General features: G+C 40.0%; 3 protein-coding genes across 4 annotated transcripts in view; 2 read left to right on the top strand and 1 right to left on the bottom strand.

Annotated features, from left to right (window-relative positions):
* Window positions 1-7,197: 7,197 nt before the first annotated feature.
* Window positions 7,198-28,118, bottom strand: cbarpb (CACN subunit beta associated regulatory protein b). 2 transcript variants are annotated; one of them, XM_077584750.1, is made up of 10 exons: window positions 28,005-28,118; window positions 23,846-23,918; window positions 23,491-23,642; window positions 18,573-18,634; window positions 18,005-18,167; window positions 16,728-16,899; window positions 16,313-16,456; window positions 15,987-16,224; window positions 15,051-15,231; window positions 7,198-14,743 (listed from the first exon to the last, which is right to left on the bottom strand). In XM_077584750.1, the coding sequence occupies exons 2-10, from the start codon at window positions 23,891-23,893 to the stop codon at window positions 13,273-13,275; spliced, it is 2,631 nt and encodes an 876-aa protein (XP_077440876.1). In that variant the 5' UTR covers window positions 23,894-23,918; window positions 28,005-28,118; the 3' UTR covers window positions 7,198-13,272. The 2 variants fall into 2 exon arrangements, with proteins under 2 accessions (XP_077440876.1, XP_077440877.1); XM_077584751.1 differs by lacking the exon at window positions 28,005-28,118 and adding an exon at window positions 26,738-26,974.
* Window positions 28,119-29,046: 928 nt separating this feature from the next.
* Window positions 29,047-33,961, top strand: atp5f1d (ATP synthase F1 subunit delta). The gene is made up of 5 exons (XM_077585078.1): window positions 29,047-29,275; window positions 30,215-30,368; window positions 30,477-30,565; window positions 32,393-32,528; window positions 33,842-33,961. Exons 1-4 carry the CDS (start codon window positions 29,159-29,161, stop codon window positions 32,513-32,515), a joined length of 483 nt encoding a protein of 160 aa, XP_077441204.1. The 5' UTR covers window positions 29,047-29,158; the 3' UTR covers window positions 32,516-32,528; window positions 33,842-33,961.
* A 27,205-nt stretch (window positions 33,962-61,166) lies between these two features.
* midn (midnolin) overlaps window positions 61,167-66,734 on the top strand; it is a 26,944-nt gene continuing 21,376 nt past the window's right edge. Inside the window, exons 1-4 of the mRNA XM_077583674.1 lie at window positions 61,167-61,410; window positions 62,861-63,092; window positions 64,691-64,778; window positions 64,884-64,946. Coding sequence (XP_077439800.1) covers window positions 61,338-61,410; window positions 62,861-63,092; window positions 64,691-64,778; window positions 64,884-64,946 — 456 coding nt within the window. The 5' untranslated portion in view covers window positions 61,167-61,337. The remainder of the gene's footprint in view (window positions 61,411-62,860; window positions 63,093-64,690; window positions 64,779-64,883; window positions 64,947-66,734) is intronic.

Genomic DNA, 66,734 nt, shown 5'->3' with positions numbered 1-66,734 from the left:
TCTTTAGAAGGCTCACATTTAAACAATAACTACTTTTTGTGTGTGTGATTAAAGTCATAATACAAGTCCTAAACTAATCATCAAGTAATATTACATGAAAATTGTCACTACTAATAGTCAGAATTTAAACATTTACATGAATAAAGTTGCACTAATAGTAATAGTTTACAAGAAATGAAGTCGTGACATGAATACATTTTTAATATTTCAACAAAAAACATTAAGAAAATATATATTATTAGTGTTTATTTGCTACTTTTACAAGAAGAAAATCATCATTTGATAAGGAAAAAAAGTTTTACGCAAATAATTAAAGTCATAATTTTCTCTCTCTCAAAAAAAAAATTAAAGCCATAATTTTGCAGGAAACAGTGTAGTCTTGAGATACAAGTTTGATTTGTTCCGTGAATACGGTCGTAAGTCAAAACACTCCTCTCCAATCATCTTTCCTTATTGAATTGAATGGAAAGGCCATTAATTACATTGCAATTTTTGTAATGTGTGTTTTTTTTCTCTATCATTTTGTTCCTTATAAAAACATACAATAATGGCACATTTAAATAGAATGTAAAGAAATAAACAGTTTGCTTTGAATTCAATAGACATTGTGCTGCTCCTTCTGTTGCATGTGTGTGCCTTGGCCACCTGGGGGCAGTAGACACAGTGAGACGCATACAAAGAAGAGCTACACAACTGACTTGAATTGTTTGTTAGCATTAAGATAAACTGACTTTGTTAAGGTTCAAAAATTAAAGGCTTAAAATATACGACATGAAATTCTCTTTGACGGTAAAATTCAACAACTAGTACGAAAATACTATCAACTCATTCATTGCCATTGACGGCTATAAACGTCAGAAATTCATTTGAACTATTTCTATTAGTTTAATATTTTCCCCCACTTTTGTTAACAAGAGTATGAAAATGTACATTTAGAACAGATATAAAATGTGTGATTAATTGTGAGTTAACTAGTGAAGTCATGCGATTAATTACAATTAAAATTTTAATTGCCTGACGAGATGATTATTAAAAAAATTAGGGGCATCATGCGATAATTTTTTAAAATTGTAATTAATCACATGACTTCACTAGTTGACTAACGATTAATCACAAATTTTATATCTGTTCTAAATGTACAATTAAAAAATATGGGTTTTCATACTCTTGTTAACAAAAGCAGATTTAAAAAAAAAAAAAAATAGAAATAGTAAAAATGATTTTTGGACGTCTATAACCGTCAATGGCAGTGAATGAGTTAACATCGAAAAGAATGGTGAGCAAAGAAATTTAGAGGAAAAAATATCATTTTTATGAGGCCCGCAAGTGCAGGTAGCCCATGAGTCACTCGCCAAAGAAGTGCGTCGAACTCACAGGTGTAATTGCCCTTTAAAGCTCTTTTACGTAAGTGCACGGTGGAGGTGGCGAAGTACAGTAAGTGGAAAGTGAACGTGTGGGTTGCTGCTTGCTAAAAAAAAAAAGAAAGCAATATCAAATAAATAGAATCGAAAACAAAAGCCAGCCAGCGCACAAGGACGGCGATGATGACAAAACGCCACCTGGATGCGCGACCAGGGCACAAAAGGAGTCGTTATTTCCCAGAATACGCCGTTCTACCTAAGCAGTCGTGTCACTGTCATTTTGAAAAGCACTTCACACACACACGCATACAGAAAGTGTCACCATGTTGTGTTAGCTGTTACAAAACAAATGGACTTCACGCTGCTTTCATATGCTGTGTTCAATGTGTCTGGCAAAAGGTAGGACAGTCGATACATAACTGCTCTTTTATTCCTATTGTTGGAACACAATTTAGAGAATGATGATTTTGTTTTTCAAAACTATTGTGAGGTGAAGAGGCAGGCCGAATTTATGTCACCGACTGGTTGCCCTTGTAGGCTACTGCCCACTTGAAATGTTATGAATGACAAACCGTGAATGTGAAGGAGTCCCAGCTGTTTCTGCTTAATTAGGGACAGAGAAGCACCTTTTGTGGTTTTTGTCTTTCAGACCTCTTTTTGAGGGTCAAGACTTGTTATTAGAGTTTAGGTTTGAATTGGGTTATGGTTGAGGTTAGGGTAAGGAATGGGGGCAGGCAATTAATTTTGATGGTTGGGGTTAGGGTAAGGGGCTAGGAAATGTATTATGTCACTGAGATGTCCCCACGATGATAAGAAAACAAGTGTGTGTGTGTGTGTGTGTGTGTGTGTGTGTGTGTGTGTGTGTGTGTGTGTGTGTGTGTGTGTGTGTGAACTGAAATGAGAAAGAGTGCGCACAGACTCCATAATGAGACAGCAGCAGTCATGATTTTGTCACAACTGGGTCTCCATTTCTAGTGGGGACATCTCATTGACATAATGCATTTCCTAGACCATTACCCTAACCTTAACCATCACAACTAACTACCTTACCCTAACCCCAACCAAAACCCAATTCAAAACTAAACTCTAAAACCAAGTTTTGACCCTCAAAAAGAGGTTTGGACTCATGGGGACCACCAGAATGTCCCCACAATGATAGTAAAAGCCCAGAAAATGGTCTCCATGATGTGATATAAACCCGTTCACACACACACACATACTTTGATGGTTGGGGTTAGGGGAAGGGGCTAGGAAATGCATTATGTCTATGGATGTCCCTACAATTACCTCAACCATAACCCAATTCAAACCTAAACTCTAAAACCAAGTCTTGACCCTCAAAAAGAGGTCTTGAGTTGTGAGGACCGGCCAAAATGTCCTCACTTCACAAAAATGTCCTCAATCTGTTGGTTAACAATGCATTTTGGTCCTCACAATGTAGTATGTGCAAGTACACACACACATGCTAATGCTAATGCTAATGCTAACAAGCTGTCAGATTTTTTTCATCCCTGTTGGCAACAAAGCGTAAAAAAATGATTTTTTTTTTCCTTTTCTATTTGTTATACTTCCACATGGGTGGAAATCATGTTTATTTATTTGCGTTGCATTCATTTAGTTATGATAATACAATAAAAATATTTGAACTCTACGATTGTATCCCACAAATAAATCACATCCAACAAACTAAAGGCAATGTTTAAAGTAGGATTTTAACTGTCATACAAGTGAACTAAGATATATAAAGGGAATGGAAAAAATACACTTAGTTGGAATGTATTATGTGTTGTAATTTTGAGAATGAAGTAATAATATTGCACGGATTAAATTGTAACATCACAAGAATATCGCTATATGAAACGCTAGGAAAATTAGGTCAGAATATTAAAAGAATCAAGTCATAACATTATGAGTTAAAAGTCGTGACATCACAAGAAACAAGCCATATTTTAATAAGAATACATCGTAATGTCAAAGGACTAAACTAAGAATTTTACAAGACAACATTCAAACTATTGTCATCATTTATTTGTTAATATTAGAGAGGTAAGAGCAAGATTTTTTTTTTTTTTTACTTTTACTTGGACAAACAGTGCAAAGTGTATTTCTGTATGGCCTTCATAATGCCAGATTCAACATCATTTGCGCTGCAATCTTTCCTTCCTGTCATTTCAATGAGGAAACGTTATCCTCCCACACGTACAATAATGACTCCTCACGAGTCGGACAAGGTGACAAAAGGTTGCGCCGGCACGGTCTCATCGCACCCATTTGCAACCTGCTCCATCACACCGCGTTCCTGTTCCTCTGACAGGTCCAGAATAATGTTTTTATTAACGGTGATAAGTGGTGCAGAAACTTCATCTTGGTCTCCTCTGTGGGGTAAGGTTGTTTTGTTTTGTTTCGACTTGAGATGCGAGCAAGCTGAGTTAAAAATGCTTAAAGTGGCCAACGAACGTAACAAGCAGCAGATAGTGAACAATTCTTCAGAAAAGAGGCCAAGTGTGTTTGTTTTGTGTTTCGATTTCTATTCATTTCAATAAGGAACAACGATTTAAGATACAAGTGTTTTGTGGTACGAGCGCGGCCATGAAAGGAATTAAACTCACAAGTCAAGACGGCGCCGTATTTATTTATCAGCCCGTCTTGTTTTATTGTGTTAGCCTCTCTATTGGAACATTTCTTTTTTTCCAGCGTCGAGTGTAACGAACGAGCAGCCAGGAAGAGAGCGCGTGTCCACACAGGAGCCAATTAAATTAAACACCTGGGGCCGGGCCTTTCTTTGTCTCTTCGCTCGTGTGCTTTTCTCCCTCCTCCGCTGTACGGAAGACGGAAACATTCCCTTTCATTTTCATTTTGTGTCACGGAATAGCTCTACTGTCACACTATACAGTTCAATGACAACATGTGAGAGTACTCCACCTCATTTCCCATTTCCCAAACACACACACACACACATATATATATATATACAGTATAATGTAAAAATAAATACAGTGGAACCTCAGCGTTTGAACTCGTACAATCCGGACTTCAACCAAAAAATCTGAGTAAAAAATTTTTGCATTTTGATTTTTCCACGACAATTTTCTTCGCCATGGGCCCAAAGAAAGACAACAGTGCCAGTGGCAGCAAAGAAAAACATACCGTGCTACGAACCACAATGGAATTAGGAAGGAGATTATCAGTAACTACCGTGACTGCTTCTGTAAATCCTGGCACGAGGACCCCCCCTTAGCTGTTCAACAACGTGCCTGACGTTAAACAACGCACGCAAGGACCGCTTAGTAGTCTAACAATACGCCCAATGTAAAATACACAAACTCAGCACTGAACTAAAGCTAGCATTAGCATAGCATTTATCATCCACTGATGCCATCACACCACAACAGGCAAGGTAGAGTATTTTTATTGTTTGAATACTGTACTGTACTGTAAATGTAAAAAACATAAATAGAAATTCAAATAGGAATTTTCAGTTTTTGGAGCCTGGTCCGTCCGTCCGTCTTCTTCCGCTTATCCGGGGTCGGGTCGCGGGGGCAGCAGCTTTAGCAGGGAAGCCCAGACTTCCCTCTCCCCAGCCACTTCAGCCAGCTCATCCGACGGGACCCCAAGGCGTTCCCAGGACAGCCGAGAGACATAGTCTCTCCAGCGTGTCCTGGGTCGTCCCCGGGGCCTCCTGCCGGTAGGACATGCCCGGAACACCTCCCCAGGGAGGCGTCCAGGAGGCATCCGAACCAGATGCCCGAGCCACCTCAACTGGTTCCACCCTTTTCTGACTGAGGACCAAGGTCTCGGATTTGGAGGTGCTGATCCTCATCCCAACCGCTTCACACTCGGCTGCGAACCGCTCCAGTGAGAGTTGGAGGTCACGGCTTGAAGAAGCCAACAGCACCACATCATCTGCAAAAAGCAGAGATGCAATGCTGAGGCCACCAAACCGGACCCCCTCAACGCCTCGGCTACGCCTAGAAATTCTGTCCATAAAAGTTATGAACAGAATCGGTGACAAAGGGCAACCTAGAGCCTTTTGGAGCTTGGGAACGGATTAATTGCATTTACATTATTTCCTGTGGGAAAAAATGTTTTGGCGGTTGAACAATTCGGATTTTAAACACTTCGCAGGGACAAATTATGTTCAAACTCCGAGGTACCACTGTAATAATAAAAATCAATCAAGAATCCGCTCTTAACCTGGCAATAACCAGATTAATATTGTGATTCACTCAAGGGACTTCTCCACAATATCAGTCTGGGACTTGCAGTCTCCGCGTTGATTTGCTTGGGAAAGGCGGGACATTGTGTACAATACTTCGAGCTGATTGGACGATGCGGCATCTTGTAAACGTTTGTTTTGACCAATCACGGCCACGGATGAAAATGTCGTCTTCGTTCTCGTCGAACCAGTGGTTCGGATCGGTGGAAATCAACGGGCTCGGTACAAGATGTATTCTCAGGAGCTTGTGAACTCACAAATACCATCCATGCATATCTATTCACCTAAACATTCTCATTCATGATAAAATGACGTGTTATTTCCAAAAGAACAATGTGCGATGTTTAGACACGCTCTGGGGAAAAGGCTGGCAGAGCCGCAGCTCGGAAACACGTCTGACACGCTGACTGACACCTGTGACATTTCATTTCAATGGCAGTGAGCAAAAAAAAACACAGTTAGCGATTACATAGCCTTTAAGCACATGAGTCATCCTGCCTCCAAATGCACACTTTCATGGTAATGGAAATGAATGTTGTGAGATGGGAACATAAGAATTCCTGAAGCAATAAAAACTTATAATGAAGAAGGTGGGAGGCCAGACTTTGTCCTGCGTGGCTTTTACTTATCGAGGCCATCCGAGCTTAACACCCACGCGCAGCATTTCAATACACAATGCCTTTCATTGGTCTACCACTTTATCTCCGCTGATACTTACATTTCATTATTTATTTTTGGCAGCGCGACACCTACGCACGCGCGCCCACCCTGCCCTCAATGACCCTTCTCCACAACGTTTTATGGAAACGGTACATCACAACAACCCCCGTCGGTTGCCTGCCTGCCAAAGCGGCCGCTTGAAATTGCACATTAGAAGGAGCGCATGCCTTTAGGTTGCCATGGCAACAGGGTGAGTCATTCTGCTGCAGTCAGCTTATAGGCACACTCACGGCAACTGCGCGTTTCACCTCCGTTTCACCCACCGACACTTTGCGATTCGATGCCGATGTCTTCCAAAGGGTGTAAATTTGTTGGCGGTGGCTCGGGTTTTAACGGGCAGGGTGATAATGAGGCTCTCGCTTTGATTGCATATTTATGGATCTCGCTAATCAGTAAACCCGCAGCTGAGACCCCCGCTGTGACGGAGGGGCTATGATGAGGAGGGGCGAAGAGAGAATGACACACCCGATGCTGATTTGTTGCCAAAGAACACTTGTTAGCGCTGATTAAAAGCTTTATTTGCTAGTTCATGCTGCTTGATTGGCATCATACGTTATTGGTTCTCGGACTTGAACTAATGGTGCCTTCGTTGGAAAGTAGGAAATTTTATTTGGAGCTTTCAAGGACCCAACCTAAAATGAAATCTAATACAGATATGATGGAGTGAAATATTGTTCAACCAGAGGATGGAAAGCTAGCACAACATTCAGGGGAGCAAGTGGGTCTGCTGGAGCCAATTTGGACCCTGTTGCTAACCAAAACAACATCACAGAATCAGCATTTCAGATGAACGAGCTTACGTTACGTGCGTTACGGTTGGCTTGGAAGGTGGTCACGAGTCACGACTTGCAGTCCTCTTTCTGGTCCTTCATAGCAAGTGAAAACAAACTACAAGGGGGGTGGGGGGCGGGGCCTTTATTTACAACCACGTTGGCGATTCAACCAAAATTGCACATAAGTAGTATATCACTAATCTGCCATAACGGCATAAAGTACAGTAAATAGGCCAATCTAGGCCATAAATATAAACCAATACAATAAAACCATGTATGGCAGTAACTGAGTATGCCAATTTGTGCTGTCTGACGACATATTCGTACGCTACAGCGCAAGCTAGTTCTTTGCGCACTATTAATAAGCTCAAAATATATATCATAAGACAAGTACTCCTGAATAGAAATCCATTTAAAAAAGGGTGCTAGTTTAAATTGAACTTATTCACTCCCAGCCATTTTCGCTGAAGCAACCCCCTTTGCTCCCGGCTGTTTTACTGGATTTGGGCTGATTTTGCAATACCCACAGAATATTGTGTTCTATTGCTATAAAAACATGGAACCTACCAAAAGAAAGATTAGAGTCTCTTCTTTCATCAGGAAAAAAAAAAGTATATTTGTATCTGTTTCCGTTTTGCAGCAATTAGCATTAGAATATAGCTAAGTTTCATCATTATTCACAAACCTGTTGAAAACACTGGGGAAAAGAGCTTTTTGAAACATGGTTGCTCTCTTATACTCTGCTGCCAACTGCTGGCCGTTTTTTGTAATAACTGCTATTGCTTTAAGTGACCTCTCCAGGTCAGAGGCGGCATCAAAGCCTTCTGTATGCTCTATTATGAAAAAAAAAACATAAAAAAATGTATAAATAAGTTTTTTGAATTATGTCAACATTTAAAATAGAACGTTTATATACGTTTTTGGGAGCAAGCACCAAAAACCTCCAAAAATAGTGATTATAGTAGCAGTTGTTTCTACATTACAAACACTGGGAAATCCCAAGAGTGGTCTTGTTTTTAATCCTTGTAACAAAGAATCTGGATAGCCGCTGTTGCTTTCACACTAAACAAGACCAGCTTCCAAATCATAAACACAATTGTAAGATGTTACCCGGAACAGAGCGTACAAGAATAACATTCGGCAAAGAACCGCACGCACAGCTAAAGACATTGTAATCTGATCACATTTAGCAACCTGCTCTACTAGATTTCCATTACAAAATACAAAACCACTGCTTCTAGTCGTACTGCAACGTTTGAGCCATTACTTTCCAGGAGACGGAAAGAAAAGAACTACTGACAAGATTAACAAAGCATATGGACCAAAGCCTCTAAGAAGAGAATAAATGAGGCTTTAGGGTTATGGCAACACAAGGTAGCACAGGCTAACAAGCTCTGTACAAGCTGACAGTTTGTGCCATCAAGCCATCGTATCTCACCGGGGTTTAATTAACTGGTGGCTGCGTGGGGGCGCGTGGCTGTCAAGCCGTCACAGTTGACATGCAATAAATTGGACCGGAACTTTTAAGTTCCCTGGAGAGACGGAGAGAAGGATGGTGAGAAAAGACGGGAAAGGAAGATGGTAGTAAGATTTTTGAACAAAGGAGGAGGTGGGAAAAGTGCGTGGGTTGGACGTGAGGGGAAGATACAGCATAATTGTCTTTTGAGGGTGATGATAGGATTGCGTGGGCGTGAAGAGGGAGAAGATAAAGGGAGGGGGGGAGGAGGATGGTCGGTTTTCCTCACAGCGTCCCTTTGGGGGAGGCGAGGTGTCGCAAGGAGGAAGGGCGAAGAAGAATACGTGTTCATTCATGTGTGTATTTTTCTACCGTGTCTTGAAATGTGCCGCGCGTGGGCGGACCGGCGAAAACACGACGCGAAAAAAGCGGGCAACGCCGCAATTATTCGTGCATTCCAGATGGATGTGTAAGACTCGTGAATGGAGTTGCCAGAATAACGATCACGTTATATGATGCAATACTCATATTAGCACTGGGAACACCCTGCGCAGACACACAGCTTTTGGTTCAAAATACTCGCGATGGTAATTTACGCATCTTGACATAAAAGGGTCTTCAAATGAAGGCTAATTTTCATCTATCTATCTATCTATCTATCTATCTATCTATCTATCTATCTATCTATCTATCTATCTATCTATCTATCTATCTATCTATCTATCTATCTGTCTGTCTGTCTGTCTGTCTGTCTGTCCGTTCATCCGTCCATCCATCCATCATCTATCTATCCTTTTATTTATCCATCCATCTAACTGACTATCCGCCCATCCGTCTATCTATCTGTCCGTCCGTCTGTCCATCGGTCCATCCATCATCCATTTGTTTATCTATCCATCCGTCTATCTATCCTTTGATTTATCCATCCACCTAACTGACTATCCGTCCATCTATCTATCTATCTATCTATCTATCTATCTATCTATCTATCTATCTATCTATCTATCTATCTATCTATCTATCTATCTATCTATCTATCTATCTGTCTCTGTTTGTCTGTCTGTTCATCCGTCCATCCATCCATCATCTATCTGTCTATCTATCCTTTTATTTATCCATCCATCTAGCTGACTATCTGTCCATCCGTCCGTCAGTCCGTCCATCGGTCCATCCATCATCCATTTGTTTATCTATCCATCCGTCTATCTATCCTTTGATTTAGCCATCCACCTAACTGACTATCCGTCTATCTATCTATCTATCTATCTATCTATCTATCTATCTATCTATCTATCTATCTATCTATCTATCTATCTATCTATCTATCTATCTATCTATCTATCCATCCATCCATTTATCTATGAATAAATTTTTGTAAAAAACAACAACATTAAAAGTCGGGATGTAGGTTATCATAATTTGTGCATGGATGGAAGAAATCAACCAGCAGCACCACAGGACTGTGTTTTGTCACTTTGGAGCTTTCACGCTCTAGTTTTTAGACTAAATATAATATTTTCAGTGGAGTGTTTCCCTTCGTAATCGTAGCATTCGTAACTTTTCTGGATTAATGGCCAGTGCCTTTTTTGTCCTCTATATCCGATGAGTAGTTTTTGTGGTCATAAATGACTCATCATCACTTCAAAGCAATATTCCATTTCCATCTTCCAATTACTCATGAGAAACACGTTAAAGAGAGCATGTGTTGTGTGGCGTCGAAAACGCTCGTGTTGAGAATGTTTGTTCGGGGAACCGATGCAATGAGTTTAGAAGAAAAAATAAATAAATAAATAAAATAGAGGCCGCTGCGGCAGCTACTTATTTGAAATCACTTCCTTCCATCAGCGCCATTGTTCCCCTAATGAGCCTCAGAGTCCACTCAGCCTCAAGAGGCGAGAGATCTAATCTGGGCCGTCTGGAAAAAGGAGCATCATCCTCACCATAGAGCCCCAAAAAAAAAAAAAAGAGAGACAAAGTGCATTTAGTTCCTCTCCTCAGGAGGTCAAGTGATTAGTTTGGCTTGTTTGTGCGATCTCTCAGCAAGATTGTGTTACGCATTATGTAGAGTCATCAACATTCTAAGAAAGCAATCACAATTTTATTTTTACTTTGGGTTTATGGATAGATTTCATGTAAAGATTCAACACAGGAATGACTGAAAAACTCTGCAATGTGCATGCCAGGCCAGTAGTTGGCGATAATAGATAAATGTGCATTAACTGCAAAATCCCACCGAGTCTTTTCCAAAGCAGTTTTGAGAATAATGATGAAAACTCATTCAATGTGCTTGCTTGATAAGCATTAAAAGCAAATATGTTGATCCACCTGTTTGTCCCTTTAAGGCCATTATAGGTGAGCTGTGAGGGAAGAAAAAATAAATGTTTATCCTTTTTTGGGATTTTAAGATGAGGGATGAAATCTATTTCTTGTAGAATACAGCTGTCGTCGCACAGTTACCAAATCCAGGTCCAAAAGGTAGAAACTCTGTCACAGTTTGGCTTTAGCCGCAGGTGCTTCCACTCAACCGAGCTTAATTGCTGGTTGAGGAGAAGCACCAACTGTGGCAGGGTTTTTCCTTCACAATTTTGCCTTTTTTTGAGTGTGTGCGTGTTTCTTCTTAAGGCCATCTATGTGGCCTAGACATTAGTCTGTTTACCTCACAGTCAACTACTCTGAGGCTAATTCTAGACTTGGGTCCTGATTGCTTGTCTAGAAGTGGCTTGCAGTTGGCTGGTGATCAGTCCAGGGTGTACATAACTCTCACCCAATGTCAGCTGTAATAGACTCCAGTTCACCTGCAACCCTACTGAGGACTAGAGGCATAAAAGATGGATGCTTCTTATCAATTTGCCCCACCCCCCTTTATAAGTGTAGTATAAACGGACCCAAAATATCCATCCAGCTATCTCATAGAACTAATCTTTTCATATGAATGTTCGGTTCAGTTGAACACAAACTAATATGATGAACTCAAAATGGTGATTTAAGTTTTAGTACCAGCGTGCTGAATCTTGATTTTTTTCCGGGAACTTCATCCTTCAAACCTGAACTGCAGATGCACCACATTGCAACAGGCTCAGAAAGGAAAGAAGGAGACACGAAACGAGGGCTTCCCCTCCGCTGTTATGCTTTATATTCAACACCACGCTCTGCGGCGGATCCCCTCGCTGCGCATGAGGCAGGCAGGAAGCCCAAGGGAATTGTGTTCTATCATCAAAACAGGCTTATAATCAAGCAAAGAGATCGAGGAGCAAAAAAAAAAGATTGGCTATGGGGTACATTGTAAGTTGGCAGGCATCACCTCCGCCGTCATCTTTCTCAGAACCAGACGAGGATACACGGACGGGAAACACAAGGATGTTGGATGCAAGGCAAATAAAGCCCTCTCTGTTGAGCCTCATGCACAAGAAATCATGCCTTTCATAGAATTCCAACCAAAACCGCAAACATTCGTGAGAGCGAGCCTTTTATCTCACTGCTATCGCAAAGCCGCAAACCTCCACAAGACCAGGACTGGACCTACAGTGCATGAAAGGGTTGGCCACAGTCCTGTGTTGCTTAAAACATGGATTGACATGTCTAGCGCTTTCACACTCAAAGCACATACAAAAATATATTTAGCTACTCATGAATAACAACATTGAAGCAGATTGTGCGAGAAAATCTATGAAGTTTTGCAAACTACACTATTATTCTATCTGAACACCATGTATAGAAAATGATGCCGTTTTCATGTTAGCACTGATAGGAGCAATGCTAGCAGCTAGCTAGCTAATTACCCATGGAATGGAAAGTGTCCGTGTTTAATAATGCAACTTTTGTGACTCGTTTCTGCTTACATAAGAGTAAAGTAAGTACAAAACCAGGCAATAAATGTGAGAGTCCCAACGGATGATTAGGCAAACTAGTGATCAGAGCAACTAGCTTAACCTGAAACGCCTGGCGAGATTCGGCGCATCAGAAGATATTATATACGTGGATCTATGAAATTCAGAACATTTTTAAAACGGTAGGCTTGAAACAACTCCTACTGTGGCATTAAAAAAATCCTATAAATAGTAATAAAATAACTTAATTTATAGTAGTATTTTGTTATAGATTAGTCAACACCTCTACCACTTTACTTGCAACACAGTGGAACAGTGACACCATTCCATAACTTAACATTACTTACTAGAAGACAAAACAAAAATTAATGTTCAACTGCGTCATTACATTCGACTCTAGAAATGATTAGCAAAGATCTAGAAAATTTAATTACCACCAAGCGATACAGTTTGATTCATTTTGGTATGACGCTCCTTTTTTTCCCCTTTTTTTACATTCCTACCCTCAAAAGTCGTAAAGGGAATATAATTTTAAAAAAAACAGGTCTGTTTTAGTGAGAGTACGGTTATTGTTTGACAGTGGTAGAGTGGAGTTACACATACCACTGCCATTTGATTGGTTCACAGATACTTCTGTGTGACAACGGAAGACAAAAATAGGTGCCATTTAAAAATGACCATGAATGCAAATTTTCTTATTTGCATATGCATGCTTCACCAGACTTTTTAATTGTAGCTAACACTCTTAGATCTGAATGATTTGTGTCCAGATAAGGGTTTAAAACATTACCAAAGCAAACCAAACTGAAACGTACCGCCTGGTTGGTTGGAAATCTAATTTCAAATTCATTGTGAATCATCAAAACTGAGCCATGAGTGTTTATCAGCGGCTATGGGGTTGAACCGTGAACGAGTGGAGCTACACCGGACTGTGATCTGGAGAAGCGTGTGTAGCCGTCACAGCAAAACACTCAGTCGCTGTGTCCTTGGTCTTTCGAAGGCCCGTATAGAGCCTCTCGTCTAGGTTAGCAGTCAGTTTGTCCGTGAGCTCTGCCGTGATGGTTTGCGGGCCGTAGCCTGATGAGTCGGGTGGCTGAATGGGTGACCGCTCGTCCGAAGGTTCTAAAGAGTGTCCGGGCAGTTTGCTGTCCTCCTGAGTCTCTGGATGCTCACTCTGCCCTTCGTCTTTCTCAGGGGCTGTCGGTTGAAGATGTGGTGATGATGTGTGGTCTTCGGTGGAACCTTGCTCTTTCTCCTTCCCTACAACCTCGCTAGTTGTAGTCTCTATCTTTGGAGTTTCGGGGGTGCTGCCGTCGCTGGTCTCCTCGTCGGGTGCGCTGACAATGCGGGGGAGTATGCTATGGTAGCTTGTATCCATTGGGCAGTTGACACTGTCACCCCTCCGTAGTGGAGTTCGTTGTCTCTCGAAAGAGGAATGGAAGTGTCTGACGCCAGGATCGCTCCACTGTTTGTGTCTCTGCCACTGCTTTCGAAGATGGATTCGGGACCGGTGCTTCCTTAGCGGTGATTCCTGCTGGTCAAATTGAGGGTCATGGCGGAGAAACTCGTGGAAGAGCGCATCCGTTTTCTCATCAATGCTGTAGTCTCTCCGATGAAAGGTTGTAGGTTGAGTGGGAGGTTGTGAAGCCTCCCGAGGGGTGATCATCTGACCGTATGGAAACCAGGTCTGTGGACCGACACCGGTTTCTATGGAAACACCTCCACTGGCGCCCAGCAATTGCTCATCGCCAGGCTCTTCCTCATAGAGGTGAGACTCGAAGCTCTCACCGATCGTGCCAGATCGCCCCGCCTTGGTGAAGTGGTGCCTCTTCTCATGGGCTGTTCTCTCCTTCGGGCTGCTGCTTCCAAACATCCGCAATTCTTCAGGGCCACGAGAAGGGGCCTCTATTGATGCGTAGCCACTATCCATTTGCAGCAATTTACGAGTACTCGTCTCACCGTCGCTCCCCCCTCGCTCAGATTCAGTACTTTGTTGTTTCCTACTTCTTCCACCCTTCGCCCCCAATGTCTCGTCCATGTACACCAAAAACTCCTTGTCATCCTCCGCACCTTCCGTTTCATCCCCTAAATCCTGGGATGAGCAGCTGGGGAGCTCTTCTCTTTCTTTTTCTGTACACACGCTGTCAGCATCGCTGCAGACAGAGTTCCTATCATTATTGCTGCTTTGGTCGGAGGCAGCATATTGTTCCAGTGATGCACGTAAGGTCCAAATGTCTCTGTAAAGTGTCTGGGGGTCCTGCGGTGCCAGAGGCTCAGAGCTTTCCCTTGTCCCCAGGGAAAGCCCTTCATCTTGGGGATCAGGGGACAGGCCAATCACCCCTGGTCCAGTGTGGCTGCAGGTGGGCTCCACCATCACCTCTACCTCTACCCTGTGGTTGCACGCAGGGAAAGAGGAAAAGGAAACATGCAAAATGACAGTGTCAGAGCATGAATGAATATCACATTCAACGGCTGTTTTCACAGAGCACGGAATGATTGTTATGACTTGCAATGGCTGCCGTGGCATGTCCTTACACTTAGCTGAGTACTACGGTATTTAGTGACTTGATCAAATATATGGAACCCCGAGGAAGACCTGCAACGCTGACCCTGTTGCATATCATGGCTGAACATTTTTGCAAAATGATTGCAAAGCGAAGCAGTGGACAGGATGAATGGCAAGGGAATTAAAGATACCTGCCGAGGGAAGGGGGTGGTGCAGATGGAGGAGAGAGCACAGGCCGACCGGGACAATAGGCAATGTCTTGGGTGCGGGCGATGTACTGGATGAGGTCAATGTGGTGTGTGTCGTTGTCGTCCTGGTCCATGCTCTCGCTGGCGGCCCGTTGACGCTGGAACTGCCTTCTCTTCGGTGAGCCTGACTCACGGCAAGCACGGGAAGCAGATGACGTTAAGAAAGTTTAGTGACAGTAGGCTGGGAACCGATACCTAATTCTGAATAAATCTACCATCGGCTGTTCAGGCATCTGTAGGAGATTTTGAGATCATCTTTGGAAAAACTCATTTTGCAGTCGATAGTGTGTGCGTGTTGTGCGATGGCAGGGAGGATTCACTCAGGGGCTTAAATTGACTTGGAACAACCAAACTTTTGAGTCACCAAGCCATCTGTCCTGTGTGTTGTTTGTGCATATCCAACCAGTCAGAGCAGCCAGAAGGACTCTCACAGTTCATTACCGCGGCACTCTGGTTCATTTTTGTCTTACACCGAAGCAGCTAAGCCAAACAATGGAATATATTATTATTATTATTGTGCCACAATGCATGACGGGCATGAAACTAGAAGTACGGAAATAAGCTCTTTCAATGAAATACTTTCTCTGTTTTTTACATTCAGTTGTCACTTAATCAGCACTGTAAGGCTGGAGTTATGCGAAGAGTATTTTGTTACTTTTGAGTTTACAGCAAAATGACTGGAGCGTTGGACATAACGGATTTACATGGCATCTCTAAGCGAGCCTAATGTTTTGTACTTGGACTGCAAATGCCTTTCTCAAAGGGTATTCACTTATATAATTACAAAGAGTTCTAAGGATTGGGCCACGTTTCTTGTTACCCAATAGATATGAAAATGATTCTACAGGAATCCACTTCACTCAATGGAGTGTTTGTTACCTCTCATGTCCAGACTTGAAGCTCTCTGGCTGCTGTCCAGCTTCCATTTCTTAATCTTGAAATAGGGACTGGCCCCCTCCAGGCTTGCGTGGCGCCGAAGTTTAGTGAAGAACTGCTGTACTGGACCTTGGCCTCCTGGGCTGCTGCTCGGAGGGGGGACAGTGCTGGCGGGGGCCGTCCCTCCTCCCGTACTGATGCTGCAGCCTCGACCACGGGACCCTGCTGCGATCATCTCCATCTGAACAGACGGAATGCAGCATTTGGTGGCCTACCTTATAGATATGCCTCCAGATATATGCGGAGTAATATAATGGGAGATGACTTACAGACCCTCCGTTTGTCTTAGCAGTAGTATTTGCACTAAAACTGGCCCCCACCACAGTTGAGTTGAGGGTGTCTCCGGGGAGAGCAGAGCTGGAATTGGGGCTCAAGCTGGTCAGTGCAGTTTGCGGCAGGGGACACAGCATGGGCTGAAGGGGTTCAAACACATGGTGAGTCATCAAAAAATGAATAATCAGACTGGACTGGCAAAAACTAAAGTACCATTACTATATTTTTCCCAACTCCACCTATGAGTAAGAGTCAAATCCAGACTCACTCCACTCCCAGGCTGCAAGATCAGGTGATGGAACCAGTTTTGTTTTGTGTTCTCGTCCTGACTGAAGTGACTGATATTCACCACTGGTGTAGGTCATGAGCAATGACGCAACAGGGCAAAAGTAACCGGTTGGGGCGTGTCACCTGGAAGATGGAGAGCGCCGACTTGGCGACAGGCCGCGTTGTCATGGCGATGGTGTTCTCCGCCGAGTCGCACTCGTGGATGGTGACTATCTTGAGAGCCGGGGGCGAAATGTGGAGGTGCGTTAGCCGTGCGTTCTTGAGGTGGTGAAAGTCTCCCTCGGTTAGAGTGTATCTGAAATTGAAAGTTACCGAAACAAATGACCAGATAGGTAGAGCAGTACCTCATTTCCACCAGCCAGTATACAGTAGTTCAGTTCATGCTGATATAGTACACATTTCTTTGTGGTTCTGTCACTCCTCCCAGCCTGCAGCTGTCAGAGTATAAAAATGGAACAATGGATCGATGGATGGATTGGATTGACTGAATATTTATGTATGGACAATAGTTAAGGTTTCAATTTGTGCAATGTTCTTGTACAAGATGTCTTCTCCTGAATGTGATTTTGTTTGTTTTTTCCTGTATCCACTGTTACCACTGAAACGATGCACATTTGCCCAGGGGACTAATAAAGGTCTTCTTAAATCTTACATGTTAAAACTAATTTGCTCCCCAAAACATATAAATATGTTCTATTTTAAAAATTACCATGGTCCCAAAAACGTATTAATACGTTTTTTGTTTTGTTTTTTTATGCTAGAGCATACAGAAGGCTTTGATGAAGCCTTTGAACTGAAGAGAACGCTTGAAGCAATGGTTGTTATTACAAAAATGGCTAGCAGGTGGCAGTAGAGTATAAGAGATCAACCAAGGGCCATGTTGCAAAAAGCTTTCCCCCCACTGTTTTAAACAGATTTGTGAATAATGATGAAATTTAGCTATATTCTAACGCTAATAGCTGCAGAACGGAAACAGATAGATGAAAGAAGAGACTCTAATCTTTCTTTTGGTAGGTTAAATTTTTTTTTTATATAGCAATAGAACACAATATTCTGTGGGCCTTGCAAAATCAGTCAAAATCCAGTAAAACAGCCGGCAGCGAAGGGGGTTGTTTCTGTGAAAATGGCTGGGAGTGAAGGAGATCATTTCAATCAAAACCAAAAGCTAAACAGATGTTCGATCGATCGACGGCTCTAAATTTTCCAACGGTGTGAATGAGCATGTGAACATTTACTTGTCTAGTGATTGGTTGGTGACCTGTCCAGGGTGTACCCTGCCTCTCGCCCAAATTCAGCCGAGATAGGCTCCAGCTCAGCTATGACCCAAATGAGGACAGACGCAATATACAAAATGGATGGATAGGTGAATGTGACCACCTTTGCTTGCATTTCTCTCTAACCTGCGACCCTTCTCTTGGGCCTTCTTGCCGTGATCGAAGAGCGCCGCCTCGTTGAAGGAGACGCGGCGTCCCGTGATTCCCGTCGAGAGGAAGCGCTCGGTCTCCTGGTCATGAGAGCTGGCCATTGACAGGCAGTCGGACTCATCCACCCTGATAGTGATTTCTACCCGGAGACAAAAATGAACAAAAGTTGCAATTATGCCCAAGTGATTGCGGTTGTTAGATCATTTAACAGAAGGGAACCATCTGATATATCGGCTGCTGACTGCTGAATCTCCTTCATCAAAAATGCCTGAGAAAAGCAGTTTCATGCTGCCTTTTATTAAATCATTTTCTGCAGAGACAGAGTGCATTCAATGGTCCGCAGAGTATCAAAATGTGTTGTAGGCGCCGTGCGAGCGCTTTAAGCAACTCGCTCGAAAAATTGCAGTTTTTTTTAATGCAATAGATTAGACATTGTGCTGACATGATAAAAGCATCACTGTGCCCTGCATCTTTCTTCTATTACTCTTCCCTCTATCAATCACTGTACCCCCCCTACACACACACACACACCACCCACGCTTACCATGGGTGGGCTGAGACTCCTCCGTGTATGTAGCGTTGGTTTTCTCGGCATCATCGCTGCCACTGCGGCACAAAAAACAACAACATTTAAATGCATTACGCTGCTCTGTCTCGTTTTCACATCAAGCCGGAGGGACAAATACAGCAGCTGATGCTTCAGTTGCCCGTTTGAAAAATAGCCCCAAGACAAGAGGGGCTAAATCATGTCAGTCAGATAGTGCTTTGTTAGCTTGCACTTTTCCCCCACACATCTATCCACAACTCATGTTGCATTCAAATGTAGTTTGGCTTTGTTTAGTTAGCCGTGTGGCACTATAACCTGGAACCGTAATCAGAAATCTGTAGGAAGTCAGTTCTGGAAAAAATGACTCGTCAGTAATGCCAATGACTGTATCATAACAGAAAACAATCAAATGTGTTGGCATGATAATCGACATATGGAAGCAAACCATTTACAATAAATCACAATCATTTGTATATTAGAAGTTTATCGGTTTTAAAACATAAACCACTGCAATAGCAATACAATCGATGATGCATCATCATTTCATGTGTACTGACAATTCACTGACGCCCACGTCACTCACCGGGCCAGGTCCCACTTTTTTAAAGCCATACACACTCAAAGTCACAGATACTACAGTTGAACGTGAGGATGGATGGATGGCAACTCTGATACTGCGAATGTGTAAAAATCCGAACTATAGAGTGGAATCAATATGTCTAATTATATCTTTAAATATAAATAATTGAAAATTACATAATCATAAATAAATAAATATATCCATGTAAATATACAAATATAAATAAATAATAAATAAAACAAATCATTGAATCATTGGAAAAGAATCATATGAGATAATATGGTTGCATAAGTGTGCACACCCTCTTGCAACTGAAGAAGGGCCTCTGTTCGTAATTTGTACAAGTGAAGTTTTTGTGCTAATACCGACTGTTTTTTGGATAATTGGAACTTTAACGCGAATATGAATGTGAGTGGTTAATTCTGAACACAGTCACATCCTCAGTTACAAGAGGGTGTGCACACTTGTGCTACCATATTATCTTAGTCTTCCTTTTGTTTAATTGAATTGTACAGGTTATATGTCACATTAAGCTCCCTATTTCCGTGGCCAGCGCAAGCCTAGCACAAATAGTAGCCTAACTGTGCTCATAGGTGGAGTTCCCTTTCTTTTTGCACTTTTCTACACTAGGGCAGATAGAAGACGGCGTTTCCCCCTTGTGCGCCGTTGTGGGAGGGAACACATCCGACTCCCAGCCAAACGAAGCAGCTCCTAGCTTATTCTTTTTAAATTCAGCAGAGGTTTGACCTCGACTTTAGATGTTCTACTTTTAGGTTTACCAAAACAAAGCAGTAGTTGACAATAAGCTTATGTGATGTCATAAAAAGGTGCCCAAAAAGTAATAATGCAATGTAAAAATGTTAACGCTAATGTGGCTGAATAAAAACAACAAGCTTTAGTCACATGCTCTGTGTTTGGTTAAACATCTTTGCTTGCCTTTCTCCATCCAAGTGAAATCCCAGGCCTGCCATTTACTTTATGAGGAAGAGAATCAAATCCCCTTCCAGTCATTTCCCTCCGTCTGATTTCTTGGTACAGAGCTATGAGCTTCATGCTTGTGGGTGTGTATGTGTGTCATCCCAGATCTCAGCTTTCTCTTGTCTTTCATTTCCTGTGTGGCTCCCACAGTTTTCATATCAGTGTGTTTGTGTGTGTAGAGAGAGGTGGGGTGCGGCGGGGGGTGAGATTAATCACCGCCGATGGCTGCGATGAAATCTCATTACGCTCGTCATTTGTACAAGTCGGGCTGATTGCGCGCTGCTCTCAGCCGCCAATGCCTTCGACGCCTTTTGGTTTATCTGCTGCTCTCATATTTTTCCCGTGCGCGAGATGATGTGTGCTGCTGTAAAATATTAAAAAAATGAATAAACAAAAAAACAACAACATCCCAGTTCAATTGTAAACACGCAATAACGACTGAGTGTCTGCTCGAGAGGTAATTGCGCTAAAGACGCTTTTGGGACTTTTGCACACAGGGTTGTTGTGCAGGAAGCTTCGTATGCAATTCCAACGAGCCTCATCTATTATGTAAGTAGACATATTTAACTCATTCACTGCCATAAATTCATTAAAAAAGAAAATAAAAGATTATTAAAAATTAGGGGCAAGAGGCGATTAAATGTTTTTAATTGTAATTAATCACATGACTTCACTAGTTAACTCATGATTAATCACAAATTCTACATGTTCTAAATGTACAATAAATTTGTTTATAGGTTTTCATACTCTTGTTAACAAAAGTGGAAACAAGTGTTAAACTATTAGAAATAGTTCAAATGAATTGTCGACGTTCATAGCCGTCAACGGCAGGGAATGAATAAAAAAAAAAGAAAAAGAGAGAAAATATGATTAAAAAAATTTGGGGCGTCAGGCGATTAAAGTTTTGAATTGTAATTAATCGCATGACTTCACTAGTTAACTCGCGATTAATCACAAATGTTATGTACAAAACTAAATGTACAATAAAAAAAAAATCAAGATTTTCAACAAAAGTGGAAAAAAAAATGTTAAACTAATAGAAATAGTTCAAATGAATTTTTGACGTTCATAGCCGTCAACGGCAGGGAATGAATAAAAAAAAAAAAAAAGAGAGAAAATATGATTAAAAAAATTCGGGGCGTCAGACGATTAAAGTTTTGAATTGTAATTAATCGCATGACTTCACTAGTTAACTCGCGATTAATTACAAATGTTATGTACAAAACTAAATGTACAATAAAAAAAAAATCAAGATTTTCAACAAAAGTGGAAAAAAAAATGTTAAACTAATACAAATAGTTCAAATGAATTTTTGACGTTCATAGCCGTCAACGGCAGGGAATGAATAAAAAAAAAGAAAAAGAGAGAAAATATGATTAAAAAAATCCGGGACGTCAGGCGAGTAAAGTTTTGAATTGTAATTAATCGCATGACTTCACTAGTTAACTCGCGATTAATCACAAATGTTATGTACAAAACTAAATGTACAATAAAAAAAATCAAGATTTTTCAACAAAAGTGGGAAAAAAATGTTAAACTAATACAAATAGTTAAAATGAATTTTTGACGTTCATAGCCGTCAATGGCAGTTAATGAGTTAATAAATGTGATGCATGTAAACCAGTCAAACATGTTGAAAGTGTGGCAGTTTCTCAACCAATCCAGCAAATACGGCTTTGATTGTATCCAACAGCTCAGTAAAACATTGATGGTGTGTAAATCCAGCAGTTTATGGTATATTTAAGATTTAAACTATTAATATAAGCAGTTGTAATCACATTTACGGCTGCATCAATTATTTGCGAGAATTCCCTGTTCCCGTTCGGCCTCGGATCAAATAAAGTTATGAGTAATGCACAATTTCAGTGTGAATGAATGTTATGTTGAGTGTAATCGTAATAAATAGTAAATAGTGCTTTATGTTTCCCTCAGAGTGGATTCATTGAGAAGATTCATTTTTAAATTGTAACATCTCCCACTGTGAGCCACAGGTTGTGCCTAGCAACAAGTTGAATAATAAATCATGAAGACTGGCGTTTCTATGTGGGCGTGAGCTGCACCTCCCGAGGGGTTTCCTTCACACCTTGCACTACTACGTTTCCTCGCTCATGCCTTTGCTCAGGCCTTAAAGGGGCCACACTAGCACATGCACACCACACAACACAAGGGATTGTTTCACATTTGTGACCATTTTAGATGGTAGAAATTAGGGCTTGGGGATCGATTCTAATTTCCTCAACCGATTTAATTCAAATAAAAACATTTCTGATTCGATTCACTTCAATTCAGTCCGATATCGATTAATTATGGCACATCAATTTTTAAGACGGCCAATTGTCATTGCCAATGTGAAGGATAGTTGACTACTTTCAATTCATTTGGACAGAATGTTTACTGATGAAGGCTACTTTTGTCACTCTCCCATGGAGGTCTTTAGAGAAAGTGGTTTAGTCCGCAGAGGTGGTGCGGGGGTGGGGCCGCACCTAATGATGTCATACAGTGAGCACGCTTGTTTTCTCAGGTTGGGAGGGGCTGGTTCTTGGAGAGTAGAATGACCTAGAATTTCTCATAGAGGGGCCAATGGAGGAAAACACCCCTTTGGTGATGTTTTTGGTGAGGAATTAGCATTTTCATGTTACTGTCCCTTTAATAGTAAATTTCAAGAAAACAGTAAGATACCCCAAAAATATTTGTCCTATAAAATTATATTTTCTTAAGAATTTATGGAAAAAGATATACAAAATAATTAATTCATGGTTTTATGAATCGATATCGGGCTTGATAAGGAAAATCGATTCAATATCAATTATTCGATTTTTTAAACCCAGCTCTAGTAGAAAAATCACTTCATGTTAAACTGTTCTGCCAAGGATGCAAAAGGATGTGGAATGCACTTGGTTTCCATGATGAATCATTTCAAAAAGTAAAACCAAATTGTCTGAAAACTGAAGCATTATTTCCCATAGGAAATAATATGAATCCAAATAATCGGTTCCAGGCACCCAAAAATATTAACAAAAATCTATTTTACGCAATGTAGAGGTGCAAGGATTTAGTGATTAATCGACATCTAAACTATTATCATATCAATTGATAATTATTTTGATAATCGAGAAGAGGTGTGAGGGATTGGGTGGATCATATCATTTTTAAGGTAAATCGTTATTTTTGTTGATAAAAACTAATTACACTTGTACTAAGCACTGTGTGGTTTTTCATTAGCTCGTTAAAAAAGCATCTTTTCAAATCTTGTGGCTGCTTGGATTTGAAAATGGGCCGGACACACCTGGAGCCTAATTCCTTCTAATGACAAGCACCTTCCGAGCCCCAAAACCAATTTTTTTTGCATCTTCGTACCTATCGCAGCATTGACCTCCTCCTCTGCGGCACCGGCGGCAGGTGATGAGGATGATGGAGACAAAAATCAACGTCCCCACCAGGAAGATGGACAGGATCACCAGGAGAAGCACGTAGCCATCTTGCTGCTCCTCCGTCTCAAGCGGTACCTCCTAAAATGTGATTAGATACAGTAGTTAGATAGACAGACAGACAGACAGACAGAGCACACCATCATATTGTCGAGGAAATTAAACTTGGGATTGGATCTTTGATTTACTCATTCCGGATCCAGGTCAGGAAGTTGTTCATTAACGAAAGCAGTGGATGCACCAAACGTACAAACACAGGAAGTTTGACATGGGACCAGACTTACAGTGGAGTTTTCTGGTAGGATGTTCCAGACGGTAGACTCATAGCTCATGGTCCAGGCCAACTACGGAGTCCCCCTGAGAGACAACACACACACACACACAGGAAACGGCCATTACGGGAGCTGCTCATCAAGTCGCAAAAGTCAACGCAGAACAGACAGGCTGCCTTTTATCTCCACTTCCACAATCCCTTGCTTGCATTCAATCAAGTAAGCAAACTGGAGCCTAACGACAGATGACAGCTACTCATAGCGATTGCACGTGAACGCCGAGCGCCACCGATGACGATCCGAGTGGAAGTAAGAAATGAACTGAGGACTGTAACGCTGCTCAGTACATCACAGCAATCTGAGCGGACGGGTTCAGTAAGCGCTTCAAGGCTTCGCCGTTTTCCTTCCGTGGCCTTCTTGACTTTCTGTACAGAAATGAACCACATTACGAGGGATGTGAAGTAATTCATCACATCATCAAGAAATGGAGTTGTTGTTGAATTTATTATTGTGGTACGTGTGTGCCTGCATCTCTTTTGTTGGGGTTGTTTTTAGCATTAGCATCTAGCAATGACAGACACTTGTCTTGATTTGTTGACAATATGCTCTTTTTAAACTACAGAACAGCAACAAACATATACAGCGAGTAGTCAAAAATGTTCTTCGCAATAATTACCACATTATTCAGATTAACTCATTCGCTGCCATTGACGGCTATAGACGTCAAAAATTCATTTGAACAATTTCTATTAGTTTAACGTTTTTTCCCACTTTTGTAAACAAAAGTATGAAAACATAGAATTTTTTTTTGTGTTGCAATAAATATAAAATTTGTGATTAATCGTGAGTTAACTAGTGAAGACATGCGATTAATTACGTTAAAAAAATTGTTATCGCCCGACGCCCCAAAGTTTTAATAAGCTTTTCTTTAAAAAAAAAAAAAAAAACATTATTAAAAATGAAAAAATCAAGAAATTTTGTTTTGTTTTTAAGAAAAAAAAGAAAAGCTTATTAAAAATTAGGGGCATCAGGCGATTAAAATTTGTAATTAATCGCATGACTGCACTAGTTAACTCACGATTAATCACAAATTTTATATCGGTTCTGAATGTACAAAAAAATTATATTCTAAAAATTCTAGGTTTTCATACTCTTGTTAACAAAAATGGGGGGGGGATTAACTTTTTGACATCTATAGCTGTCAATGGCAGTGAATGAGTTAATATTATGTTTGTGGAATATGAATTAAGCATCAAAATCCATTTGTTTTGATACTTTTCAGGGGCGGCCCATTTGCCACTTGCTGTTGACTAAAAATGACATCACAGTGCTTCAGGGCTCAGCTTTGTGAATGTCACATGACCAAGCCCAGACAACAGGTGAGTCGTGATGGTCGTTACCTGAGCTCTTAGGCGCTGTGATGACATTTTCAGTCGATAGCAAGTGGATGTACAAGACAAAATGGCTGCCCCGTGTTTCGACTATGAAACACATTTTTGTAAAAAAAAAAAAGTTTGATTAGACTTAAGGCACACCACCAAAGGAAAATATCACAGAAAAGTATATAAACTGAAATGATGATCTCGTCTCAATGAGCCTGTTTAGTTGAACACGGCGTTAATCTTGACAAGAAATGTTAATGTAGTTTTAGTTATAGTCTTTTGACTAAAATTGATTAAAGTTTTAGTCATCTGATTGTATTTTAGTTTTAATCCAATTTTAGTCGATGAAAAAAAGAGCAATTTTAGTCGATATTTTCCTTCAGCATACATTTCAACTTTTATACAGAAAATTATAACACACCTATATGTAAATGTAGTTTAACACGCAGGACACATTTAATACAACTATGTCTTTATTAATTGTTTCAATGAAACCTGTTGAACAGACAATAATATAACTTAGTTTTTGCCTAAAAAAGTGCATAATTGGCTTGAGATTAATTTTACAGTTGAATGAATGAGTGGTTCTTTTCTCCCACCCGCGTTTCATTCCTTCTGATTAGATCGTGTAAATTTACGTCACTGTGTTGTTTCCATTTTCGTTTTAGTCATTAACCAAATTGTCGGTCAATTTTAGTTACCGTCTCGTATCGTTCTATTTAAGTTTTCGTTTGATTTTCGTCTGAATTTTTTTTCTCTCGTGATGAAATTATCACTGGTTGAACACAAAGCTATTATTCTATTGCGTGAATGACAACAGGTGCGTACACAGGTTAATTGTAACCTTCTGCCACATAGTTTAAGAGCATGTCATTGTTCTTCCTGTCACTATATGTGGCTGACATAGATAGATGAACAAAGATGTATATTATTTGATGCAAATAAATGATTTTTTTTCAGACCAATTAGATGAAATTGGAGGATCTCTCATAGCACACTATTGTGGCAAAGCACTGTGATTAGGAATCACTGTTTTGAGCACTTCCATTGTTCCTAAACAACACTATTTGTACAGTTTATGCCCAAATTTTCCTCAGTAAGAAATGTTATTCTCTTGCTTAGTAGTTGTACTATAAAGCACTTAATAAACACAAGTAGAACGAATGTGAACGGCGGGTCTGTGACTGAGCAAACCTTTGCAAAATCCCAACTGTGAGCAGATAACCCCTCACGTGCTGCTCATGCATGCGTTTAATCATCGGCCAAACAGAAAAAGCAAAGTATCTGTGTTGTGTAAATCATCAGCCAGCACTCCAGCACATCAACTCGTTCGAATGTCTAACTACCTCCTCATCGCGGAAACAAGCTTGCTACTAATCAAAAGCGGAGGTCTACTGCTGCTTGCTGCCGCTATGCCTTGGCTCCTTCAGATCATAGCCATTAATCCTGTTACTGCAGCACCAAACCCCCCCCCCCCCCCCCCCGCCCCACACACACATGGACACACAACCTGCATACTCACCACAACATGGGAGAAGCAACATGCCCGCCACTCACTGCAGCAACTTGAGCACCGGATTCTGTAAATACAACCCGATGCTGGCAGCTTGTCTAACCCTCCTGCTTGCTTCCAGTGTCTTACCCCTGATGGAGGAGGGCAGTGCGCAGAAGCAGCAGTAGCAGCAGTAGCATCAGAAGCAGAAGCTCTGGATGTGTCTGTGTGTATGTGTGGCTTGAGAGAATCCGCCTCCGTCCAAGCAAGATGAACGCCCTCCCCCACCCCCCTCTATCCTTCTTCAGCAGCGGCCCAGTGGCCTCAAAGCAACAGGACAGCGTGGCGGCGCGGCTGGGAGCAAAACAAAGCGGCAGAACGGTAGCTTAAATGTCAAGTCGGACATTACGTAAGGAAATGCACCTGGGAGATAGCAGGCAGGCTCAAATGAATGCCACGTGAACGTATTATTCGTGTTATAATATTGGCGGCATGGCGATACATGTGGTTAGCATGTCTGCACCGTTGCTAACGAAAACAGCAGCACCTACACATCACATTCTCTCAGGTTGGGAGACTCGTCTTGTGAAAATGTTCAATAAATGTTATTCGGCGCATGTCTCCGGCAGCCGTGCGCACTCCCTTCCCCCGGCGAGGAATGACGAACATTAATTGCTGGAGGCCTCCCCATAGCGTTGTTAAAATGTATGTGATGATTAGTAATCAGTAGAGGAGTTATGATTAATCGATCAAGTTGTTATTATACAAATAAATAAATAACTGCACTTGTGATGTGCATTTGGCATATTTCCTAACCTTAATTAATTTTTTACATGACAAGAACGTTCCAATGTAACTTAAACCATCGACTGTGCAGTTGAAAAAGGTTTTTGAAGACGACTGTATGACCTGGTCCCTGACAACATGAGTTACAGTGGGGAAATACTACTAAATAATATATTTTTATTTTTATAATAATGTTTATTTGTAGGCTATAGGCCCTACATAATGCATACATTATACCAACACGTGTGTGTAACATTGTGTGCACTGTTTATAACTATCATTAAAATCTGTATGGTGCAGCCATATTTCAACAATAGTGATCGATTTCCTGCCAATTACCTCACATTTAAAGTGCATTTGAGATCCAAGAAGACAGAATCACGGCGAAATGGACTTAATCGATGACACCGCGGGTCTTTATGCATGAATGCTGCGATGAAGACAGTCGGCTTCGAAGGCATTCATCCACATCAGGCTTCACAAAGAAGCACACATACATCATAACACTCACCTGCTCTACCTGCGTGGTCCGGCCAGCGGCGAAGGGGGCAAACCACAGGAAAGTCTGCCGAGAACACTTTTGAATGTGATTTTTCAAACGGCTGAAAGGTATTTATGAATGGGAGCCCCTGCGTTTAAAACACGCCCACCGGCCAGTCAGAGACGCGGCGGGTGACGTCACCAGTGAGCTAAAGACAACTGGCTCGAGGGTTGACCATAGTATATACATTAGGTTTCTCGCCCACAGTTGTGTACATTTATAACGGCCAAATAATTTCCCCACTGGAATGCAGTATTATTTGCAAATATAACTACTAATAAATACTAAAGTTATTTAGCAAAGATCCTGAAAAAAATAATAATTCTGTGCTCACTGTGCCGTGTATACTGTTTCGAACAGTATTATGGCGCCATCTAGTTGTAAATCTGTCTGTCTGTTTGTCTGAACGCCGCAATTATTCGTGCATTCCAGATGGATGTGTAAGACTCGTGAATGGAGTTGCCAGAATAATGATCACATTATATGATGCAATACTCATATTAGCACTGGGAACACGATCTATCGATCTAGCTATCTAGTTATCCATCCATCCAAAGACAACATTAGCCATCAGCACTGTATTTCAAAAAGTATTAGGGCGCCATCTCCTGGCAAATTCATTCATTCAGCCAGCCAGCCAGCCAGCCACCTATCTATCTATCTATCTATCTATCTATCTATCTATCTATCTATCTATCTATCTATCTATCTATCCATCCATCCATCCATCCATCCATCCATCCATCCATCCATCCATCCATCCATCTATCTATCTATCTATCTATCTATCTATCTATCTATCTATCTATCTATCTATCTATCTATCTATCTATCTATCTATCCATCCATCCATCCATCCATCCATCCATCCATCTATCTATCTATCTATCTATCTATCTATCTATCTATCTATCTATCTATCTATCTATCTATCTATCTATCTATACTTCCGGTATGGCTCCTTTCTTTCCCGCCATAAAGACTACATTACCCATCAGCGTTGCGCCGCCGCAAAGCCTTGTGGGTGGGTTACCAACGTCCTTGTCCACCAAGCGCACACACGCAAGGGATTTTGGGGGTCTCTGTCATTCACTAGTACTTGAACCAAGTGAGAATTTTCCAACATGATGGCAGCAAGATTTCTCCGCCGTTCTCTTCCCGTGCTGAGGCAAGCGCGCTGCTACGCCGAGGCCGTCACCGGTACCCCGCAGATGTCCTTCACTTTCGCCTCTCCGAATCAGGTAGCCGCGGCGTTGGGAATGCTAGCTGGGCCTAGCTAGGCGTTAGCTGAACAACTTTGCTCAATATCCGCTTAAAATGCAATGTCAGAGTTTTTAAAATATCATTCAACAACGAATGCCAGTCTATTTTGCTTCCATGCACTCCAGTGCATTGTCCGAGTTTTTATTTATTTAATTATTACACAACTTGCAGTGCTATAAATATGTTAGCCTTTCCTTTCTAGTAAAGCTTGCTGTCATTCATTTATGCTTGACCTGCAATGTAAATTATTATAACCACGTTAACTCAAAATTATTTTTTGTGTGTATGACATACCTACTATTTCACTTGCTTTTTTAAACTACCTTGAAATTCTGTCTGGCTTTTGTCATGATAGCTCACTAACCTTGAGTTGCACTTAGTGGGCAGTGGACAAACATCTGCACCATCTGCCATAAGTGATATAGATGCCATCACTGAACTGGAATAATGCACACCCAATATGTAGTTTTATTGCAAATCATCTCTAAATGTACTCTAAAGCTACTATCTCAAACCACTGTATTATCTTTTGAAACTCATCCTACAACAATGCCATAAAAATAAATGGCTTACGGAAGATGACATTTTTGAAAAATGCCCTGGAAATGCAAGGATGCCGGCGTCTATGTTGCTGCTTCTATGATCCAATGTATTGTTTTATAATGCAATAATGCAAATATACTCACATTAAAAAACAACAACAATATGTTGCTAATGACTTTATTTTTAATTAGGCCTTCATTTTACCTTACGTTAGCTGTTAATAGCTGATCAGGTGTTTTCTTTATCTGCATCATTTTCAGATGTTTACTACTTACCCTGCTTTTACTGACGTGAAGCCCACACACGCCTGTTTGTAGGACCGGACTAGGGTTTCCAATATGGACAACTCCGTAATATTGATATCATATTTGCAGGTGTTCTTCAAAGAGGTCAGTGTGAAGCAGGTGGACGTACCCACACTCACCGGCGCGTTTGGTATCCTGCCCGCCCACGTGCCCACCTTGCAGGTGCTCCGGCCTGGCGTCGTCACGGTCTTCAACGACGATGGCTCAGCGGCTAAATACTTTGGTAAGGCGGGCATGGCGTAATAACAGCAAACTACACCTGAATATGCTGTTATAATGTTGTTATTGTTTTTTTCACCTCATTAATACATCCCCCCGATTTGTCTTATAGTGAGCAGTGGGTCCATAACTGTCAATGCTGATTCTTCAGTGCAGCTGTTAGCTGAGGAGGCCGTACCGCTGGACCAGCTGGACGCGGCTGTGAGTAAAAAAATAAATAAAATAAAATAAATAATCTAAAAAGACACATTGAGACCATGTTTATGTGCTATAACTATTTATAGTTTTTATCATATAATACCCAAATGTGCAAATCTTACTGATCAGTGTTGTATGGGGTTGTTACTGTTTTGTTAAAGCTATCCCGTGGAGGCTGCGGTGCACAAAGTGAATATAAAAATATCCGATTCGGGTGCAGCTGGTGACGACATTTTTGTGTATGTTTACTAGATGTAATAGTGGAGTGATTTCAGGGTAAACGGCAAGAGATTTTCGCCAAGTTCTAATGTGAAATCAGCTTGGAGAGGATGGAGGAATCACTTATTCCTGCTGTGCCCCCCACCTATGGGGGCATATATATAGTGTTTTACAATATTTTACCATAATTATAATTTAACACATACCTAATAGCAAAGCTTGTGGTGAAATTGTACAAGCTGTGCAGGTAACATGGTGCTTTCAGGGTACTTTAACAACGTCAGAGATTTGCACACTCACCGCACTGTTTGGTACATTAATTGTTTTTTTTTTATTAGATTATCATGCTTTTAAGATCAAGAGAAGCCACAATTGAAAACCCAATACATTTCAAATTTCAAATTTTTCAAGCTTTAAGGCGTTTGAGAGTTCAGCCTCAAATGTATGACAATTGTTCATCTACAAGCGCTAACTAAAAACTGTTGTCTGAAATGTGTTGACATGGTCTCCAGAAATTGTGCAGTTGAAGCTGTAGTCTTATGTGGATATAACTGCTTGTTTCCAGGAAAAAATAGAGCCCAGTGCAAGCAAGTCGATTTCTTTTATGGATTTGGTTTGTTTAAATGAGATTTGAAAGCTGGTATTTTCCTCATCCTCAAATGTTGAGGGTTTGATAATTACATGCGTTTACTCCGGCGAACCTCCCTGCAGGGACACGCTCTTTGACGGCAGAAAGCATTCTTTGAACCCGTGCAAGATTTTTAATTACCTCCCATCTCGATCCGCCGAGCCTTCGGTGACGACCCGTCAGGTCATCCTCGCAGTTGAACTTGACCGTTTAAATGTCAGGCTTGTTAATGCGCCACCGCACTCTCAATGTCGGCTCGTTTTTTGACCTTGGGCAACACGACTGTCAACTTGACTTTGAAAGACTAAATTAGTTAATTAATATATATATATATATATATATATATATATATATATATATTAAAACCCCCATCCATCCCCTTCTTGGAGTGTGCGGCAACAATGCGCATGAGGCCACGCTGCTAATAAGGAGGGAAAGGTCACTCACTGTTGAGTTATAGCAGATGTGTCAAATCCCCACTGGGAGACCTTTAACTTGCAGCCATGTTTGGCATTTCTACTTTCTAATCGCCACTGTGACAAATGGAGCTTTCAGAGCAAACGCGGCAGTTCAGATTTTTCTCCGGCCGACTTCCGTCATGAGTCGCCTTCCATCCGGTTCTGCTCTGTCTACTTTGGAAGGTGATTCGTTGTATGGATTTGACCGGTGTGAATGCCACCAAGGTTTGATTTTTTTTTTAAGGGTAGGTATTCTTTCATAGATGTTCCTGTTAAATACCGATGCGAATTAATGCAGATTTGTGTGAAGACACTATATGCTAGTAAGCGTCTTTGATCCCAAGTATCAATACGTAAGTGTAGAGTATACCCAGCTTAAGCCTTGATGGTCTCTGGTACCTGTGCGTTTGTTTGATTTCGTTGAACAATCATGGAATTGAAATCTCGTGTCCAAATTTGGAAATGCGCAATTGTTTGTTCATCTTTTCTCTATATTTACAACTGACCGTCCTTACTCCTCCACAGGCTGCCAGGGCCAACCTGGAGAAGGCCCAGGCTAACTTGGCCACTACATCTGACGAGGTGGCAAAGGCCGAGGTTCAAATCAGCATAGACGCCAACGAGGCCATCATCAAGGCGTTGGAGTAGCCCTCCCCCCGTGGTACGGCCCAACAGCGATTCAGTTGGATTTAAAACAAATATATACTGCACAAGCTGATTCACAATCACCAGCCACTTCATTTGGTATATCTTGCCAGACGTATGCAGTGGTACCTTGAGTTCAATCTGTTCTGTAACTGCGCTCGTAACTCAGTTTACTCGTATCTTAAATTGTGAGCGAGATGCTGGATGCTGGCTGGATGTTGTGTGGTCCGTTGCTGCCATCTAGCGGTGGTGTACCTAAATTTCCCCAAATTTTGCCTTGCAACACAAAGTGAAAAAGTTGGTGCATGTTCATACTTAGAGCTAAATGATAAAAAAAATCTATTAAGCTATATTTTCCCCCCTCAATATTGTGATTGTGATTTAATAAGTGATATTTTTTTAAAGTCCTTTTTGAGGTCCTCTTCCCATGTTTTTTTTTTTATACAGACACTGCAAATAATTTAATCTCTATTACCATAAACAAAATTTCCAATTTAGTATAAATAGATTATTTTGTTTTACAGGTTAGGCCTATGCTAAAATAAAAGTAAATGAATTCTTATGAAAATCTTTTAAGTCTTCACTATGGCAATTTCACAAAATTCATGTCAGTAAGTCATAAATCACCCTAACCAGGGGCAACACTAGGTTTCATGGAAATATATATTAAAAAAAAATATATATAAATATATATATATATACACACACACAGCACACAACCAATTCATTTAGGGAGGGCTTAAGAACATTGTAGGTAGGCTTGAGCCCCGTAAAATAGGTCCAACGACGTCATTGATCCTAACAATAATGCAAACAAATCTGTGGCGTTATCAGGTTAACTTTTCATGAAACAGTGACATGTAAACATGTGGCCTAATCTTCATCAGCACTGAACATATCTAGTCACGATGATCAACCAAAATGAGGCATGTCTTCTCACTGATGTCATGCTTCTCAGATTTTGACTGGGTAAATATAGCATAGCTGATTATGCGCAGTAGCGTTAGCCACGAAAATATACTTCACACTCTCATTAAGCCAATCGGCAGCATCAAAACCCGTGCCAGTCATACGTGCGTTTTCATCCTTCCAATGATCACTTTTGATGAGGGCTCAGCTCGGCATCAAAGTGTGAAGATCAGCGGTTCGCCGTGATGATGACCATTCGAAAAGCCTAATTGCAGTTAGTTACTGCCGTTTGCTCGGCTGATCTGCCCAGCGTGGTTACCCAATGACGTGCCTAGTGAGACATTTGACAGCTAATTAACAGTCACTTGACTTTTGTGTTTGTCACTACTCAGTGTTTACTTTCTTCCCTTGTATTTCCAGGTCATGCCAATTTTTTGGGTGGAACACACTTTCAACATCCCCAGCTGTCCTGTGGATTCCATGCTTGCTTTGTACAGTGGACGAAAAAACAAAATAAATTTATTTGGAATTATCCGGTGACCTTTGCCAACTTGATTTATTCAACTTCATCCTCCAACGCTTCTGGACTATTTCCCGTGCGGCCTCTTGGTGGCAGCAGATATCAGCTAAGTGGGAAGAAAGCCAGTACTGTTCTGTGTCAGATCATCTGATTATTATTTAACTGACCTTTTAAGTTATCCCTTCAAGCTAATAAAGCACCATTATAACCACTTTGAGATGAGATAACATGTTTGTTATGAGCGATGACCCCCCGAGCTTTGCTCATCAAGCTGGAAAAAGACGTCCATTAATGTGGTACGCCGGAACCTTCTCCTGTTTCATAACCAACTTGGAAGCGCCAGTTCATTCATTCACGTGCTGGATTCAAAGCAGGTTTTTTTTTTTTTCGAATGTCAAAACTCTCGAGGCCTTTAAACATGTTAGAGCGTGCAAAGAAAGCATTTTTATTTTTATTAACACCCAAACACTCTCGGAGGCCTAATGCGAGGGTTATGCTTCCCGCTTCCTTGTGAATCCATAAACACGATATTATTTTAAATCACAGCTGGACCTGCGGGCCGATGTCTCAGATCAGAAATAAAAATAACTAGCTCTTGGATCGACCGTTAGCAGGCTTTCATCAAAATGTTCAATCTGCTAGTGGGCATGAGGTAAACTTCACACAGCCTGGATGAAACACATGCATCACAAGCAGCTATTTCATGCCGTTTATAACGGGGGATATTGATTAGTGTATGTAGCAGTTTGCCTATTAAAGCAGGATTTTTAAAGAGGACATTATGGAAAATTGACTTTAAAGGGGAAGCTAAACCCCCCCCACCCCCCCCCTTCCCAATATTGACAATGTGTTCTATGCAGCCCTACTAGTCTAAATACAATATTCTGGTTAATATTGCGTTAATGGAACATGAGTTCAGTAGCAAAATCCAGCAGTTTTCATCAATATCAAAAGGCGGCCATTTTGCCAGTTGCTCAGGTCTCAGGTAACAACCAATCACAGCCCAGCTTCAGAGAACAGGTGAGCTGTGATTGGTCATTGCTTGAGCCCTGAGCAACTGTCATGTCATCTTCAGTCGACAACAAGTGGCAAAATGGCTGCCCCCTCAGATAGATAAAAACGGTGGGATTTTGCTTCATGACTCATATTCCCCCAAATGTAATATTTTTCAGAATGCTATGTTTAGACTAGCGAGGTCACATATAACACATTATTGTCAAGAAATGTTTATGGTTGACTTCCGCTTTTAAGATACTGTAAAGTACATTTTGAGATTTTGTTTCTAAATATACACGTGTGAAGATAATTACTGAGAATGTGATACTCAGTTATGTAGATAGCTAGCATTCCAGTTTTTCCATATTATTTGGGGGCGTGGCTAAAACGAGTTGCCCCTCCCCCATGCAGTATGCCTTTGCTTCAGCAGTTATCTGTAATTGCGACATGCAGTTAGCTATAGCTATGCCTACTTCCTTGAAAATGCATCTTTCCTTTGGATAGTCCACTGGCATGTCTGCTTTAGAGTGCCTCGTTGTCAACTGTGAGTCACAAAAACAAGGGGGGAAACAAAAGCCCGCTGTGGACATATAAAACAAATGTCTCCTTTCAAAGTATAATTTTAATTTTAATATAGTGACAACTTCCAATACATGTGTACTTTATTTTCTACGTAGTGGAGAGAACACCTTTTCCTCCCCCAAGCCACTGAAAATGAATTTCAGAGGCTCGAGTGGATGACATCAGCTGTTGTCAAGGCCACAAATGTCACCCTTCACACACATTTTCCCCTCAAGCCCCCCCAAAAAAAGGAACATTGTATAATGTCTGACAATTCCCAGCTAGGAAGCGGTAACAGTTAAATAGCATGACCATAACCCATTCTTGAACCCGGCTCATCTGTCATGCTCACGTGTTAAACTTCATCAGACCGTGTGACTCCAATCACTTTAATTATATGCGTAAGTCTTTTACAGTATAAGAACCTCTTGTTTGTGCAGATAACTCATGGGACACACTTAACATGCCCCGCCAATCGCCAGTGACATTTCACTCCTCGTGTTAAGGATCATTCATGCAGCCGACAGCACAGAAGAACTGTTTGTTTGCCCGCCACCGAGAACGAGACCCTCTAATTGGCCGGCGATTATGAAAGTTAAAAAAACAGGAAGGGAAGATTCATCCACAGATAACGTATTTTCAGCCAGTAGCCGAGGGCTTTTATTTAGGCCTACACTGGAAATAGGGCAGACAGTTCGGCATCTTATTTTTAGAATAGTATTAAACCACATTAGATATAGATAGCATCAATGAAATTGTTTCGTTTCTTTGTTGAAACATAAAAAAACATGAAATTTGGTCCGCATGTCTATCATGAGTGCACACACACACAAAAAGTCTTTATAAGATGCAGTGCTCGAAAAGACACAGGAAATCTACCATTTTAGTGAGAAGGAGCCATTTAAAAAAAAAAAAAAGGTTGGCCGTTTTCAGGCCTTCTACATTTTTTTTAGCTTCTTTACTAGATACAATTAGGTGACACTCAATTAGTCGTATTGACAACTTGGTTGGCTATCAATTTGTTAAAGGAAAAAATTGCAATGTGAATGCGAGTATACAGATGGTTTGAATACTGTACATAGAAAAACAGAAAGATGAGGATAAGCGGTTAAGAAAATGGATGGATGGATGGATGCCATTTTGATTTGAAGCATCCATTTTAGAGTCCTGGCCACTTCCGGGTCCACTACTGATAACACACCTGTGTTGCGACAGTTTTACCCTAGAACGCTTAACTTCTATTTACTTGATCTCCTATTGGAAATATTGATTTATAGACTGTAATGTAAAATATTACCATGGTCCCAAAAACGTATTTATATGTTTTTTTTTTTTTTTTTTTTATGCTAGAGCATACAGAAGGGTTTGATGCAGCCTCTGAACTGAAGGGATCACTTAAAGCAATGGTAGTTATTACAAAAACGGACAGCAGATGGTGGCAGCAGAGTATAAGAGATCAACCAAGGCCATGTTGCAAAAAAAAAAGCTCTTTAAACAGATTTGTGAAGAATGATGAAACTTAGCTATATTCTGATGCTAATTGCTGCAAAAGGGAAACAGATTGTTATTGTGGTCGGACCAAACAATAATAGTATTGTTTTGGTGCCATCTAGTGGCACCTTGGCACCAAAGAACTATTGAAATGAGTTGAGGAGCTTGATTTAAGATATTCCTTTGCCACCATCCTGTGGCATCTATTGGTATTACCGAAGATTAACTTCTTTCAACACATTTTTATTTTTTTTCAAGCAACCTGTTTACCCTTGAACGGATCACTTCTAACTACTGTACATTATTTCCTGGGAAATATTGCTTTGCAAATTCAAACGTATTTGTCATTATGTTTTACTATTAGCAGTGCTTAACTTCTCACACCTTTAAGTGCTACTTTAAAATGGCCTGTATGTACAGTTAATAAACATTTTTATGTAAACATTTAATGATGACAACTGTTGGAATGGATCATTTCTATTTCCATTACTTCCTGAGAAATGTCAGAGCCACACAGACACCTACACACTTAGCTCCAAAAAAATACTTTCTTTACTCAATAAACATGGTCAAGCACGGCTAAGTGCGTATAAAGGTGCAAAACGAGGCATCGGCGGCAGGTACAAGAGGATGAGAGGCGTCCGGAGAGCAGTCTGATTGGAGTTGCGACCTTTTGTTGGAGACTTTGTTGCAGACTCTCTCCGTCAGCTGTCAGCTCCTTGCGTGCAGCCTGGCAGTGGGAGGGGGGCCGTGACACCAGCCTCCCACCACTCTGCCCTCTCATGTGCCATCCATCCCTCCGTTCGCACCCCCCGCGTAACACAAACAACCCACCCACCCGTCCAAACGCGCATCCAGACACTTGCCTCCACACAGCGTGTTCCAGCCAGGTAGCAGTGCTGCAAATAGCAAAAGTGTGGGCATTTGGGGGAGAAAATGGCAAAGCCTGCTGCGAAAAGGTAGAGATAATCCTTTTTTTTTTTCTTCCCAGGCGCGCAGGTACCATTACCAGGGCGTCAAAATCACAGATGCCGTGGTCACAATCACGTCGGCCGCCTCCACTGTGTCGCTTTCATGCATTTTACATAGGTTGCCGTTTGCGGCGTATTGTCTGGTTCAACCTCGTTCACACCCGCTTAACGCCACAACAATGTAGCGTGTTCTGCCACCTCTCTGCAAGCAGCCTTGGCACTCAGTTGTATAGTTTATACAAGTGCTAAAAACAACAACAACATACAAACACATTTGGTTTCTATGGAGAATACGAATTTGTGGTCGCTATGTAGGTACAATGTGCAACGAAATGCTAATTTCTGGCAGCGAATGCTAATTTATGGCCACAAAATATTCAAAATTGCTATAACGTACACACTGAATAGGTGCAACATAAGATAAACAAACCAATTGTGACTAGAAATAATACAAATCTATGACAAAATAAGGAGTCAGGCGATTACATTTTTTTAATCGCAATTAATCGCAAACTTTATAGCTGTTCTAAATGTACAATAATTTTTTTTCTTAGTTTTTTTTTTCTTCTTTTTTTTTTCTTCTGGAGAGCTCAGTATTGTTCATTTGGTAATTTTACCGATTTGACATGTCATCATCATTGCTCTCCTTTTTTTTATTATATATATATATATATTTTTAATATATATATATATATTTAATTTTTTTTGTATGTGGGTGATTATGTGTACGTGTGTGCGTGCGTGCGTGCGAGTGAGTGTGTATTCATTAGTTCACCTAAAACCTATTGGAAAAAAATAAATAAAAATTTCTTAGTTTTCATAATATTGTTAACATAAAAGTAGAAAAAATGTTAAACTAATAGAAATATGGCTGCATATTTTTGTAATTGATACAGTGATTTCATAATAATTTATCAAATTTAGTGAAAATTAAAAAGATGCACTGGACTGTAAAAAACGAGTGTGATATTGATTTGCATTGTGGTCATTTTTCTGCCACTAGATAGCATAATTGTATTTGTAAGACGTTGCTGACAGCTCAGTGCATTTTTCGTTTCATATTAAGAGCTATCTAATCTTTAACATGAAGTAACTTGTGAAATTCTGCACATTTTTAAAATTATAAAATACAACTTGACCCCAGTCTCCACAAATATATGCATTATTATTAAATTTACTACTGCAAAATTTTGACGTAGACGCATCTGCTGTGTTGCAACTGGAATTCCCCCAGTAGAGGTTTTCCAATTAATTGCGCGTTAAAAATTTTTTTGTAGAGTTAAAGGAACTTTAAAATAACTCAAAATTAACGCACTTTTTGACACCACTAGAAAATAAATTAAAACGTGTACAAAATACTAATTTGTGCCTATAAAATAAGTATAATGTACAAACAAAATAAAACAAATTCTAGCCATGAATGCTAATTTATGGTGACAAAAAATTATAGAGTGTGTTCCAAATACTAAATTGTGAACACAAAATAGATAGCACGTGCACAAAATAGTAATTATTGGCCACAAAATATCTGTCATGTGCACATGAAATAAGTACAGCATTAGGTATAACGTGCACAAAATACTTTGACGACATAATAATTATAATGTGTGCACAAAATACAAATTCATGACAACAAAATAATTGTGTGCACAAAATATTTATTTATGGCCATGAAACAGGTATAACATGCGCACAAAAAAAATTATCGACAAAATAATTATAACGAGTGCACAAAATTCTATTTTGTGGCTGAGAAAAAGGTATAACATGCGCAAAATACTCATTTATCATTTTAACATGAACACAAAACGGTAATTTACTGCCACAATAATTATAACGGGTGCGCAAAATAGTAATTTATGGTGATGAAATAATTATAAGGTATGCGCGAAATAATAGTTTGATTCATAGAGTCTTACTTATGCCCTTTAATATGCCTTGATCATCTCATGTCAACATCAGTAAGATTTTGATTCGATTTTTTGCGTGTCTGCGCACAATGTGGAATATCTGTCTTTCCCTGTAGCTGCTGACAAAGGAGATTGTACTTGTTTGGTATTCCAAGTGGGGGGTGTCACATGCTTTAGGCTTTTAAGAAGTTCATCAGCAGGGCGGGACCCAACTTGTACATGATTGTGTGTGTGAGAAAAGTCAGATATCGTACCAGCAAGATGAGGTTTTAGATAGGAGTGCCGTGGTTTACAGTAATAGAAAGCAAAACCACACACACACCATGCATACTGATGCTTGTCTTTGATCGTTCCTACGGATCTCCGATTATATTTAGCTCGAGGCTGGCGAACAGGTTCGCTCCAAGCTTCGGCTTTACACGCCCGATGCTCACCAAATGTCCCACCTGTGCGTCACAGGTTGACGTCACCGTGCGCCCTGCCAGAGCTTGCGTTAGGCCACCTGAGCCCACAGCTGGCAGCCCAACGCCGAATTGCGCTAATCCTGGCACGGGACGCTCGAGTCTTCCCAAACAAGGCAGCACACGTCTGATGGCTTCCCGTCGTTAAGTCATGGCTTGGACGACTGCCATTTTCCTGTTGCAGTCATTGCACCGGTTTTGTGCCCTCGCCCGAAGTTGTTGTGTTACATTTTCTCTCTTTTCTTGTCAGTCATAATCTAAGCTGTGCTAAAATTAGTTGTATTTATACAGCGGTTCAGATATAGAAACATTTCTTCATATAATAATGGAAATAGAAATATAGTTGACCCTTGATTTTGACGGAGCAAAAGGGACCAGGCAAAAATCTGCATATAATTGACGGTCATATTATATATATATATATATATATATATATATATATCCATCCATCCATTTTCTTGACCGCTTTTCCTCACAAGGGTTGCGGGGGTGCTGGAGCCTATCCCAGCTGGCTTCGGGCAGTAGGCGGGGTACACCCTGAACTGGTTGCCAGCCAATCGCAGGGCACACAGAGACGAACAATCATACTCACGATCACACCTATGGACAATTTGGAGTGTTCAATTAACCTGCCATGCATGTCTTTGGAATGTGGGAGGAAACCGGAGTACCCGGAGAAAACCCACGCAAGCACGGGGAGAACATGCAAACTCCACCCAGGAAGGCCGAAGCCCGGGCAAAATTGCCGTGCCATGCAGGCAGGATTTACGCCAATCACAGAAATGGAGAACTTAACTTTAACACAGAAAGCATTGTGTGTTTTTGAAAGTCTTAATTGTGTGTCTAAAAGTGACACAAAAGAAATACTTGGCACACGATATGCAAACAGAGCCAATTCTCTGAAGCTGATTTTGAAAATAACTTCCTGTTGGGAAAATGGTAACAAAAGGATTATCCGGGTTGCAAATTTGCTTGGTAATTTTTTCATTTATTTATTTATATGTAATTTTCGATATGGATTGGAGCAAAAGAAATGAGTATAAAACAAGGGTATTTATTGGAGTAGTTCGGGCTGTTCATTTGGTTAAAAATGCCCCCCCCCCCCACACACACACACACTCTCAAGTATTATGCCAAAAACTCACTGCCTAAGTACAGTTCAGTTAAGTTATTACATTCATTTTTAAGAACTGTTTGTTTTGCTAACAAAATATATATGGTATTTTTTTTTATTGACCGTTTATGTTTATGTTAGTTGAATCATTTAGTTAGTAAAAAAAAAAAAAAAAAAGTTTTCTCAAGAAATACACTCAAACAAATAGGTTATGATTAGTTTTATGCTTTTCCCGGAAATTTTCATTTTGTTTCCGTCGGTTTCCTGCTGCCAAGTTAAATAATGATGTTGCCAGTTGCCAAAACAAGAAGTTGATCCGTCTGGGCATGAGCGCACCCTCACATTCGCGCATAGGCCTACACATATACACGCACGCACACAAAAGTTCACTCAATTGTTTGTTGATCTCTTAATTGCACAGTAAGCATGTGATGTCACCGCTGCAGGCTTGTTTTGTTGTTTTGCGCTTTCACACGCTTCAACCACAACATACCGAAAGCAGAAGTGTTGTGGCATAAATAGTTGGTCTTACCATCAGTGTACCTCTAAATTTGCTTTGGCAGTATTAAAAGCACATTTTTATTGGCCAAAAACTTCTCAAAATTTCTGTGGTGGTGTAACTTCCTGAAAAGGTCCTAAAAAATGATTTTCCTTTAATTCAAATAAAGGTAATAGAAACATTTTCAATAAAGGTTTTTTTTTTTTTTCCCAGGGAAGTCACTGATAGTTATGTTGAAGTTATGTACAACTGAACTGTACTGAGAAAAAAATGTCTAAAAGTTACTGTAACATTATGCATCATTTAAACTTTTAATTAAGTAATTCTGTCGCTTTCCACTAGGTGTCCACGTACCACTAGCTCGCCACAAACCACACTTTGACATTGACTGATTTCAGGCGTAAAAGCCATTCGCAAACTCCATAAGTGGAATAGCACTTAAAGCAAATAGCAAAAATAGCATTTGCTGATAGCCACTTGATTATATTATTATTCTTTCAAACTTTCAAGCCTCAATGAGTGGACATTATTTATGCATACTTCCCTTTAGGTGGCAGGTGCTAATGTGCTCCCCTTTGACCTTCAACAGTCCAGCTTATCCCTCAGCGCCGGGTGAAGCTATCTGTGAAAGGTCACCCTCGAATCCAAGCTCGCATTTTTCCGCCATGCTGCTGCTAGCTTACTGTTGTACGGTGGAACCTCCAGAGTGTAGCAACGTGTGGACTTCAAAGAACCTGGGAAAATAAAGCACAAAAGAAAAAAAAAAAAGAAACCTTGTAAGTACAAACACTCTCATGTGAGTATCTAATGGATGAACTTTAAAGTGACATGATAACCACGGACAGAAAATTTAACTTCTGTGCCAGAGGGAAGGGTCGGTCCTATGCCAATTATTAGATTTCAATTGCATGCTCAAATTAATTCTATCGACATAAATACACCATCAAAATTCCTACTAGCTTAAGTGGCAGCTGGCGGCCATGTTATTTGTTACGTTTGTCTGGAATGCATTGATCTTAGACCTTGTACATGTTCATGTTAATAAATTAGAATATCATTGAGAACTTGATACATTCCAGCAGTTAAATACAAAAAGTGAAACATTACGTTGGTTTGCTAACACAATGTAAGATATTTAATTAATATGCTTTTTTTTTTTTTTTATGTAGCCTTGGTGAAATCAATCAAAATGATTTTCAACATAAACATTTTTAGCAAGCGTATGCTAACATATACGCGCTTACATTCCAGGCTACTGTTAATTACAGCAAATAAATATGGTTGCCCCCAGGTGACAGCATCTGTGTCTTTCCAAGGCTGAGTCATTTTTATAGGCAGTCAGGAATGTTAAAATGTCGATTAAAACTGTGTTAATTGTACTTTGTTTGGCTAACGACCAGCCCAGGTTGTGCCTCGCATCTGGCACGAAATTTAAAAATCTTGAAATGAGAACAACTTGTAAGTCAACCAGCATCACGGAACAGATTGTGGTTAACTTTGGGGATTTTCTCTTCAATTTAAGATAACTATTTGCGTGTCTCTCGGAATGAGAACTTAAAAATGGGCATTTCCTTCTACTGGGGGATTCCTGCTTCTGACACACCCTCTTCAAAGAGCAAAATTCTAAAAACGGGTTATACATATAAGTCCAAGAGCAAAATTTCAAGGATGGGTTATTTAAGCGAGTGGAGTGTGATACTAGTGGTTAGCCTTTTAACAGTAGGCTACATGAAGGAATCACTGTATTTAACTTTTATAAATTGCGAGATTTGAACGTAGCTTCACATCACTAATCCCTCCTCCTATTTCAAGTTTCTGACCAAAAGCAAGTTAATTCTCAAATTCACAGAGAATGCATATTTAGCTTCAACAAAACAACAGCGCTAGCAAAACTAAGCTAGCATTGGTACTAGTGCTTAGCCTTTTAACAGTAGGCTACATGAAGGAATCACTGTATTTAACTTTTATAAATTGCGAGATTTGAACGTAGCTTCACATCACTAATCCCTCCTCCTAATTCAAGTTTCTGACCAAAGCAAGTTAATTCTCAAATACACAGAGAATGCATATTTAGCTTCAACAAAAGAACAGCGCTAGCAAAACTAAGCTAGCATTGGTACTAGTGGTTAGCCTTTTAACAGTAGGCTACATGAAGGAATCACTGTATTTAACTTTTATAAATTGCGAGATTTGAACGTAGCTTCACATCACTAATCCCTCCTCCTATTTCAAGTTTCTGACCAAAGCAAGTTAATTCTCAAATTCACAGAGAATGCATATTTAGCTTCAACAAAAGAACAGCGCTAGCATTGGTACTAGTGGTTAGCCTTTTAACAGTAGGCTACATGAAGGAATCACTGTATTTAACTTTTATAAATTGCAAGATTTGAACGTAGCTTCGCTTCACTAATCTCTCCTCCTAATTCAAGTTTCTGACCAAAGCAAGTTAATTCTCAAATTCACAGAGAATGCATATTTAGCTTGAACAAAAGAACAGCGCTAGCAAAACTAAGCTAGCATTAGCACTGTAAAAAAAAAAGAAAAAAAAAAGAGCCCTGCTATGTTGTTAGCATGACTTCTTTGTAGCACAAATTGTTATCGGCTTTATTTTTTGGAGTGTATAACCAATAAATTCTAATCTGTCTCTAGTGCGCTACTGTATTCTATGTTGGTAATGATGGTTGTAGATGTAGTAGAAAAGTTGGGCAACCACTGATTTAGGATGCCGACACCCCAAATTCAACTTTGCCCCTCTTACACTGCAATAGTTTTGTAACATCAAACAATAGCCCTCTGTGTTATTGATGACATTTCGTGTCTGTTGCTCGGGTTCAGAGCGGGCCAGACATCTTCTGAATGCCGCCACTGACAGATTACGCGCTGCGAGCCCTGAGAGGTGGGATTGTTCCATTACTCCAAATAGAAAGCCAATGTGCGACACTGAAAAGGTCAGAGAGTCTGATAGAGAGGCACGCATTACATGTGGTAACTATGTAAGGTCATAATATTGAATGATAAAAAAAGGCAGCGTGCGTGTATCGCGCTCAGAGCTTCTGCATGCTAACATTTGCTAACTAGCGTAATAGTCGGGGTCGTAGTGAATGTCATGGCGGTGCTGAAGGAAAAGGTCAGTGGGCCAGAGATATCATGGTCAATACATCATAGCATGCTTGGCGAGCAACTGAAGCTTTGGTACACACATGCTGATATTTGTGCATAATTTGAGCTTTTTCGACCCGTTTCAATTCAACCGCAATGCTTCTGATAGGTCGGAAGAGTTGGGAAAATGTGCAATTTTGGTAGATTTTGGAAAGGAATAAACTCAATTAGCAGGTAGCATTAATCTAATACACTTCATTTGTTTTGGTGGGCCACATAAAGTGATGCTGTATTTTATGAAGAGCCTGAAAGATACTTTTTTTTTTTCTTTTTTCCAAAAGGAAGTTAATTGATCCTTCATGCTGCATTGCAGGAAACAAGGAAACTTTATGCCTCCTATTAGGAGAAGTGCAACTTGTTTTGGAATTTTGCTTGTGGCAGTCATCAGCTAAGTTTTTATTTTTTATTTTTTGGACATGACCGGAATGCTTTGAAGTTGAACTTTTCACATTTTCTTTTTCCAAGATGTCTTGGTTGCATCATAAGCCAATTATCTTCTGATTGCTTCTGGAAATCCCTGTTTTGTAATGGAAATTTACCAGAGCTTGCTGGTACGTATGATCAAAGACGAACGTCTTTGGATGTTGTGAAGCAGTATGTGGCTCAGTGCCTGAGATTATTTTTTAAGGCATTGTTCTGAGTAAACAATTGTTTGTTGTTGTTAGTGGCTCAGTGTTTTGTATAATCAGTAAAGTTCCAGTGTTAGGCACAGGATATAATTTTTGCTCTGTAATTAATTAATTTATTTATTTTACATTAGATTAAAGGTTGTTATTACACATGCCAAAGTGTACAATAGTTTTTTTTCCCCCCTTGGAGAGGTACTGATAATGGATTACGTCGTGAATACATTAAATAAATGCTTATTGAAAATAAATCCAGTATGCTCTGAGATCTGCAGATTGATAGAACCCAGAGTTTAAAGCAAACATGGTGAATCAGCATTTATCTGTTATGCTGCACACAAACAGAATAAACTGTTAAAAGTCAAAACCAAGTGTGAAAAGCTTTTAAATCTAGGTTTAAAAAATATGCGCTTGAAGCATTTCCAAAAGCATCTTGTTCTTGTGCTGTATTTTCCCCCCCAGAAATTTTGGTAACCCACTTTTCATTTCTTTACTTTGCTTTTAAATTTCTTAAAGGGAAAGTCAACCCCTCAAAAAATTCTTGACAATATGTTCTATGCAGCCCCACTAGTCTATATACTGTATTTTGATTAATGTTGCATTAGTGGAATGTGAGTTAAGCAGCAAAATCCAGCAGTTTTTATCAATATAAGATGGCGGCCATTTTTCCACTTGCTGTCGAGTGAAAATGACATCGCAGTTGCTCAGGTCTCAGGTAACAACCAATCACAGCTCAGTTTCAGAAAACAGGTGAGCTGTGATTGGTCATTGCCTGAGCCCTGAGCAACTGTGATGTCATCTTAAGTCAACAGCAAGTGGCAAAATGGCTGCCCACTGAGATGGATAAAAATGGCTGGATTTTGCTGCATAGCTCATATTTCACAAATGTAATATTAATCAGAATGTCACGTTTCAACTAGTGAGGTATAACAAAATATTGCCGAGAAATGTTTAAGGTTGATTTCCCCTTTAAATTACTTTGTTTGTAAAATGTGTTGCACCATAAAAATAAAGCTGCCTTGCTTTATGATTGGCTAGCGACCAGTCATGGTGTACACCTCTCCGCTCCAGTTTACCCATAGCCCTCGTGAGGACAATAACATGGGATGAATGGATGAAAATTCAACTTTGAACATGAATGACATGGAAGCATGAACTCTAGTTGTGACTCACTTTTGTTGCGCGCTATTCCGCCCATACGTAGTAAATATTTAACTACGCCTCATCGCTGGCATTCTGTTTACACTCTGAGCCTTTCTCGGAAGCGGCGGCGGATTTTCTCCAGGCGTGCTTTGGCTGTTATTGCCGTCATATTTCCACTAGTTGAGAGTACACTGACCTCTCGTTCAAGCACAACAACAGCGGGGAGGGGGGGACGGGGGGGAGCAAGGAATGGATGACGTCACCAATTGGGGCTATTTTGGGAATAGGGACGAGGGCGTCCCCCTTAAACTCCTCCCAAGCGAGGGTGAAAGGGGCTGATGTGCAAACTCTCCATGTTGACCTTCTGGAGAGGGGCTGCGGGGGTCTGTTTGGAAAAGTAGGGGGGGGGGTTGAGAGAGAGAGAGAGAGAAAAAAAACCCCTCATTAGGCAAAAAGTGACGAGAGAGTTATAAAAGAGACGAGGAGGGCCGGCCAAGATAGAATTAGCCTGCAGCTTCGGCTACCCCGATGGAGGAGGATTAGTGGGCAGGGATTGTGTGTGTGCGTGTGCGTGTTTTCAACTGCGTGGGAGGAAAAGGAGGAGGAGGAAGGCGATTTGGCAATTCCTAAATTTGCTTCTTGCACCAACAAAGGAAATGCCTGCATCTGGTGTTCATCACTGTTTACTGTACACACACACACACACACACGCACAAAATGTCCTCAATGTGCAATGTAAAGAAAAGTACAAAGTCTGAAATGTACTTAAGTAATAATTAAATTTTTACTGTCAGCGTAATGCAATAACTGTTTTCATAACTGCTTACTAAACCTTTTGTCTTATTAATTCAAAAAAAAGTTTGCAAAATTCTGACAGGATATTCATGACTGAACACGCATGTCGGCTACTATAGTTTATAGTGTTGTACTTTCAAAAACATAATTAACGTAATTACATAAATATTAAAAGGAACCCTGACTGTCATGACAAGTTTGCTCTATTTATTTGGTTGTTACTAACATGAGATTCATTTCCCCAAAATCATTTCCAGTTTAATACATTTTGTAGAAACTTCATTTGGACGTACGCCATTGTTATTTACGCATTTAGTGCGTAGTGACGTAAATTAGGGGTGTGCCAAAAAATCGATTCTCATTTAGTATGATTCAGAATTGATTCTAAATGTCCCAAAATCGATTTTATTTAAATTATTTTATACTGTCTTCCCTTTGTTTGTGTGTGCCTTTATTGGGAGCGCCGTTCATGTTGTACCCGATTTGGCCACTTAGGGGCAGTGTGGTTCTGCACGGTCTGATACACTGGTGTACAAGTTGTAGCCACATTAGAGAGTAGAAGGAAAAAGTCACGATAAAGTTATTCCAATAAAAGTTGTTTTTTTGCAGCGTAGAGCCGTTGTTTTGAGTGATAAAAATGCCGCGAGTAGAGCACTAATTAGCATTAGCGAGTCAAACTAGAGTAGATCATTCCGATCTATAAGTTGAAGCAAAAATCACTGTCAATCAAATCATTTTGAATCAAAAATCGCCCCCAATCGAAAATCGATTCTGAATCGAATCGCACACCCCAAAAAATCGGAATCGAATCAAATCATGAGACATTCAAAGATTCCCACCCGTACATCGTACATCTAAATAAAGTTTTTACAAAACGTATTGAACTGGAAATGATCTTTGAAAAATGAATCTCATACTTATGTTAGTAACAACCAAATAAATAATGTGGGGAAAAAAGTCATTATAGTCGGGTTTCCTTTTAAGTAAAATATGTATATTTTCCACTACTGCCGTGATTTCTTCTGTTTTCTATTAGTTGCGCGTGCGTCTCCCCTCCTCCCTCGCACACACTTCTACACAGGCTGACCCCAAAGAGCACCATCACCACTCGACTGAATGTCGGCGCTCTTTGTTTTGCCACAACTAATGTGCAAGACGTCCATTGCCAAAATCCACCTACCCAAACTCCCACTCTCCGCTCACTTTCTCCCCTTCACTTTCGTATCCGCTTTGTTGTCTTTCACTCACTCCACGCCGACACCTAACCTCTGCCTGACCACAACGTCCTCGGGCGCTGCGCCACTGGCTGTCAAAATAAACAAGCCGGCCTCTATAAAGGTTGTCGTTGCGTCCCGGTGGGTGGATTACATTAGCTCATTTAGCACAAGTTCCAGCAGCAATCGGCGATTAGCGAGTTTGTGGGGGCGTTTGGTCGACGCCGTTTGGATTTTTGCGTAGTACGGGCACAATTTGGCAAATTTAATATTTTTTCACAAATCTATACTTTTGGTCAGTTCACACATGTGGGTGTTATTTTTTTGTTTTACAGGTATCTGTACTTGTACTCAAGTACAGATTGTGAGTAATTCCACAATGATTCATGCAAGCACGGTGACACACAAGTGACAAGATTAGCATAATATGGAGTAGCAGTGTCAAATCTTCTTGTTACAAACGTGATAGGCTGAGCCATAACAGAACATTGTATTCTCACAGCGATGACGCCTCACTGTGTTACTACACGCAAGCCGTGCTGACAATTCTTTGATTTGCTTTCATATGACTTGAGTTTGACGTTTTTAGCAAAAAAAAAAACGCTGCATGGAAGGAGGAGGCCCCCGAGGGAGTGTTTTCTCGTGGGAATTTAGGCGGAAATCGCTGAAACAGTTGCAATCTGTACAGGTGAATGTCATTAAATTACAACGTTGAAGAATATTGTGGAAGGCTGTATTTATTATTATATTATAGATATATAGACTTTTTGTATGATTTCTTACAAAAAATGTTCAAGTTACCAAACAAATCATGGTCGGTTTTCACCATATTTCAGTGTAAGACTTTTCTGATGAAATTTACATTTTCAAGTACTCGGTCAAGGTCTATTTTTGCAATATTAGACGGTAAGACTTTTCGGATGAAAGTAAGAAAATATTCTACAAATCAAGGACAATTTTTGTCATCTTTTGGTGTGAGATTTTTGGTATGAAATCTTACAAAAAAATTTAAGTTGACATACAAAGTAAGGTACATTTTTGCCCCATTAGAGTACAAGAATTGGGTTCAGGGTGTACCCCGCCAACTGCCCAAAGTGTTAATAGACTGTGAGACTAATTTTACCAAATTTATAAAAGTAACCAAAGAAATCAAGGTAAATTTTCACATAATTAGAAAACAAGACTTTTTGGACAAAATCTTACCAAATTTAAAAAGTAACCAAAGAAATCAAGGTACATTTTCACATAATTAGAAAACAAGACTTTTTGGACAAAATCTTACCAAATTTTAAAAGTAACCAAAGAAATCAGAGTAAATTTTCACATAATAAGAAAACAAGACTTTTTGGACAAAATCTTACCAAATTTTAAAAGTAACCAAAGAAATCAGAGTAAATTTTCACATAATAAGAAAACAAGACTTTTGGGACAAAATCTTACCAAATTTAAAACGTAACCAAATAAATCAAGGTACATTTTCACATAATTAGAAAACAAGACTTTTTGGACAAAATCTTACCAAATTTTAAAAGTAACCAAAGAAATCAGAGTAAATTTTCACATAATAAGAAAACAAGACTTTTGGGACAAAATCTTACCAAATTTAAAACGTAACCAAATAAATCAAGGTACATTTTCACATAATTAGAAAACAAGACTTTTTGGACAAAATCTTACCAAATTTTAAAAATAACCAAAGAAATCAGAGTAAATTTTCACATAATAAGAAAACAAGACTTTTGGGACAAAATCTTACCAAATTTAAAACGTAACCAAATAAATCAAGGTACATTTTCACATAATACGGAAACAAGACTTTTTGGACAAAATCTTACCAAATTTTAAAAGTAACCAAAGAAATCAAGGCAAATTTTCACATAATTAGAAAACAAGACTTTTTGGACAAAATCTTACCAAATTTTAAAAGTAACCAAATAAATCAGAGTAAATTTTCACATAATTAGAAAACAAGACTTTTTGGACAAAATCTTACCAAATTTTAAAAGTAACCAAAGAAATCAAGGTACATTTTCACATAATTAGAAAACAAGACTTTTTGGACAAAATCTTACCAAATTTTAAAAATAACCAAAGAAATCAGAGTAAATTTTCACATAATAAGAAAACAAGACTTTTGGGACAAAATCTTACCAAATTTAAAACGTAACCAAATAAATCAAGGTACATTTTCACATAATTAGGAAACAAGACTTTTTGGACAAAATCTTACCAAATTTTAAAAGTAACCAAAGAAATCAAGGCAAATTTTCACATAATTAGAAAACAGGACTTTTTGGACAAAATCTTACCAAATTTAAAAAGTAACCAAAGAAATCAAGGTAAATTTTCACATAATTAGAAAACAGGACTTTTTGGACAAAATCTTACCAAATTTAAAAAGTAACCAAAGAAATCAAGGTAAATTTTCACATAATTAGAAAACAGGACTTTTTGGACAAAATCTTACCAAATTTAAAAAGTAACCAAAGAAATCAAGGCAAATTTTCACATAATTAGAAAACAAGACTTTTTGGACAAAATCTTACCAAATTTTAAAAGTAACCAAATAAATCAGAGTAAATTTTCACATAATTAGAAAACAAGACTTTTTGGACAAAATCTTACCAAATTTAAAACGTAACCAAATAAATCAAGGTACATTTTCACATAATTAGGAAACAAGACTTTTTGGACAAAATCTTACCAAATTTAAAAAGTAACCAAAGAAATCAAGGTAAATTTTCACATAATTAGAAAACAGGACTTTTTGGACAAAATCTTACCAAATTTAAAAAGTAACCAAAGAAATCAAGGTACATTTTCACATAATTAGAAAACAAGACTTTTTGGACAAAATCTTACCAAATTTTAAAAGTAACCAAAGAAATCAGAGTAAATTTTCACATAATAAGAAAACAAGACTTTTTAGACAAAATCTTACCAAATTTAAAAAGTAACCAAAGAAATCAAGGCAAATTTTCACATAATTAGAAAACAAGACTTTTTGGACAAAATCTTACCAAATTTAAAACGTAACCAAATAAATCAAGGTACATTTTCATATTATTAGACTGCAAGACTTTTTGAACAAAATCTTACAAACTTTCAAGTAATCAAAAACAAACAAGCGTGATTATTTTTTGAAAAGAGTACGCTAAGGGGTGTGACAACAAGCTCTTTGAAAGTCATCACTTTTAGTCAGTGAATGACTAATTGCATTGCATCACTTATCGTATGACATAGTAAAGTATTTCTCTTAGGATAGACTAGAAATGAATGACTGAAATGTATTTATTAGAGGTAGGGTACATATAGGACTGCTGTTTTTTTTTTTGGGGGGGGGGCAGCTTTTGAAGTCTGTCACCATTTTACTGTACTCAGTTCAGTTGGGTACACAAGTTTCCATTTAAAAATATCCCAAACTGACAGTGCCACACATGGTTTGTTTGGGTGTGCCCATTCAAAGACATATGGTGAAAGAATCACTCTTCCTGTGCTCATTTGCAAAAAATGTTGCGTGGTATTATTTCCTTTCTTCAAACGCTTGAATGAATGACTAATCGAAATGTCCCCGGCAGATGTGTGAAAGAGAAGAGAGAGTCACCACCCATCCTCACCTGCGACTGAACCTTAATTGAGTCACTGATTAGAGCCGTGTCCGTATCGCATGTCAAGACACGATGCATTGAAAGCGTCATGCGCGCAGATTGTTGACTCGACGTTGGAATGTCGTGACGAAAAGCCATGAATGGATTGACACACGGGAACAAAATAGACATCGCGTTCCTCATCAGTTCCTCCAAAAAAACGGTCACATGCGGAGGAGTTGAGCCATATCACAGTGAGCTTTATTGTGAAATATTTTTGGCCCATGTCCAGCGTTTTCACATTGGCGCCGTTCGGGCTGCAATGTTTCTTCCTGAAATCAGCTGAATCATACATTTCATAATATATCATTTTCATGTGCGTCAAGAATGAAAGATCGTCACATTGGAGTAATAGAGGAAATGGCGGTTATATGAGTTGAATGAACCCTCGCCTATATTCACAACTATTCACTTAAAAGTTTGTAGGATTTTTTTCCCTACTTCAGTCGACAACGATGTCAAAGTTAAAGCATAAACACATTGATTAATCACAAAAGATGATCATATTAATCATGCATTAACTCAGATTAATTGCACTATTAATTTGGACCGCAGATGATCCTTTAGCTTGAGAGCGGATGGTTATGTTAAAGGTAGCACAGGTTGTGTTTGAACAATAAACACAACTACATGCTTCATAAGTACAGCATTTAATAAATGTTTGCGTATGACATTCGGAATATTTGTTTATGTCAAAATACTGGGGTCATTTTTTGTTTTCATTTTAAATTATGCAAATAATTAATTTATTAGGAGGAAAAAAGTAGGATGCGAACGTTCAGTGGATCACAAAAGGTTGAAAACATCCTCATAACATTAAATGTTGAAAGAATGAACACATGATAGGTGATTTTCAAATTTGGTGGGCAAAAAAAAAAAAAAGTTGATTAAAAAGCCTTTTCATTTACCGGTAAGTGATTAATCCTGATTAATCAAAATTCTAAAATGTGATTAATCTGGTTAAAAAATTCAATCATTTGACAGCTAGTGAAATATGAGTAACACAATAAATTGAAAACCAATTCAAATCGATCAAATTTATTGTACCAGGCAGATTTTTATTTTATAATAATAACGATAATAATAATAATAATAATAATAATAATAATAATAACAGTAATAATAATAATAATAACAACAATAATAATAATAATAATAATAATAATAATAATAATAATAATAATAATAATAATAATATCTTACATTTATATAATGCCTTTTAAGGGACCTAATAATATTCACAAATCTACCAATCATTAGCATGCAGCTAAAAGCGTAGGTTAGCTATTTCCTGCTACCTCGTCGATGAAACACTGACTCATAAATAATGAGTAGTTTTACATTATTTTTATGTTATTATACAACGATTCACTTCAATGTATACTTGTATGGCAGTTAACTCATTCACTGCCATTGACGTCAAAAATTAATTTGAACTATTTCTATTAGTTTAACATTTTTTTCCACTTTTGCTAGCAAGAATATGAAAACCTAGATTTTTTTTATTGTACATTCAGAACAGATATAAAATTTGTGATTAATCGTTAGTTAACTAGTGAAGTCGTGTGATTAATTACAATTTAAAAAATGAATCGCGTGATGCCCCTTTTTTTAAAATAAGGGGACGATTAAAATTTGGCAGTGACTGCGTTAATAAAGGTTTTATGATGCTAACAGTTGAAGGTTGGAACAAATAAATCCACATTTTTCTAATTCCAAAGGGAGCGTTTTGGAATGGGAACAAATTGGTAGTCATTGTGTTCTACTGTTCTTGTTAGCTCGCGACAAACTTTTTTTTTCCTGCTTCGTGTCGTTGTCGTGACTCACTTTGAAGCAAATAGTGTCCGACCTCACAGTTACTGTAAACTGTGACTACGTCGCAGTCTGAAGTGACACGTTCTTTTTTTGTCCCCCATGCCGCGGCACGTTCGCTTTGGCACATTCTCCGCACTCCTCAGACGAGTTGCCGCCGGGTTGGAGATGTGTCATCGCTCATCTGTGCTGTGAGTCGAGAGGCGGGACGAGTGGCACTTCACATGAGATGGACTCCCGTTTTTTTTTTTTTTTTGGCCCGGGTCTTACGAGGGTCCAAGTCAGCACAAGAACATTATTGATTTTTCTTTTCATTTAACGTCCCTGATGTTTAGGGTACTGAAGTGGAAAGCTTTCTATTGGTGCCTGTTCTCAGAAGTAAAAACTGAACGTGTTCAAACTTTCAAAGATTATGGCTGTCTTAATACTTCCTGCCAATCACATACTCGTCCATGTAGCAAGATTCCTTTCTAATTATATTAAATCCATGTTGTTTAGCTTTGGTAGCAAGTGACAAAGACCCAATTGGGTTCATGTTCTTGGTACTTCACTGCCAAGATAATTGTCATCAAGCTTTCAAGTATTATGCTTCTGTCACAGTAGGAATCCCATTGATTTGTAATTACATCCTCTCCTTGATTAAAGCAGATGGGGCAGAACATCGTCATTCCTGCCAGTAACAATTTTCAAATGACCTTCTTTCAACTTTCTTGGATGATTGTGATGACAAGGGCAATGTGAGGGAGACCTCTATTGATTTGAACACGTTCTTAACAATGTCGAACCAGGGGTTCACACAAATCTTTGTTGTCAGCACTACTGACGAGCATAAGAATTGATTAAAAAAATCTTGCCAATTATGTGGAATTGACTGCTGATTGATCAGTAATGCGGGCAAAATGCAGATGTTGATTCAGTCATAACAAGATGTCAGCAACGGAATGGGAAGTTGAGCTACAGTGCATCCATGCAGGAGATGAAAATTGATGAGCCGACAACTTTGGTTCATGTCTATGCATTTATACAAGAGCAAATGGGAAAAGAGATGGCTTTTGCCAGATGGAAAAAGCCTACACAGATAACCGTCCAGCCTCCATTGCAGCTGCGATACGACCACGGAAGGCAGAAAATTGCGAGTCTGATTTCGCACCCTTATTCCATGTCATTGTTGCTTTTTACAACAGCAATCGGGACAGTAATTGTAGAGGGTTACACACATGCTAGACCACCTCGGTTACAAATGTTATGCTAACATCTAACTTCATAGGTTTGGACATTTATGGCAAAGATAATAATCACAAATATTTGGATAGATATTGAAATCATGATTAATAAAAACGGTGTTTATTGAACTCCCAAAACAACCACAAAGAAACTTGTAACAAGTAAACAGGTAAACTACTACTAATAAAAACATTGCAAAAAACACTATCAAAAATTCCCCCTCTCTCTCTCTCTCTCCCTTCCACTCTCACTCTCTGTTTTCTCTCTCTCTCTCCCTCCCTCTCCCCTCTCTATCCCTCCTTTTCTCTCCCTGCCTCTCTCGATCTCCCTCCCTCCCTCTCTCTTTCTCTCTCTCCCCTCTCTCTCTTTCCCTCTTCCTCCTCTTCTCCCTCCATCTCCCTCTCTCTCTTTCTCTCTCTCTCCCTCATTCCTCTCTCTCTCTATCTCTTCCTCTTTCCATCTCTCCCTCACTCTCTCTCCCTCTGAATCTTTCTCTCTCACCTTCCCTCCCTCTCTCCCTCCCTCTCTCTTTACCTCTCTCCATCGCTCTCTCCCTCCATCTCCTTCTCTCTCTCTTTCTCTCTCACTCTTTCTCCCTCCCTCCCTCTCCCCTCTTTCCCTCTCTCTCTCTCCCTCACCCTCCATCCCTCTCTCTCTCTCTCTGTCTATCTCTTCCTCTCTCCATCTCTCTCTCTCTCTCTCTCTCTCTCTCTCCTCTCTCTCTCTCTCTTGCGCACACGCATGCACACACACACACACACACACACACACACAAAGGATTGGCCGCATAGTTCTAGACTCCCTGCAGTTTACCTCCTACAAAGAGTGAAGAACGCCAATCTGTTGACCTGATCTGCCTTCAGCGATGAAAAATAATAGCAATATGCAAAAACAATAAATAAAAGTAAATAGCCACACCACTCTACATGCACTCCTGCAAAAATCGCAAAATTTGAAGCATACAAAAAAAAAAACGCACTAAAACGTGACGTTAGCTAGCTAGCTATAACTACACCCCGAAAAAAAACATCTTCCCAAGATGCCACAATTGACATAAAACTCAGTGTTGTTATTGAAATTCCCAAGCTTTATGGATTTTGAGTTTGCTATTCTGGATACTGTTGAAACGTTAAGCATTGTGATTATATAACTAGAAGGAAACATGCTCTAATTTATTTCATAGTGTGTGTGAGCCACAAGCTGAATAACTCATGTTAATGAATGGTTAACTTTCCTTGAGGTGTCTCTTTTATTGTGGACCCGCACATGGACACAACATCAAGTGAGGTGATGTCATATTGGACAAACCTGTTGTCGGCCCATGGCGTCCAGAAGCCTGTTAGCCTGCAGGCTAGCTGATGGCTAGCGCCTCTCGTCGGAGCGTGGAAAAGCCCGTACGACTCGATGGGATCTAGTCCAGCCTCCAGTGGCTTTAAGCAGATATATTTTTTGCAGCTCAAACTTACAATAAAGACTAGACAACAAACATATTTGAATGGCATTCACATCTTAAAGTTGAGCGGTGTTTTTAGCATAATTGTGGACAAGCCCATAGCTCCTGATTGTTCACGGTTTTGAAGCCTCTCTTCTTTCTTTTTTTATTAATTAAAATTTGTCAGGCTTTTTAACAACACTCTTCTCTATGGTGTGTCAAATTTACATTTCTATTTTTATTTGAAATCGCAGTGCAAAAGGTGACAACGTCTCTCACATGTGACACGTTAGATCAGTTCTTAAGTAAGAAAGGTATGGCAAGGTATGCTGGCATCGACAATGCGGTGAGGTGCGGCGGTCGCACCCGCACTCACTCAGTCAGTCCTTCACTTCTTCAATCAGTCAGAGTGAATCAGAAGGAAACGACGACAGGAAGAGCGACGGTGGGCTGACCGTGTGGGACATGCTTCATTTTTCTCCCGAGACAAAGGGTGCCTCGTTGGTGATTTTGATGGATAGGAATGTTGCTCTCACACACACGCCCACACATGTCCCACACATGTTGTTCACACATACACAGGTCCGTGGCAGGCACAAACGCAGGCTGCACAGTCCCACTAGATCTCATGTCCACTGTGAAATGTTTACAACCCGCCCACGCCGCCGCTGCCTTCCTCCCCTGTCAATAAAGCCTTCCCAGAAGTATGTGAGATGCATTATGGCGTCCACGTACGGGGGTTGTACTCATGTCCTCCATCACGGAACAACTGATGTGCAGCTCATTTGGTTTCTAGGCCACTTGATGACAAATGCATGCATTAACACACTTTACTTTAGAATAAAAGATAAAACTGGGTCGTTTTGTTCTTTCTGAAGTGAATTAGAACGAATGAGCTGACTAGGATGGACTAGAATTGAATCAGTTTAATGTCATTAGGTTGACGAGAACAACAAACTATGCCTCTAAAGTAGCGCAAAACTTGTGTGTTAATTTTGAGATGTCAGGATTTTATGTGAGACATCTGTTTGAGACCCGCAATAGGAGCATACTTTGGAAGTTGTTGCTTCCCCATTCTCATCTAAGAAATTGGGGCACCGCTTGGCAACCCGTCAGTCTTCCCGTTCCTTTCTGTCCCAGTAAGGTATTATTGTCTTTCATGTTTCTTGGATGGGTTGAAAATGAATTTCCTTATTCTGTACTTGTGTCATATGGAATAAATGGAAAAATATTCCTTTAAAAAAACCTCCATACGGTTACAAAAAGTTTTATGATGGCACGAAACAGTTTAATTATGTGATTCTGTGTCGCTGTAAAGAAATGCATACAGTTGGCAGTGTTCTGTGTCAAAAGTTCAAGTGACGTAATGCTGAAATGTTGCTTTAAGAAATGTGTCATGACAGAAAAAGAACGCCTGGAATCCCATATCTTTAGATGGGAATCCAGCCTCTTCAAAATGCGGATGAAATACCGATACGAATTGCCTCTGCTAATGCGAGTGCAGCGGAAACGGTCAGATCGGATATAACCTTGTAATGGCTTCATCAAAATACACCGATTGGTTATGTATAATCAACCAACATCTGCCTGAAAAACAAAATAAACGCAATAAAAAAAACACTAAATGAAAACTTTGGCAATTAAATATGGTCTACACTACATTAAAAGTTTCTCAACATTAAATAAACAAAATAATTGTAGTAATGTGGGGATTACCCTCATTTAAATCAATGACTCACTAAACTGCAGTAATACTTTTTTTTGTTTGTTTGCTTTTTGCCGAGGTTAACAAATATATGCCTATGAGTATTGTCATATTGTTTGTCTAAATTTGTTGGTGTTAAAACACCATAAATGCCGATAGTGTTAGCCCATCTGCCGTTTTGGATTGTGTGTTAGCACTAAGCTAGCAGAAGGCTAAGTTGTGGTTTTGAAATACACAAAGTGTAATTGTCTTTGTTTTATGACAGTAAACCGCAACTGGCATTAAACGACCGATAGAACTATTCATTAGCCCATCTGGCGTTTTGGATTGTGTGTTAGCATTAAACTAGCAGAAGGCTAAGTTGTGGTTTTGAAATACACAATGTGTAATTGTCTTTGTTTTATGACGGGAAACCTCTACTGGCATTAAACAAACATCTTGAAGCCTCTTTTTTTTTGAAGAAGAATTGAGTTCCCTGCCACCATCTAGCGTTTGTATCAAGTCAAATTAAAAAAATAATAATAATAAAACTAAAAATATGTATGTTTTTAAAAATCATTAAAACTTCAGCTTGTATCTAAAAAAAAACTCCTAAATTGAGTCACACGACTCACACGCAACTAAGGCACCATCATGTAGGCATTAATTCGGAAATGGGAACTAACTTAGACCTGCAGTGTAAATCCTGAGACTGTTAGGCACAAATGCAGCCATTTTTCAGGACCTCTGTGTGAAAGCAGCTAATGTGAAGATCGTGTCACACACTCATCGTGCGAGCGGGAATGAGAGATGACGACAGATTAAGAGACCGAGAGCCGTGTGGGCTAAGCAAAGGCTTATCTCGTCTTTGTTTGTACGTGGAGTCTTTGGAAGATAACACCTGTTTTTTGTTTTTTTTTATATACACACTACACTGTCTCTCTCACTCGCACCACTAACACATACATAACAGGATGATTCAGTTCTCAGACAGCGTGATCATTCACTAAGGGTAGGGTAGGGGTGTGCGACGTCTCCTCCCTGCTGTGCTTGTGATCAGACATTCTGTGCTGCTTCTGGACACATTGTACAGCTCGCTTCTTGGGCATGTTTAAGGTGAATCGCATTGTGATCATTATCATATTTTACAAGCATTTCAAACCTTACCAGTGGTATGTACACATTCAACGCTTGAAAGGCAATACTTACAACACTCTATCTTTGTCAGATTACATTCATCTTTGGACGCAAGCAACCTTGAAAATTCATGAAGTATTCATTTAGTGAGCTAGTGTTGATCTGCCTCACTGTTCTGATGTTGTGGGTTAGAATCTTGTCTCCGATCTACCTGTGTGGATTTGGCATGTTCGTCCCATGCTTGCATTGAGGTTTCTCCGGGTACTCATGTAGTACATTCCCAAAACATGCAAAGTAATTATAGTTCATGGAAACTAATGTTAACGTTTTTGTGATGTGGGAGGGAGCAACAGGAAGAACATACAAACTTGACATAGGAGATGTGATTCAAACCCACAACCTCTCAACTGTAAGACAGAAACGCTAACCACTAGTACGCCATTCCACTCTTATTTCAATTTCATTTAGCTTGATTTAAACAGTGGTTAATTTTTATGCTCTTAAAAAAGTGTTAAAAAAAAATCTAAAGTAGATAATATTGTAGATATCCCAGAGTTCCTTAAAGCAAACATAATTTGCTTGTTGGTTTTGCTTAATCGTAAAGTCAATAATCATAGTGTTGTGTATATGGCATAACTTATCACAAATTAATACAATAATATTGTTGCAACTACAGACTTCTTATCAGTTGAATTGTACTTTTTTGTGTGTGGCAGCTGTGTAATATAACAGAGCACTAATACTTTTTTTGTGCTTATGTAAAGTTTTTCCGTTATAATTCTGTCAACGTTCACTTTGACTCAACTACTTTTCCTAATTAAAATACACACTTTCACTCCGTTACGTTTCCCCTTACCACCTTCTTCACACGCTACTGAAAAATAAAAGTTTGAACAAAATGTTTGTTACAAGATAAAATGAGTAATATTGTAATAAAGTAATAAAGTTGTTTTATATTGAGATACTTACTCTTACATATGTACAAAACAGATTGTTCCTTGAGTTTGTTTACAAGTGTACCTTGTATCCAGGGGGCGTGGTAAGTTACCTGCCCTTCTGATGTCACAGCTCACCGTCAAAACCGGCACGTTTAATTTTTTTTTTTTTTTATGCTCTTAAGGTCGTACGGCAACAAGTATGTAGTTCTCAAGTGTCCCTTTCCCCATTTGTGCGCGTCAGACATTTAGCAACACTGCAAAGTATTTATTTTAACGTTTCATCATCGCGTCGGAACATTCTTTCCCACCGGTTTACGGAAATAGAACGCAGCGACGGTGACCTTTGGAGGACGAGTCCACCTTAAAAAAAAACATTGCTGACATCACATCCGAGAAGAGTTAAGAGAGTCCTTAAGAGGCGGCTCACCGACTCGCCGCTGTTCTTGAGACTGAGAAGGAGGCACGGTAGTCTGAATAGTTAAGACGCAACGGGTGGAAGCGTTACGACCACCTTGTGGATATTTCATTTCACTCACCTTCCTTTTGGGAATTCGCTGCTGTTCTTTTCGGTTCGTACCTTACATGCCAAAGCTGGGGGAACAAATTGGACCTTTTACTTCCACGCGAAGCTTCGCGGTTCTCGCCACGGTCATCGGTAAGCACTGAACATATATTTTTTTAATAAACAGTCAATCATATTATGTTCCGTTCCGTCCAAAACATTACGGAGGTTGGTGGCTTGTTTTATCGACAGGTAATGAAGGATCGATAATAAAGCATGTTGTCAAGGGAGTGCCGTGTAAATTGTGTTGGACGTTATTAACTTCACCACACGGCTCGTATCGACCGAATGGTGCAGTTACAGTAAATTAAAATATATAATTAGCAGCTGGTTAGTGCTAATTAAAATTATAACTTGCACAAAATGTCCATGCTGTAGTGACCAACACCAACCAACCACCGGCACAACAAAGTACATTGCACCTTTTGTTTTTATTTTGTAATTTAGAATTAATAAATAAAATTGAGTCTATATTCATAATTGGCCATTTTGTAACAATGAAATACCATTGTGAAAGACAACTGAGTCATCAACTGGTGTTGATAGTGAAAGTCTCCTCGGTGGCCACTGGGGGGCGAACGAGATCTTTTAAAGTGGAAGGGGGGCTAACTTCTCAAGAAGAACAGAGCAATAACACACAGAATTAATATAGTTATCATGCAAAATACTAGTTATGTGTATGATAGAAATTTGGAGAACAAATAGTGCAAATATCTAGTCTTGTTCAGTTTTTTTTGTATTGAAATAAATTATAATTATATAAATAATGGTGATATTTAAGTCATACATGCAGTAAGCAAGGAGAGATGTCAGAGTGAAATGATTGTGCACACAGTGCTGCGACTTTTATGCAACTTGAAAGCACATTTTATTTGTTTGTCTTTTGTATGGATAGATGGATAGTATTGCAAGGTTTTGCCTCAAGAAAGGAGAGAACAGTATCCAGCCTCGTTAGTTGTCATGATTGAACGAGATGATGTTTAATATAAAATAAAATAAAAATAAAATCATATATTAGTGTAAGTAGTGAAATGGAAGCTTTGTGCTCCACATTCGCTTATTCAATGCTGTCATTTATTATGAATGGCTTTTAACTCGCTCTCCCTCCACGTGGGTGTACTCCTCGCCCCCCCATTGGCTCGTCCCGGGTGAGCTCTCTCCCCATTGGTCCGCCGTGCAGGGGGTTTGGCTAGCGAGCCGACGCTGGATCTTTGGGATACTTTTTGTGTGCGACGACGTTCATTGTCACTCACGTTGCACGGGGAGACTGCGTGGGTACGAGTGAAGCCAAACGTCTCGTCGCCGTGCGTCGAAGTTGAAAGCGTACTTTAAAACCGAGTGGAATATACGTGCTTTTGTTTGGCGTGGACGAACCTCCCCCTTTTTGTGGTGTTTATTCAGCCATCCATGTAGCGTTTAGCTGCGGGTCCACTAAAGCCACGGATCGGCTTCCTCCACGTCGTCCTCCTTTTTTTTTTCTTCTTCTTAATTCTCCCTCGTCGATACCATCCACCTCATCTTCCACCTTCCCCGCGACCCACAGGTTATCGGATGGACCAGCATCCCAGCGCCCGGAGCTGCACCAGCCGCGGGGCTTCTTCGTCCTGCGAGGCCGCCCCCGCCGAGCCCTCCATGAACCTGCACATCCACTCCACCACCGGCACCCGCTTCGAGCTCTCGCTGCCCCAGGAGGAGACTGTGGACGGGCTGAAGAGGAGACTCTCGCAGCGGCTCAAAGTACCTAAAGAGAGGCTCGCGTTGCTGCACAAAGAAACGTGAGTCAAATGTTTCATTAAGATTTAACAGGGGGGGGGGGGGGGGGTATTAGTTTAGTCTGAGGAAGTACTGGCTGCAGGGGTGGGAAACCTACTGCTCGGGGGCCTGACTTACAATTCTAAAATCAAATAAAACCTTGGAAGATGCATATTTAAAGCCCTAATAGCAAGTCATTTTAAATACTTTAGATTGGTTGATAATTTGTAGAAATGCAACGATATGTGTGGACTGACCTATAGTATTGATTTGTGTAAAAAAAAAAATAAATCTGACATAGGAGGTTCTCGCTCGACACCAGCAACATCCATAACATTGACTTGACACCTGTCTGGCTCTGTGTCAGTCAATTTCCCCCTTGAAATGAGTTTTCAAGACTATGTTGGCAGTAACACAAAAATGTATCACAATTCAAAAGCAACCTCTTCTTGTCCTATATTTTTACAAGAGGTATTCAGGTAAGAATTTGTTTATTGTTCTGCTTGCAGGGCTACTTTGAGCTAAATAGATCTTCTCAAACCTGAGCACAGGCGCGGATTGCGCAGGTGTAGCCAATGCTGCGGCAATAGTATTGCAATTACACACAGGGGACGCGTCGGTCACTGGGATGGTATTGACGGGACGGTGCATTGATCAATCCCTCCCACCTTCTAAACAGGGAGGCCGGAATGAATTGATCATGCTCGTGCATTTGTGACTCATAAACGTCAATGCGAATCCAATCTTATAGTTCCATCTGTGGTGCATATTTTTTTTTTCCACCTAAGTGTAACTCTATGTTACATGTCAAGGGTGAGTCATGCTCTTGCGTGCGTCCGTCGCACTAGCACGGTAGGATGGGCGCCGCCTAGATGGCCTCTCTCGTTCGAAGTGAAGCGAAACCATAGCGTAGCAGAATTAGCAAGCCTTCCAAAAGCACAGGTGGTGTTATGCAAAAAGTAAGTAAGAGGGGGGTGGGGGGGCTTTAGAAGATGCAAACAGTACGTATTGTTTTTTAGCCTATACCCACCCTTGCCCATTGTAATCACATCATCCTTTAGAATCTGCCTGCCTCCCACTTTTTTTTTTTTTTTTTTTAAACCCCCCTCCTGCCCTTGTAACTGTAGACCAGCTAGCAAGTCTGTGCCGGGGGTCTTTGTTGAGCTGTACAGGGTGAGATTTGGGTCACGCCTGCTTTTCACTCAGCTGCCCATCGCAAGTGTCGTCGTAGCAGTCGTGTGGATTGCGTCACTTTACATGCAAAGGGAAAGCTCCCTTTAAATGCAACTTGATTATCAAGCAGGACTTTTGATCCAAATTTATGTCTTCAGTTTTTTTTTTTTAATGTTGTATACAATCTGGTTGTGGTTCATAAATTGCGCTTCTCAGTGTAACCTCAAACACCGCCAAATATCCACAGCGAGCAATTGTCAGAGCCTCGCTATACTTGAAATTGAAATATGACAGCCAGATCAATACTTCCCCTTCACCCTCGGCTCTTTTTCCAAACTGGTTTTGAAGTCGGCGCGCCCCCACGGCTGACGGCTGTTCGTGTCTTTGTGTGTGAAGAGAGCTATTGTCAGCACAGTCTAATTATCTTGTTCCTCCCCGAACCCCGCAGCAGACTAAGTTCGGGCAAACTCCAGGATCTTGGCGTCTCCGATGGGAGCAAGTTAACACTCGTACCGACCGTCGAAGCAGGATTAATGGTGAGGCCAGCCTGCCTAGTCGTCCGCCGTTTCAACATGTGTCATTCGTTTCATGTATTTATTTATTTTTTTAACATGAAATATTTGCTTTGTTTTTCCTCGCAGTCTCAAGCATCAAGACCCGAGCAGTCCGTAATGCAAGCTTTGGAGAGCTTAACCGAAACTCAGGTGAGAAGTCGGCGTGGTTATTAGTTAATGGATTTGTAAACTTGATCCTGGTTGGTTTTCTTTTCATAGTAAACAGCATGAGCTGGCTGTCTTGGTGATCTTGAGTTTTCCAGACTGTTGGAAGTTGTTAGTGAGCCCCAAACATATGACATATGCAATGCATTGCCATAATACAAACATATGCCGGGTTTTCAGTGGTGACGTAACATGAACTTGTACACAAATTGCAATGCACCATAGTTCATCACTAACTTACATTAAGTAGCAAGGTTATTATAGTTTTGTAAATTTAATTATAGTTGTTGTTTATTTCGCTTTGAGTTTATTATTTTTTTGAATGTACTTAGTTTTAATTAGTTTTCAGGGTGGCTCTGGTGCCTCTGTCTATTGGCTGCTGCTAGATGACGTCACTTCCGTGTGACACGCTTTCAAACGTCCTTATTCCGGTTATCATCGAAATAAATAAATATTAAATCACATTTAATATCAACCCCAAAAGTTCATGTACTAAATTAATTACCAAAGATAAAAAGGACATTTTTACTGTAATTATAGTTAGTTTTAGTTTGTTTTGTAAATGTAAAATGTAGTTTTAGTTAAAAAAAAAAAAATGTTTTTATTTTAACAATTTTTTTTAAATGTTAGTTTTAGTTATTTCGTTTGTTTTAGTTAACTAAAATAACCTTGTGTAAGGTAAATATTTGTATGGGAACATGCTTCTAGGCCATAAATGTCAAGGCAATTAAATTGCACTCCAATTATACCAGATAGGGGGCTAGTGCAAAAGCATGATTTGAGCTACTGTATTGTGTTTGTGAGAAGGGTCAACTTTGTCACTCCAGCAATGCAGTAGAGAGCGGATGAGCCTCTAAAGCGCAAGCCTCTTTCGCTTGTTTTAATCTCCACTTCTTAAACAAGCCCAGCGAGCGTCATGTGTTAAGATATAACAGGGAGCAAGCAACACCCTCCTGTATCCTAGTAACATCTGCGGTTTCTATGTGGAAGCACCAGCCCTTCTACCTCTGCGGTGATGCTTTCATGTAACACTCACATGCGCAAGCAAGTTTCCAGGAAGTGCGCTGGGGCCTCACACGCTCATAAACCATAGTGCTGGATTGTCAGATGAACGCCAGCTTTCTGAAAGCCAATTGTGCGGCAGTGGGCCGTGAACAACTGCATCTGATGCAAAACCGCTCCTCCGGATTCCGCCGAAAAGCTCGTACGCCTTTTAGGCCGCGTCGGGGTATGACTCAACCTCGGCGATCGATGGCGAGGGTAAACGCGCACATAGACGACGGCGTGACATGCGAAGTGCGCTTAGCGGCTTCCTTTTGCAGCGTTGAGTAACTGCCAGATGTGTGCAAACGCGTCAGTGTGGATTTCAAAACCGGAATAGATGGTGATGCTAATTTAGCAATTCATTTGTGAAATTGCAAAAACGGTTTGGTTTCAAAACTGTTTGGTTTTGAGGCCTCAAGCTTTTGGCTCTTAAAGATTGGATTTACGTTACAAGGTGCAATTGATTAGAGCTGATGTTTATAATTTATTTTTTAAATGCAAACTCCCACTTTCAAGGCTCTGGTTACTCTGCGCTTATTGCAAAAATCTGCCTTGTGACATCAGAGCACATTTTGGCCTGACTTTGCTCCCTGATGTGAACTTTGTTGGCCGCGGAGAGCGTGTGAACTCGTAGCAGCGAAGAAGCCAATGACTTCATGTGTGTAGGTGTGTGTCAGCGGATGGGTGCTTGCACTTCAGAATAGTGAGCTGCCTATCGAGCGCTTTATC

This window comes from Vanacampus margaritifer, chromosome 13, assembly GCF_051991255.1.
Source record: "Vanacampus margaritifer isolate UIUO_Vmar chromosome 13, RoL_Vmar_1.0, whole genome shotgun sequence".
NCBI lineage: Eukaryota > Metazoa > Chordata > Actinopteri > Syngnathiformes > Syngnathidae > Vanacampus > Vanacampus margaritifer.
Note: the sequence above shows the minus strand (reverse complement) of the source record. Positions and strands in the feature narration are given on the sequence as shown.

Excerpts from the sequence above, each read along its gene's own strand:
- cbarpb (XM_077584750.1), bottom strand. The coding sequence starts at position 23,893 with ATGAGCTATGAGTCTACCGTCTGGAACATCCTACCAGAAAACTCCACT. Across the intron at positions 23,643-23,845 it reads TCCTACCAGAAAACTCCACT|GAGGTACCGCTTGAGACGGA; the intron begins GTAAGTCTGGTC and ends ATCACATTTTAG. Across the intron at positions 18,635-23,490 it reads GGAGGTCAATGCTGCGATAG|TGGCAGCGATGATGCCGAGA; the intron begins GTACGAAGATGC and ends TTTGTGCCGCAG.
- atp5f1d (XM_077585078.1), top strand. The coding sequence starts at position 29,159 with ATGATGGCAGCAAGATTTCTCCGCCGTTCTCTTCCCGTGCTGAGGCAA. Across the intron at positions 30,369-30,476 it reads CTCAGCGGCTAAATACTTTG|TGAGCAGTGGGTCCATAACT; the intron begins GTAAGGCGGGCA and ends TTTGTCTTATAG. Across the intron at positions 30,566-32,392 it reads TGGACCAGCTGGACGCGGCT|GCTGCCAGGGCCAACCTGGA; the intron begins GTGAGTAAAAAA and ends ACTCCTCCACAG.